Genomic DNA, 61,986 nt, shown 5'->3' on the forward strand with positions numbered 1-61,986 from the left:
AAGAAAACTCGAACCGTCGACCGGAACGGATTTGCGCGTGGGCCACATATCCATACCTACCACTGCATGGAAATCCAGAACATTCTTACACTCTTTGTTGCATAAGAATAGCCTAAAGATATTGAATCTAATGCTTGGTTCACGCCTGGAGCAGTAAATAAACTTTCTTTTTGAGCCCCACCTCCTTATTGATTATCAATCATTTGATTCTGATTGTTTATTTCTTTCTTATTATTTAGCTCCGCTTGGAGTAAATCCATTACGCTGCTGACAGCTTTGATAAAAAAACGTTTTGCCGTTTTATTATTACTGAAAACGTAGTAAAGTTGATCCGTTTTACCCATGAAATCCCACAATGCATTATAGCGTATAGCATGCATTGTGCGTCCAAATGACGTACCTGAGCAACCATAATGCAGTTTTGCTGCTGCTGCTGCTGCTGCTGTTGTCTAGGACGCCACTCTGACAGAAGAGAAAAAGAGAACCTGAGTTTCACCAGTTGCATTTGGCTATTGCTTTCTCAATAGATGAAACATATCGAATAAATAAAAAAATTATAAATTTATACATATACATTCTAAGAGGGATGTGCATATTTTTTAGGCCTTCTCTATAACTCAAGAAGCTCGTTTTGTACAGATAGCAGATACCTAGGATATTTTGCATTGTTTCTTTATTTGAATGCAATCTGACAAAAAGAAAACACATTCTTAGGAACATTAGGAGTGTTATATATATATATATATATATATATATATATATATATATATATATATATATATATATATATATATATATAGAGAGAGAGAGAGAGAGAGAGAGAGAGAGAGAGAGAATTACGTCATGCAGCTTGAACTGCATTGTTAAACGTCTGCATGTATCTCTAGAGAAATTCTTTATCACAGAATTGTAAAACAAATTACTGCTAATGTTTCTAGGACCTAACGTTTTAAAAGCTTTTAAAAATAATTATTTTCCAAATACAAGCTGCATTTCTTCGGCTCCTAGCCATTAACACAACTAGGCTATAATATATTATGGCCTGCGTGATTTCCAGTGTTTATTTACAAATAAGAGGAAACCAATGAGAGCTTATAAATGTGGCTGATATCAAAATCAGGCTTCAACATTTAGGCCTAGACGTTTGTAGAAAAAGAAAGGGTTGGAACACTGATATTTGATGACTAATGTATTATTAATAATAACGTTCAATTTAATAGTAATATGTAAATAACAAATTCACATGTACAGTAGCAACACATTGTTTGTATTTATTTTATCATGTTGCTGGAGTCTGAGTTTGTATGAAGCAATTGGACGGGTTATAATTTATTTTTTATTTTTTAATAAATAACTGCATGGTGTTGAATTAACGCGTGCTGTGTTAAATCTACAACTGTAGTGATCATCTGTGTCCATTTAAACAGGAGCACCACAGGTGTGCAGTCAATATGGGACAGTCAGTCCACTTTACACGTCCATTTATTAAGACAGTATGCGGTAGTTTTGAATGCACTGTATAGCACTGCAGAGCTTTTGCGGTAATTATGCATTGTGTAAATTAAGCAGGCAACTGCAACGCACCCGTTGAAAGCTGTGTGACTCTGGAGAATAGGCTAGGTTATGCGTGAAATTGGACTATGGGGAGAATTTTATTGACAGGTACGCCTGTTATTTTGCATCAGTCTGCACATCATAGCCTACATCCATATTGGTCTTTATTCTACACTTAGCCATGAAACGGCCTCGTGGTGATCTTTTTTGTAAAAGAAAAATGGCAAAAAGGAAAAATACAATGAAAGGCTATATGAAATGAAAGCCTGCACATCTGGATGTGGACTCGAGTTGCCGATTACGGCAGTATGTGTCCTCGTTGTTTTGAACACGTTGGATGGATTTTTTTTTCCTTTATGGAATTCACGACTATAGCTTCAGTTCTAATGTGTAAGGCAGAAATGCGCGTCTTTGCTTCTTTCAGTCTGCGCGCGGCTGTGGCCCTAAAAGCTGCAATGATCGATTTTCCCCCGTTTTCTCCTGCGCACGTGGTCCAGCAATCAGGGCCCCCTTCCCGCGCGATCGACCCGTATTGATCCCCCCGAGCCCAGCGCGCGCCCGCTCACGGTGAGGCGCGAGAACCGCACCGGAACGACTGACATCAAGAGGCAGAACGTGGGAAAGAGCGAGAAGGTGCTAGTCTCGCGCTCGATAGCAAAAAGAACAGACAGAAAAATAGGTCGTCCTTTTGATAGATTATGCATTTTGGGTAGGTTTTGTAGGTCTGTAAGTTTACAAAAATTAAAACATGAAATGCTTATTAAATATGTATGTGCATGCTAAGCTGTTAATTGCGTTAAAATTGAATAAACGTAGCTGAGCAAGCCTATGGATGTGTGGATGCAAATAAATGCTGTTTGTAATTTGATGTGCCTTTGATGTGCATGCTGCAGAATTATACATCCTACAAACAAGAAGACAAATGTTATGTAGATGGACTAACCAAGCATTTTGTAGTTTAGTAAATTAATGCTTGATGTAGTGTTTTAATCACCGATGCTTTTTTCCTGTCTGTAGTGCAGGTGGTTTAAGTATGCATTCTTGTGTGTACATGTGTATGTGTTCCTGTGTGCGCGCGCGCGTGTGTGAAAGTGATGTGCAGTGGTATATGAAAATGATGGATGAGTGTGCTGTTGCTTTAGATGGCAGCAGTAAACTGATTTGACTGTGTAGGAGAGATCGATCGGCTCATGGCTCTCTGTAATTAGACATACAGCGCTAGGGCCTGGCTTTTCCACTCTCAGCACAATCTCACTGGGGGAACCCTCGCCGCAACACACACACACACACACACACAATAAGAGGAAGCAAGAGACAGATAGACAGACAGACAGGAAGAGAATGAGAAAGGGAGACAGAAGGAAGAGAGCGTGCACGGGTAAGGGTGATGGATGCTTTCGAGAAAGTGATGAAAGTATACACCGAGCAAACTGGACGATCCTGTCAATACCATGCATGCACATTTTTAAATAATAATGCATGCAAAGCCACGCGCCGAGTTAGGAAAAAAAAACTTAGCACATAAAACACAAATAAATAGCAAGTGCATTAAATGTTGCATTTGTACCTTTAATTGGCACTATACAAAACCTGTATAAAATAATTTGGCTGTGTAGACAAATAACAGCGCCGTTAAAAAGCAAATGATCACAGTTTATTGCCATCTTCCACACATTACTCCTGGATAATAAAGAGTCCTGTTGCCATATTGTCGGTCTCATCTGTAGAGTTAGAGAGGCTAAAAGGAAGCACTAGCTTACATATGAATGTAATTCCTCTGAATGAGTCCAAACAGCTTGCAGTAGGATAGTGGATTTTGCTCGAGGGTTCTCTGATATAAGTCCCCGAGGATGACAGCTTCCTATTAAACCTGTTCGCACACACACACAGATACACATTTACATTTTACTCTCCATGCTTCAGGCAATCACCTCCGACGGAAAAAATCGAACATTAAAGGACTACTGAACTCAAAAACGGATTTTAAAAATGTGGATGGCTGTCTCTATATAAAGAAAACAAAGAGCATAAAATATGTTCTCTGTTTTTTCCTTAAAAAAATAGAAATCGTAAAGGAGTGAGCTCAGGTTGTGATGTCACAAAGAGGATGAGGATGAGGATGATGTGGGATATGATGTGAAATACCAGTCCTAGATAATATTAGCAATAAACAACACATTTGTGATTATTACAGTGTACTTTGACAGATATTAGCAGAATTGTCTTTACTCTTTACTCTAGAGTATGGTGCTACTTGAAAATGTATTTTTAAATGAAGAATTCTATGAAATATTTTACTTCAAAGAAGGTTCACAAATGATTTAACTAGACCAAACCCACCAGGTCCTATAAAAAAAAAAGCCATAAAAGCCTTAAGCCAAAAGCCATAAGCTATATGCATATATAGTAATGCATATTAACCCCCTCCCCCCCAAAAAATAGATCACCAAAAATATTTGAAATACTTAAAAACCCAAAGACATTTCCAACCAGCAATCAAATATTACTGTAAATATTTAAATATACTGTTAATATTTACTGTAAATATATTAAATCAACCCCAACCCCTATGTACTTTTCTTAGAAATACAGGTACGCAACTGTACATTTCTTGGTTTTACTCTTTTGTATGTAACTTTTACCTGAAAAATGCATGTGGTGTAACCATAAAGACATATCAGTGCTTCTTAAGGTCCTGGAATAAAGATACAATATAAAGGTTCAAGAGTGTGCATATAGATTTGCTTTAAATGTTTTAAGGGCTACTTTGTCAAATTAACCTCTGATTCCACCTGCCTTCACTGCAGCATGGTTTCTATTTCATTTCTCGTTCCTCATCAGCTCTATGCACATGACCACACAGCAATCTATATTTTGATTTGTGGCTTTATTGGTATTTCTATTCAGTGTGTCTGTGACTCTCTTGTTCTTTGTGTTAGCCTGCAAAAGGAAGGAGCAGGAGCAGCACAAAGACCGCAACCTGGCGCCCAAAAAACAGCGGCTGGTCTTCACCGACCTGCAGCGCCGCACGCTCATTGCCATCTTCAAGGAGAACAAGCGGCCCAGCAAAGAGATGCAGCTCACCATTTCGCAACAGCTCGGACTGGAGCTCTCAACCGTGAGCAACTTCTTCATGAATGCCCGCCGTCGCTGCGTCGACCGCTGGCACGAAGAACCCAGCACCAGCCCTGGGCAGCCTGGCACCTCAGCCACCACCTTCTCCAAGGCTTGAACGTCCATCTAAACTCATACACTGAAACCTGCTTGGCTGGGCATGGCTGATACTGGATGCCCTGGTTGTTGGACACCAGACGCCCGTGATTGGTGATAGGAGTGTCTGCGGGCTCTGTCTTTTAGCCTGTGTGTTTTTATTTTAGAATCTAAAATTCACTTTAGGATGCAATGAATGGAAGTTATTTTCAATGACATTTCTCATTTTCATGTCATTTGTCCAAGAAGGCCAAAGGCCTGGTCTGAGGGGAGGCTTGATATTTAAGCCTCAAGCCTTCAGTTCTCTCCGCCCTTCATTTTTTTAGAGTTGCACCAGGTGAACCAGGATTTGTTTTTGTCTCTAGATAGTAACAAATAAGGGAGAGATGGCAATAAGTGTCCTGGTGCGTGCCCCTATAGCTGTGATCAATCAGTAGTTCTGCTCAAAATCTTTAATCATATTCATTTTTTGTACAAATCTGATCTTTGATTATCAGAGTCGTGGCGACTGGCTGTGAGAATTTACACGAAAATGGAGTTTTGCGCGTTACAATCATGCCTCAGACGCGCCACTCGTCTAAATTCTCTTGCCACGTTTCCTGTCCCGATTTTCTCGATCGCGTCTCGGTTTTGTTCACTGCCAGCGTGGCGCCGTGCTCTTGCTTCAGCACAACGACAAAAGGGGATGGGGAAAGAATCAATCAGTCCTCTGAGCCGGCGCCTACAGAATCATTTTTTTCACGCCAAGGGGCCGGGCAGAGCGGTCCACATGCACAGAGCAACGGCGCCATCTCCTGGACAACAGCCAACATCCACCTCCGAGTTTTCTTTTCCAACTCCTGCAGTCTGATAGTCTCACCAGTGTTATGGGGGCCAACCAAAGTTTCACAAAGCCCAAATGCCAAATAATCTCCTTTTTTTTTTTGCATGAGTTTTGATATTTGTATCCAAAGGATTTTTTTCCTCTTTGATTTACCAAAGATAAAAAAAGAAGAAACAATCATGAATCAGAGGGAGTAGGGTAGAGTTCAGCTGCTGCTTGCTTTTTTCTCTGCATGGAGGAAGGCAGTGTCTAGTGGCCAAACGTGAAGGTAAAATGTCACTGTATGATTGAGTGCCAATGACAGATGCCTTAATGATAATCACGGAGGATGGTGTGGCTCCGAGCCACTCTGTCTCCTCCCAAAAAAAACCCCTCTCGTCCCTCCCTCCAGTCTCTAAAGTAACAGAGGAACCGACAAATCATGCAAGGCCGCTCATTCTCAACATGAAAATGTGTTGAATTAACGTCACAAGGTTAAAACCATACCAAAAATATGAAATGTAAATATCTTTTCTTTCTTTCTGTCTTTCTTCCTTCCTTCCTTTTCCCCATCCCACTCTCCAACCTCCTTTACACCCTACATGTCTTCTTCTTTCTCTCTTTTCCTCTATAATAATGATGCGGGTATTTAGTACCATAGACACAAAGTTTCTATTAAATGTAACTCTTTGTGCTCTGTTGTGCATAAACTACAAGTGAAGAAGCACCTTGTTAATGAAGTTGCGGAACAAACAAACTCTGAGAAAGACAAACTGCCGAAATCAGAGACAGAAAAATGGGTTATTGTGTATACCGGAACAGGACAATGTTTGTGAAAATATGGACTCCTGAAACTGGAGCGACCTCTGAACTTCAACCTCTCTGAGATCAGATCTGTAACAGTGTCATGGGTGCAGAAGGATAACTGCATGCCATCGGGCTGGATGCTGGATTACATTGAGTTCACTAGTGGCTGTCATCAACATACCTGAAATTTTCATTTTTAAAATTAGAGTGTGAATGTATTGTATGAAAAGGCCAAAGTTATATTTGTAGCATCAAACAGGAAAAGTTCACACACAAAAATCAAAATCAGTGACCAAGTCTAGAGCCAGCTAGAGCCAGAGAGGTTCAGAGGTTTTCTTTTCTTCTTCTTCTTCTTTCTTTTTTCTTTTCTTTTCTTTCTTTCTATTTTCTTTCTTTTTTTTTTTTTTTTTTTAAAAAAAAGCAAGGTTCTTAAACAATGTTGTTTCAAAGTCAAAATGTGAAAAAAAAATCTGAACATACACACATCGTTTGTAGTGAGAACCAGTGCGGCTACCTCACAGAATAATAGTGGCACATGGGACACAGCCACTGATACCAAAGATATTTCAGCCTGCCAGTTCTACCAAACCACACTCATTATTGCTGTACTCCATTGCTCCATGTCATCACACACACACAGACACACACACACACACACAATATTAATGTAGCGACAAACAATATTTCCTTGTTATTACAATAGCACACAAACAGAATTTCTCTCATACACACACATACACAAACACAACTGCATCATATTAATGTAGCGACAATTTTTCTTTTTTATTACAATATAGCACACAAACAGAATCTCTCTCACACACACTTACACACAGAGCAGTCAGACTGCATTATGCCACGGTGAAGGAGGTGGCTCCTATGCAGTATACGTTGAGTGCCTTTTTCCTTCAACCACGGGTGGGATTGCTCTGGACACACACACACACACACACACACACACACACACACACACACACACACACACACACACACACACACACAGCATAATTCTTGTGTCCTATTAGGCCTATTAGAGGCCCCACTTTCCATTCTGATAAAGAAGCACTTTGTTTTAGTAGAAAATGTTAAACTGTATTGTTTGCTGTATTTATTTCATAATTTATTTATTTATTGACATATGTCTTTGTATGTATGTATTTATTTAAATGGGTGCTTTTTTTAACCATCCAAAAAGTGTTTTGGATCACAGAGGAGCGATTTGCTAAGTGTGCAGTGTGATTTTGCTTCTAAGGCACCAACCGAGCACACACACACACACACTCCCAATAGAGCTATTTTTGTGTGTCTTACAGTATTCCGGGAGTGTGTATATGTGTGCTGGTGGTGTTGTGATCAACTTAATCATATGCCTTTTTTTCCTAAAAAAAAAAAAATCACAATCATAAGCATCTGGCCAAATCCCATCCGATTACTGATTAATTCTACGCCAATCACGTGTCCTTCGGCTGGTGGTACAACCTGGCAGGCATGTGTTGACAATGAAAATTCTGATATACCTCAAAAGCTTTAATGTAAAGGCTATGTAATGAAACAATAACAAGGATAGTACTGATAACTAAAGATGATGAATATTGCTAAATAATAGTTTTGGAAATATTGTGACTTGAAGCTTTATACTGTTCTGTAATCTCGTTTTCGCTTTGCCATTTATGATTTGGGTTTTATACCAGTAGCATGCTTCCTAAACTTCCACCGATTATTTTTTTTCCCCTTAATTTTAGTTAAAGGCAAGACTTCCTGAATGTTAGACCTGTAAATGTGTTGCAGAGTTACCTTTTCATGTCAGATAGAGCCTGGACAAAATTAATACATTTAAATGATACCAAAATAAGACAAAGGTTTAAGTTTTAGGGTACAGGGAAGAAGGGAGCGTAGGTTGAAAGCAGAATCAAGCGTGAAATGTGAAATGTTTCATGGAGAAAACCATCACTGAAATGTTATAAGCAAATCTGATTAAGTTTTTAGAATTTTTGGGTTGTACTTTGTTTTTGAATTCATATACGCAATTGCATTTCTGTTTAGATAATGTTACTTGTGTGTTGTTCCAGTGATTCTGATATTTTAAAAAAAAAAAAAAAAAAAAAAAAAAAAAGGAAGAAAGAAAGAAAAAAAAAGAAATCCAGAAACAGCAGCTCTGTTGTTAGGGAGATGCAGACCATTCTTTTATGCATGGATATTAAACTAAGTGTGTAGAAAAACTGCAGGATTATTTGTTCGTCTTGGCCAAGGAGAGGGGGAGGAATGAAGTCACATCAAACGGGGTGGGATAGATGTCCGTCAAAATGGATTCAAAGGCCATCTGAGTTTTATTTCTTGTGCATTTTTTTTTTGTTGTTGCTTTGCTTTTTTCTCTTGTTGAAACGCATGCGTTGTATTCTCTCCTCTCTTCTTCTCCGCCTCTCCTTCCTTACGTTGCATTTAAACTGTATATATGAATTGAAACGCTAAGGGTAATGGAGGGTCTCGGTCGCCCAGCTCTCTGTACCACGTTGCGCTGTTTTTTCTTTCTTTCTTCACACTGCATTCCTGCATTTATGATTTACTCTTTTGTCTATTGACCCCATAGTCTGTGTGCCAGGCGGCCGGCCCCCTCCTACCTGCCGTTGTCATCTTCTTGAGTCGGAGTGGAGCGTTGGAGGGCGTTTTTTCGAAGCCCCCAGTGGCCATGTTTCTCTCCCTCCTCTGGTCCCCGAAAATCAATCAGAAAACAAGTGTCTTTGTGATGGTAGAAGACAATCAATTTCCAATGAGGAGGAGAGAGAAAGACAGGAACCAAAAAGAAAGAAATTAGAAGAAAGAAAGCTCGGAAAAGAAAAAGGTAAAAGTCGCTGTCAAGCGGCTGAGATTTAAAGACCGGGAGAGAGAGATCCTCAGAGAGATGACAGAGTTCTCCTCTAAACACTGACCTTTAAATCCAATAAAAATCACAACATTCGGTTTTTAGGGACTGCTCTGAATCACCTCTGTAGCCTCTGATTCACACATAATGGGTCTGTCTACATTATCCATTTATTAAAGGTTTCAACGTAAGTGCTGATCTCCTTTTATTTCTCTGAGTGTGATTCCACTGATCAGCAATCTTACTTTGAGACCTTGAATAAATACGAGTCATTAACACACCGCTCTCACCATGACATTTCCCTTCACACTGATCTTTATAAAGACCTCCCACTTTACAATCCAACAGGACTATACTCACATCTGGGAATGAAATGTTCCGTTCATATCGATCTGAATTACACAAACATCTTCGGTAGGTAAAATGTGAATAACATGACCAAATTTAACCCTTTAACCTTTTAATGCACTGAATAAATGTAATTATCCTCAGAGGTAGAAGAGTAAAACATTAGAGTAGGTGCTTTGTACATTTGGCTACACACAACACATCACTCTTTTACATGATGACATTTTTTTTTACACAATTCTTTACATCATTATTTCTTACCATGTGTGATTTTTACACACGACTCATTCATTTTCTCCTGATTTCTAGACAAATAGTTTATTTCCACGTGTGATTTTTAAACCTTTTATTGATTCTACTTTTGTTTTTTCAAAATCATGTATGATTTTTAAGATTCATTTTTCCAATACAATTTTTACACCTTTAATTACTTTCCATAGATGTTCACATAATTTTACACAATCAATTTAGTTTTACGTTGGATTTTTTTTAAGTATAAATCCTCACACCCAGTCCATTTATTTTTATATTGCACCATCAAATTTTTCACCTATGCTTTCATATGTTTCACCTTTCTAAACCTACAAAAACATACATTGCAGCTTCCCAGCCTAGTGACATGCAAAATTTACAGTTCAGTGTCATTTTTCACAAGTTTTGCTATAAAGTGTGTGGTGCCTGGAGAAGAGAAAGAGGAGTGAAAAATCATTTTTGCACAGAGAGCTATGCAAACACCCCCCACCCCTTTTCTCTCTCTGTCATTCTCACACCCTACATCTGTCCATCGTCATTCCTTGACGTCACCTCTCGCTCAGGGTATTGGGATTAAATGCCTGGAGGAACAATCACAGCACAGTGTATTATCACAGGAACTTGCTCATAGCCGTCATGCTCTTTCCATATAGGACAGAAGATCAGCTTTATTTTTCAAAGAAGTGCCTATGCTACATGCACCGATGCTCATCCACACTATCAGGTTTCTCTCTGTTTCTCACACTAGGCGGCACCGTAGGCAAGGAATTATGACATGCTGGGGCTGAGGCCCCACACACACACATACACACACACATACACCAATGAATGCGACTCAAACATACTTTTAGAGTCCTAATAGTTACAGCATTATAATTGGCGTTAGAATTTCAGAATTAAGCAAAAAAAAGCGAGAGACAAAGAGAGAGAGAGAGAGAGAGAGAGAGAGAGAGAGAGAGAGAGAGAGAAAGAAGGAGAAAAAAAGCAAGAGACAGAGACAGAGAGAGAGAGAGAGAGAGAAAGAAGGAGAAAAAAAGCAAGAGACAGAGACAGAGAGAGAGAGAGAGAGAGAGAGAGAGAGAGAGAGAGAGAGAGAGAGAGAGACTGGTAGAGAGAATGATGAGACAATGTAAGACGGTCAGACACATGATCTTTGCACACATGATGATTTCTGCACTACGAGAGTGCCTGTGGGAACCAAAGATTGTAGGACTGACAATCTAAACTGACCTAACTCTCCATCTCTTCATTCATACATATGACCCAGTGATGAATCTCTCACATACACAAGACACAGAGCATTGTCATTTCCTCGGATCTGTTCTCTCGGTTTTGATCTCATCGGTACAGAGGGCCTGTACAGTTCCTTATGTTCATGTGTCGTGTCCTTTAAAGAAGGCAAAAACTGAGTAATAACTGTTACAGAACATAAACGAACTAAAACGACTAGTATTGATACATAAATCGATTGTGTGTTTTTGGTTAATTAAATAAAGAAGCAATTGGAAAACAAAAGCCGTTGTCTCTGACTTTCACTTTCTCAGCACAGTGGCTCTGCAACATTAAAGCTCCAGTCGTTCAGGTGCTTCTAGTCCTATAATCAGACATGTAATTCAATTGTGCTTGACATCAATGTAACCTAATACATTATTGGGAATGAACATATAATATGTTGTATTTTATATGTATGTTTTTATAGATAGGGCATCTGGTTGAAACTAGAGATGTGCATCAGGATTGGGATCCAGAAGGACACAGCAAAAAAAGTCATCCAAAATATATCCAACAGGTATAGAGCTGACAGGACAAAGATACAGCTTATTAACAAACATGTGCTTCAATGCATGAGGAACATCAAACTTTCATTCATTCATCCTTAGTAAATGCCTGGTCAGTCTGGCACTGGTTATTGGTTTAAATGAGGCAACTAGTTTGTTTAAGTAAAGAACCAAGAAGTCAGTGTGTTAGAAAATATAGCAGGAAGTTGCAAACAAAAAATAACTGTACACACAGGAGTAAAAAAAAAATGCAGTTCTGTACACATCTCTAGTTGAGACAATTATGATCATGAGTAATGCAGCTGACGATGAGGAACTGTCAGAGATGCTGACAGTGCTGACATTTCTATTTTGAGTTTTTTCTGGTTTGGCTTAGACAGGAAGGAATGAAGAAAAAGAAAGAAAGACCCCTGTTGGTTTAGGCCATGGGTTTAAATCTGAATACAGACATAAATATAACTCTTTATATATAAACTGATGATGTCATTAATGCCTTAAGATAACTGCAATCCATTGATTCGCCATACAATTATGTCTCACTACTTTTCTTATTTTAGAATTCTGCTTTCCATTTTAACGTCACTAAAATTTACATCACTTTTCCCTAAAATACAGGTGGTTTGGACCTTTCTCCTGAAAAGGAAGCCAAGCAGGGCAGATGGCCTTGGCTGGTGAAATAGAAAAAAGGCTCGAACAATAACTTCTTGTTCACAACAATGTGTGAACTTGAATTAGGTGCTACATGAATATACAGTATGTGTATATGGCCGCGTTCACACTGCAAGTCTTAATGCTCAATTAGGATATTTTGCTCAGATCTGATTTTTTTGTTTGGCTGTTCACATTGCCTTTTAAAATGTGGCCTATATTAGTTACCAGTGTGAACTGTTTGCTGTTTCGAACTGACCCGCATGCGCAAACGAACAATAACAATGACGTCACACGTTGCGGTTGCGCTAAAAAGTTGGCGAGGTTATGGAGGAAGTATTGTATCATCTGGTGCAAGCAAACATATCATGTAATGCTATAATGTGATGTATTCAATGCAAGCATTATGAGCTGGTTCACGTAACCACTTTATATAACACTCTTAACACACACGTTACCAGTCACGTTTGTGTCACGTTTTCGCCGGCGCAAAAAGAAAAAAAAAAAAAAAAAAACTTTTCGGCGCATAATTGTGACGACTGTCGATGTAGATTGACGTAAAAGTCGCATCAAATCCGCCTTGACTGTTCACACTGCGGCCACATTGGAAAAGATCAGATTTGGGTCTGATTCAGGACCACATATGGAAGTGGCCCAGATCTGATTTGAAAAAATCAGATCTGGGCCAGATTTGAGTGTTCACACTACTCCTGAAGAAGTCTGACCTGGTCACTTGACCCCAAAAAAATCGGATTTGGGCCACTTTTACCTGCAGTGTGAACGTGGCCTATGTGCAGGTCGGACTGAAGGGGTCATGAGAGTGCACATTCACACAAACACACAGGACAAAAGACAACAAAGAGACTGTCCACGGTGTACAACATGCTTTTATGAATGCAATGTGCTTTTTTTTTTTGAAAACAGTAGAAAACACACATATATGCTTAGAAAACCTGTTAACCGAGACTGGAACAAGCTGCCGTGGGGTTGGATGAAGTAGTTGTACAGATAAAACCATGATCTGTCCAAAATCTTTCTCTCTCTCTCTCTCTCTCTCTCTCTCACACACACACACACACACACACACACACACACACACAAAGTGCATGCCATCTATATATAGCAGGTGACTATGTCTGTCTTAAGTTAAAAAAAAATCTATAAAAAAAAATTAGAAAATTAAAACAATCTAATCACAGGATACGTTATCTGACACACCTTTTATGTTCGAAGCTTCTTGTCTACATGTCAGCTGTGGCACTGTGGATTATGGATTTTTTTTTCTTTATTAGCAGGCAGAGTGAAAAATATATCAGAGACCAGAACACAAGATATTATAAATTTCTGTGACATATTCTGTAACAAAAAAAAGAAAAAAGAAAAGAAAACTCCAGTCATCACTGGATTTGTGCGTCAGAATTGAGACAGTATTAAGGCTAAAGAAAAACACTGTAATAAATAAATAAATAAAAAAAACAAATAAATAAACAAATGTAATTAAATATCAGCAAACACATTAGTCCATTGGAAGAGAAAAATCTTTTTTTAAATAATAGACCTAGTTCTGAAAATCACTTTTTTTTTAAAAATAAGCACATCACACCAGCAGGTAACCGTGCACACATATTTATGGCTCTTATTCATAAGGATTTAAATCCTGGATAATGTTTTTGTTTTGTTTTGTTTTTTAATCCAACCCCGCAGTACGCTTTAAAGACATGAAAAGAGATTTACACAAGAACAAGTGTGTTTGGCAAGTTTTTAAGGAGAGGCATGCATAGATCACACAGATCTGCTAGTTCACAAGAGAGAAATTTTTTCAACGGTATAATTCCTAATCTCTTAATAAGATTTATTGGTCATAAATACAAATAATTAACAAGAAATGTGTCACCAAAAAGCATGGCACTTTGAATATAGATTGTATGGCCTATCCAATTTCCAGTCGGTCTTTAACAGTTTGAAAAAAATAAAAAATAAAAATTGTTCCTATATTTAATCTTTTGTTTCCTAAAATTGAATCCGAACGAGTTAAACCCTCTACTAAACAATTTTTTATACATCAGTGTTATTGTTATTTGAATTTTTCTTAATCTTTCTTAAGCTAACAGTCACAATTTGCTCTATGTAAAATAATCTAGAGCATATGGCAGGTAATAAGCTTTATGTAAATTATCATATACAGTATAAGGGGAAAATATTCATGCGATTACATATAGTCGCCTGCAGATGGCGGCAGAGTCTCAGTTTTAATATCATGTTACAAATTTGTATATTAAACTAGTCTCAACAGTATTGTAGTTGTCACAGCTTGTATTTTGAAATTCGTTCATCAGCAAAATATAAATGTTTTTATACACTTTAAAGTAAAATGAGTCTCTTCAAAAACTGAAGACATCCACCACCCAGACACATATTGTGATAATCTGGCAGTAAAATTAGTATTGCCTGATAAAAAACAGGTTCGTTTTAGTGAATGATTTATTGAATTAAAGACCTACATATGGCTTCATGGTGTTATTATCCTTCATCAAGGTATTGTGATGTCACTACATTAGCGAAACTCAAATCTCCCTTTGCATGGGCAAAATAAATGACATGAAGCAGTGAGTATCTAAAACCGTGGGGTCTTCTGTTTGTTGCCTGTGTATGCAACAGTTCAGACAAGAGCAGACTGTTGAGGGGGCGAGGGAGCATTAGACCTACTTTCTAAAGCTCAAAGAAAAAAAAAAATCTGTTCATAATATGTCTATTGCAAATTCATGAAAGGATGAAACGATACTTCGCACAATTAACTAGTGCTACTTTATCTGGTTTAATAATATTCTGTGCCCTTTAATGGGTCAAAGTTGGGCATTTCTGTGTGTAAGCTTTTGCAGGAAATTATTAAAATGCACAACTAAACAGTATCATATCAGGATATGCTTAAGTACTCTTACTATTTGTATAATATGAGAAAATATTTTAGTTTAATAGCTACTTCTCTTAGGCAACGTTCCTCTGATTTACATCCATTTTTTATGTTATTGCTCCAAAGTGTGTGTCTGGGAGGCAGGTGTCAGAGCTCCAGTCCTCAGAGGCAGAGAGAAAAAGAGACAGAAAGAAAAATGAGTGTATCTGTCTGTCTATCATCCATACAGCTGATACACTCATCAGGGGGGCAGAACAGAGGCAGTGACAGAAGTGGAGCAGCTCCACTGAATGTATTTGATGAGATCTGAAAACTGTCAAACACTGCCAGGAAGATACTGTTCCATCAGAAATGTCACGCTTTTCTCCTGCCCTTAGAATCTACATTTTTAAACAGACCAAGCAGCTTTGTAGTTAAGTTTGTAGCTACTGAACAAATTCAAACCTGGCCACACAATATTAGAGCTTAAATAAAGAAGATTATAGTACGTGGTATTTAAACATCACTTCAGAAGAGTGACTTAAGCATGCTAAAAATATTTCACCTTTTCTTCAATGCTGTTCCATTTACTAATAAACACTTTGCAATTTGACAGATCCCACTCACGCCCAATCTGTCTGCATTTCACACTCTGTTCCTTAATCTGAAGTGTAAACAGTAAATCAATGACATATTCATGACAGATGTAGAGTGTTCCAGCTGCTACGTGTGTCTGTGGATGCCGCTGGTCTTGTAAAGAGGAAAACTGGGTGGGGATATACGGGGTCACACGATGCCGGGAAAGCTTGGAGTCACATCCCCGGCTGAGCCTCCTTTCTCACCGTCCACCACCACACCACACCTAAACACAGTGACTGACTGCACGGCTAGTAGCTAACGCTAACAAAAAGCTAATAAACGAATCTGGTTGTACAACCGAACGAACGAACAACATCGAAACAGGTCACAGGCCAAAAGGACAACATCGACTGTACTGATGATGTACACACTTCATCCTATTGCATTGCTGATGATGTTGGTGAGGTCTGAGAACATTAAGCTACGTTGCAGATTAGCAAAATATGGTAGAGAAATGAGGCGGCAAAAGAGTTTACCTAGAAGAAGCATTCTACTCATGGCTCTGGTTTGTTAATCTGTTCTCAACACCACATTTTAGGTAAAGACTGTCATTAGTTTCAGTGTCACAGCTCAAATGACTTTTGGCAGAAGAGCCTGAGACCAATTGAAGACTTTCATTCGTTTAGTCATTCATTTATTCATTTGTTTGTTCAATACTTTTCAGTAATTGATTTATCTTTTTCAGGGTGGTGGTGGAGCCCGAGTAACACTGGGTATTAAGCAGGAATAAACCCTGGAGGGAGAGCACACACACCACTAGAGACAATGTAGCATAGCCAATCCACCTACCGGCTCCTGTTTTTGGGAGTCGGGACGAAAGCTGAGAAACTGGAGTGACATGTAAAGCATGCAAATCTCCACAGAGACAATAATCCAAACTCAAGATTTAACTAAGGAACCCAGGAGCTTGATTTTCATATTTTACCCTCTTACCTCACCAAAGCTACAAACGAAACATAGTAGTATTGAGAACAGATCATCCTTCAGATCATTAACATGAACATCTGTACAATAACCAGTAATTAAAAACAAAGCATTAAAAATGAAAAGAATAAAAAGTACAAAACACATACAAACTGAAAACATAAAGGAAGAAATACCTTCTACAGTCAAATACACATGGGTTAGATGGGTGTCATGATATTCATTTACATCCATGGTCTCCAGCCAGGGACCCCTCTCTCATTGAGACCCAGTCGGGGTTCGGGAACAGGGATTAATGGGGGGATGACGACTGGGTAGGAGAAGCAGAGACTTTTGCACACTGGCCGCCAAAGTAACAAGTCAGAAAAAGAGGGATTATGGTGATATGTGATGATTATAGCATCACTAATCACCCTTTCTTCTATATGTATGTGTTTAATGTTTAATTAACATCTATTGTCATGATGTTATATACAATAATCTGAAATTGCTTATGTATGGATCTGATTTCTTATTTTGAGTTTTTCAATGTGCTAACTTTAAAAAAGTACTGTTTCGTTATAACAGTGAAAAGAGTCATGCCTATGTTACATTATTTATCCTATACAAAGTCTAAAAAGCAAATGACAGTAAGCCAGGATTTCTTTGTTATTGCACTATGCTATTACTGCTAGTGCCTGCAAAAGAAAACCCAACAGTAATTAGCATAATTAAATTGAAAATGCATGGTAAAGCTAAGGCAATAACCATGAACACAACATTCTTCTCAATTAACATATTCACTAATGAATGACATTTACCTAAAACAAAGGTCTATACAGTAGCTTAATAGAAAAATAAATCAAGCTCTGCTCATTATTTTACCATTCCCTGAAATGCAAACACAAGAAAACTCAAGTGTGCTGATGAAAATTTGTATATGTCTTGCATCTCCCCTGCATAGTACTATGTGTTGTAAACAAATAAAGCTATAACTGTATTGTGCAGGTGTCGCTCGGTAATGGCTTAAGTGTACATTTGTTGACATGTACTTACAGCAAGTGTCTGACATCAAACGGACCCGATGCCCGCAGCCTCCCCCCATGAAGGCTTATGGGTCATCGGTGTGTACCTAGGCCAGGCGGTGGAGAGGATATGAGAAAAAATCCCAATATCATCCCTCCACCAGCCTGGTATAGGCATCGTATATCCACTAATAGTGCAGCCAGTACCCAAGGTTTGGCTTCCTAACCAGACCCTGAGGTCCTGGCTGCATGTTAGCTTACATCCACTATAGTACAATGCTGCTAAGTGAATAACTGTATGGCAGTAGCAGCAGTGCACTCACAGTGTTGCGGCCAGTGTGCTTGTCCCAACTTACACAGCACCTAATCGCAGACATGACAGAAAGCCAGGCTTGTAGTTCAGAAGCTCATGATTCAAATGCCTTTAGCCATTTTGTTTGGCCAATAGCATGACTGGTGTTTAATTTAAAAACATAACAAATGTTGTTTGTGCATTCAGTATTTTTTAAATTTGCATGTAATTTCCTTAGAACCACTATAATGTATATTAAATTCATTAATGGACTTTAACTGTAACATTGGTTGGTGGTCATATAGCTCTAAGGTGCTGCTTAGATTTTGCATAACAATAACATTAGCAGTAGCAATGCTATGTTAAAACAATGGCAACCAACCATCCAAACAAGCAAGGTAAAAGAAACTTATTAACTTATTAAATCAGGGTGACTTATTTGAAGCATTAACATCTTTTCAAAGGGCAGTAAGATCAAGGTAAATTTATTCAGATTAGTCCCTTAAATGTCTTCTGATATTACTGCGAGTCAGAGCTGTGCGTTTATGTTGGGTGTTTATGCCTCCCCCAGGGTGCCCCTGGCTGCGTTGTTTCATATCATTTTCATGTTGAACTTGCGGGTCCCTCCAGAGGTGGAACTGGTAGTGGGCCCCTCTGTCTTCCTGAATGAGTACTCTACTGTGAAGTTGTTCTTGCGTTGGCCCCTTCCGCGGCTCCACACGAACAACAGCAGGAAACAGAAGAGTACTACACCCAGGAAGGTGATGCAGCCCATGGCTGTAGACACCAGGATTGTGGTGAGGTCAAGTGTGAACTTAAGGAAGACACGTGTGCTGTTCAGACCAGTGTCATTAAAGTCCACCGCATACAAAGAACGGTTGGCGAACAGAGCAGGGTCCACTGGTTGTCCTTTCACTGTCAGAGTGGCAAAGTATGTATCATTGCCACCTGCATTACTGGCGATGCAAATGTATGTGCCGCTGTCAGTCACCTGTGCATATCGAATCTCCAAGGTTCCACTTGGTAAGACTGTGATCCTGCTGCTGCTTTTCGAGGTGATCTTTCGCCGTTGTGGTGAGATCCAGATGATTGCAGGTGCCGGTTCCCCATCAGCACGGCACAGGAAGGATACCAACTGACCCTCTCGCACTGTCACTTGTTGAAGCTTCCGGTTGCGAATCTTCGGCTTCTGACAAGTGAAGTAGTCAAACAATGCAGAGTCCGGAAAACTGCTCAGAATATTACCCTGTACCTCAGGTGGAGCAGCACATATTGGCATTTTCCCATCAAAGTTCAGAGTGCGTCTGCGTTGTAGAATCCAGAGAAGCCGGCAGTCGCACGAAAGTGGATTTCCATCTACTCGTAAAGTTTCAAGGCTGTTGACAGAATGGAAGGAGCTCTCCTCTAGTGTGACCAGATCATTGTTGGAGAGGTTCAACACCCGAATTTGTCTCAAACCACCCAGAGCATGAGGCTCCACAGTTTGCAGATTAGTGCTGACCATGTGCAGTTCTTTCAGCCTTATAAGATCCTTGAATGCCCAGGGTTCCAGCACAGATATGGGGTTGTAGGAGAGGTTAAGGGATGTCAGGTAAACAAGGTTGCGAAAAGAAGCAGAAGGGACTGTGGTAATATTGGAGTTAGTAATGTACAGCCATGTCAAGTTTAGACCCTGGAAACTAAGGGGGGATATGTATTCCAGGTATGGCCAATTATCTATCTCTAGACCACGCAAAGCATACATCTTGCGGAAATTTTGGTCTTCGATGGTAGAAATGCTGAGGTGGCGTAATCGAAGGGTGACCAGGTTGCGCAGGTAGGATAGGGTTTGACCAGAGATTGAAGTCAGGTTGCATCTTTCTATGGTTAAGTCTTCAAGACCTACCAATCCAGAGAAAGCTTTATGAGAGATATAGACCAAGTCATTGTCACCAACCTGGAAAGTGGGAAAAAAAGATAAAAAATAATTAAATATCAGATTAGGTTTTTAGGCATTTAAACTCAAAATATCATGAAGAATTCATCCGTCCTTCTAACCTCAAGGCGTTTTAGACTGTGCAGGTCCTGAAAAGTATAATCCAACAGGATGACAATCTTGTTTTCACTCAGGTCCAGGGTAGTGAGGTTCGACAGGCGAGCAAAGGCACCCATAGGCACCAGCTTCAACTGGTTTCCACGAAGATGCAGTGTTCGCAACACCTGAAGACTGGCAAAGGCATTGGGCTCCAGGGTGGAGATAAGGTTCTCGCTGAGGTCCACTTCTTCCAGCCGTGGATATGGTGCCAGATCTCCTGGTGACACCCAGCGTAGCCGGTTCCGGCTGAGGTCCAGCAGCCGGGTTTCTGTTGGGATGCCCTCAGGCACACCCGACAGACGCTTACGTTGGCAGGACACGGAGCGGAGCTGAGCCACACAGTCACAGCGTGGCGGGCAGCTCTGGCACACTGGGGCGAGGGCCAACAGGGTGAGGCTCACACCCAGCCAGCCCAGGCCCCATAGGGCAGCCATGAGCACCCCACCACCTCACTCTTGCGGAATCAGTCTACCACACACCTATGGAGATCAGAGAAAAATGAGACATGAGATGAGAGTGAGAGGAAAAAGTGGTGGAGGTGTGCAATTACAACATACATGCAACCTGAAATATATGTGAAATTAGCATATAAATAGACACTGCGACAAAAAGCAATAATGAGATACTATCAAATGTCTAGGTCTAAATGTTCTCAATTAAACTAGGAATAACCTTAAGGTCTGGTTGATTTTGCATAAGAAAACACAAGTTATCAAACCTACTGAGTAATTCAAGCAGACAAGCAAATGCCCCAACACATTTCTGAAACACCTGCACAAAGCCTGCATAATGTGTGTTTGTGTGCTTCATGCCTGCCTGCCTGCCTGCCTGCCTGCTAAGACCATCATTTCACTTTGAATAAATTAAAACTGAATAGATAATGTGTGACCTTCTGATTATGTAAAAGGAGGATATATTTGTTGCACCAGCTGAACAGCAGATAACGCTGAAATGGGGTAAAACAGGGGCAAAAAGAGCTATTGTTCTACACTAAATACACTGTTTATATTGCTCACATCTCTAGCAGATGGAACCAGACTATTGACAAATTGCACACATCTTCTCAACGCCTTTTGCAGCAATTACGTAAGAATATAAGAGCATCACAAGACCCAGCTCAGAAGTCAGAGCCATGTTCATTGGCACTTATATCCATCCAAGCCTTTTGTTAATAAAAAGACAAACATTTGTCAAAAGTAGAAGTAAATCTTAGATAGATTTCCCATGAAAAATCAGGAATTACTGTGACCTGTAAAGCGAAGAGAGTTAATTTTAATTTAATCCTTTATGCTCTTGAAGATACTCACTGACTGAAAATCAGTGGAAGACATATTACTCTGCTATCATATAAACTTTCTAAGAATTTAATTTATGCCCAGTGGCTTTACTGTCATCTGATTTATTTGGGACCAAATTACTCTGGAAAGGTACATAAAAATTATTTTTAGTAACACCAATATTGCAATTTAATTGTAGACAAGGAACCAAATCCTATGAATAAAGACCTCAATATTGCACAAAGGACATTATGCTCACACCTTGTAAAACTTTTAACAAGGTTTTCACATCAATTAAAAGTGTAAAGTAGACTAATTGGGAACAAAGGAGAACAAAAGTGATTTTTTTTTTACCAAATAAATAATACATTTGCTGAGTGTATAGATTAAAACCCATCAAATCAAGTTATTTGTATTCAATAGGATTGAGAGCCAATGAATGTTAAAGCTGCTGTTTGTGGGCTTTGGCACACACTTAAAAGTTGAATCACTCGGCATAGTTCCACCCTGCTCTGAATCTTGTAGGGAATCCAGCCAGGCGACTGCTCCGTGTAATTGCCAAATTCAACACTCGCTACAGCCCTCACAGCCTCTCAAAGGGCTTCAGAGTCACAGCAAGTCATGTCAGTGCATTAAACCCACAGTAAGTTCACCTTTTGGGGCCAAGGAACTGGAAAGGTCTCAAAATGTCACTGGGAATTTATAACTACAAAGTTATAACAACCCGCAACATATGTTCAACACTGTATGAAGGGCCTAATAATTAGCTGAGAGTGAAAATTCAATGTGTCTCATTGAAGCTAGAAAAAACTCTGAGAACTTCTGTGGTCTTCTGTGGCTGAGAAGTGTTTTTCATTAAAATGCTTGGGGCAGAACAGAATCAGACAGTAAAGTGTAATTACTGTGTGCATATTTCTGTATGTTTCACAGCTGATTATAACAATTTGCAGGTCTCTTGGTGTCTGGTTGGAAAAAAGACTAAATTTGTACAGAAGTTCATCTTCTTTGATATTATATTGTTTCCATCATTGCTGATGTTGGGTAAGATCAGTTTGGATTGTATCTTTATTAAAAGCTGTAAGGTTTGCCACCCTTGCATGAGATTGTGTTTTCTTAATCACAACATTAACATGCCATCCATGGCTGGGAACAAAAGGAGCAAAATTGGCCATGCTTTCTGAGTGGGAGACATCATGGAGTCAGTCACAGTGACACTAGCCAGTCATGTCTGTGAGATGCATTCGGAAAGCTAGCCTTTTCCTCAGGGTGAGTTACGCTACCTTGTGATGCAGCATGAGATGCAATTTGGCTGACTTTGTGTGTTGGCTTTCTTGAAGGAAGCATGTGTTAGCCTTCACCCTTTCTGGTTCATAGCCGTTACTGTGTGTTAGGGGAGAGCAGACTAAGGGATGGGAATTGGCAGATGACCAAATTTGCACAAGAGCTCTGGTTTATTTTAGAGACTCAAACTCGCAACACGTTGCTATGAACCGACATTTTAATATCCAATGGAAAATCAAGAAAACATGCTTACACAAAGCCTGAAATGAAAATGAATAAAACCTTCATAGAGCTCAAGGTCTTATCAAGGTATATCAACTATTAAACAGACTAAGCCACCTTTCAAAAAGAAAAAGAAACATCCAAAGTCAAGAACTAACTGCCACAGAAATTCACAAAAAATCCAATCAATCAGCTTGAGATCTGAAAGACTTTGGCGGCCAGTGGAATAAGAGTAAAAATTTCTATCACATTCGGAACTAGCATATTACTTGTTTCTCTATGAAATATATTAGCATACGAGTTTGACTGTGAAAATTCAAGATAAAAACTGACACATTCAGTGTCTTAACTGTTTAGACATGTTCACTCTCCTTCAAGCTTCTGCACTAAACTGATGTACTGGTGCAGCGGATCTGTGTGTCAAATAACGCCTGAGATGCATTTTGTTGTTTTCGCACAGTACTTTTTGTCATTTCAAACTAACACGAACACATTAGCTAACTCCATCACAGAAAAAAAAACCCAACTCAGTGTCTTACACGCCTTCAGCTCACAAGTACGTCATTGTCACTTACTCCACCAGCACTCCAGGGGACTGTGAGAAACCTAGTATTTATGGTGATAAAGGAATGCCTGTCAGAGACCAATATCCTTTTAGAGCATCTATGACTCATGTTAATATTCTGTAGGGCATTAAATCTACACATCTATTTGTCCTGTGTTCCTCATTTCCACTTTCTTCATTTAGCTGCACTCTCATTACAATAGCATTACCGCTATCTGTCATCATGGACTCTGCATGGTCACGCAGGGAGACTGGGACACTCTGCAGGATGCACTTGCAGTCTTTGCTCTCATAGACTTATAGATAATTAATAGCAAGTAAGAATACAGTGGCTTAGAAGACATCCAGAGATGAAGCTATAGCTTTAATACACTGATTAATGAATTGCCGTAATTAAAAATCCTGCCTGAAACTGAATTTAATTACTTGCCGGGGGGAAAACTGGAACAGGAAACTGTACACCAAGTGCAGGAATGTCTTCCTTTTTTTCAATTTGTAATGCATACAAATTGTGTCACTGGACACAGAAATAATTTGCATAGATCATAACATTTTACAACATAAGAAAGTATAAAACATCAAGGTAGCCTTCAGTACTACAGTACGCTGTTAAAATGAAAATGCACACACACACACACACACACTTACATTTACAGCATTTGGCAGACGGCCTTATCCAGAGCGATGAACAAAAGTGCTTAAGTCTCGATCACTGGATACATTAACTCTGGTTCACTAGGTTACATATTTATTTATTTATTTTCATTATACATACAACAAACAGGGAAGGAAGTGCTAGATGAAGTGTTCTATACTTCACTTCTATTTATAAAATCTATATGTACACTTCTATATATAAAACCATATATACTAAATATACTAAATAATATACATATATAATAAATATTATATTATATATATATATATATATATATATATATATATATATATATATATATATATATATATATATATATACACATACATACATACATATATAAAATAAAGATAATATTTTGCTATGAGACAATACTCTATAATTGTCTTCTATAATTGTCTATAATAGACTCACATAAAATTGGTCATTTTTTTGGCCAAAAAAAAGAAATGGCTGAAACATTCAGTACATCCATACTGATTAATGTAATCTGCCTAAAGACAGCCAACTGAGTGCAGTCATCTACAAATTAACTGAGTCTGAGAATGCCAGACAGGCCATGTATTCTAGACACTCATTATTCAAGATCCATTATTTAACATGGCAGACAGACAAACCGACAGACAGACAGAGAGAAAGGAACTCTTCTTTTGAAGGCTTAGAATACAGGCTCCCAGTGAAGTCGGCCTTTACTTTGTCACCGCTGCAGCAGACAGTTATAAATACACATTGATTTTTTGGTCAGATAGTCTGGATTGTCAGACACACAGGCAGTGTGGTGTTCAGATACTCCTGGCTACCTCCATCCCATAATATAATCTCAAAAACAGCCAGGAGACTGTGGAACACACACACACAAACACACACACACACTCTTGAAGGCCAAAATTCTGATTTGTGAAGAATGTAAATGCAAACGAGATGTTTTTATAAATAGAAACACAGGAATGGGTGCAATATAATAATCCCTCCATGTCAACAAGTCTTTTGTGTAAAGGATTCAAAACAATATGTTCCATTTGTCCCATGAGTCACATTTACCCTAAAATTATTCAGCTACAAAAATACTCTGTGAACATGCATGGTCTGAGATGTCTTGAGATTTGGGAGGAGGAATTTGTTAACGTTATTTTAAAATCCTTCTGAAATCTGTTCCCATACTAAAAATAGGATGGTGCACAAGAGTCTGTCTTGTTTGTGTGTGGTGTGTACCCCATTTAAAGAGTGAGAAATTTCACAAACTATGCGCTGCTTTCACATCAAAGGTACAATAAAACCCATTACAAAACCTATGCACAAGCTTTGTGGGAGTATTGTGTCACATCAAACACACGAACAAAACCCAAGCACTGGCTTAGACATTTCTTGTGGCAGAATGAGGACACAGACGGTGTCTCAGCATCCAGCATGTGACTGTTTCGATGGCAGTTGGGGAGAAAGAAGGACAGGTGTAGTACTGTTGGTGCAAGAGCTCTTGCAGTCTCTACAGTAATATACTTCAATGCATTATACATTTCAGCAGTTACTTACAGTGACACAGCCTGACTGGTTGAAAGGTGTTTGGGTTTTTCTGCTCAGTACTCTATGTCAACATTATACAGCATTATCTTAAAAACAGATATAGAAATAGGATACATTCAAAAGGTTGAACTGCATCTAAAGCTAAGGTTAAGATTTGGAGGAACAATGTAAATTTAGTAAGTTAAACTCCAAATAGTATTTGGATAATGTTACTGTATTTTTGTACAATGCTGACACAAGTACTGAGCAGAAAAGCCCTAAACACCTTTCAACCAGTCAGGCTGTGTCTCTTTCAATGCCAATTTTTCTGTCTGAGATTGTGAGAGATGAAAAACCACACAAACTTGAACAGCTAAAAGTGACCCTGCTGCTAAGCTATACACTAATCCAAATTCAAATAAAGTCTTATTGAGTCACACTTTTTGATTGGAATATTTCTTTCCACTTTGTTATAAGGATGTTGCATAGCAACGAGCTACTTGTGGTTGAACTGCTTTTTTGGTCATTTATTTTTCAGGAGCTTAATATGTGGATGGGATCATTTGCTGTGGTGACCCCGAACAGGAAGCAGCCGGAGGTCCCTGGAGGCCCCGTGGCAGGATCCCACCCTCTCAGAACAAGGAGAACAGCAACTTTATCAAGAGCTTGCCATACGTATTTCTTTACTTTTGAATAACCATTATACAAAATTTTTAAATCCAGTTGTAGACACACCCTTGAGTTTACTATCACTTGTACAGCATACAAACTGCACAGCGGCCTGCAAAAAAAAACAACAGATTAAAAAAAATAATGAGAAAAAAACTGGTCAGAATGAAACTCGACATGATGCTTTCACCACTTTGCTTCACTGTGGTACAGATTTTCTCAGGTTGATGTGCAGCATTGGGTTTCTTCCAAATGTAATATTTGTGCCAAAGGCAAAAAAGCTCTTTGGTGTTGTCAGACCAGATATTTAATGAAACTACTTAATGCCCTTAGGCAAACTCCATAGATTCCATATGGCTTACCACATTTTCATAAATCCTAGCCAAAACCCTATAGTGTTTAGTTTATGGTTGTCCTGAGAACAGATTCACCCCTATAAGCTGGATTTCACCAGCATCTTCAGAGTTACACTTGGCCTCCTGCTGGCTTCACTGACTAATGATTTCAGTTCCATGTTGTAACACAACAAATTGTGGTAAAGGTCCACAACATATGTAATCCCTCGTTTCAAGACTATTTAGAAACTTGTCAGGACTCTGCCCGGACTTTGGCCATGTGCCTTTTTGTTTATGTTCCTTATTCACGTGTCTGCCCCACCATTGTATTTTCCTCCCCACCTCTACACACCTTTCCCTTATGTCTGAATAACTATTTGGACTATTTAGTTGAGCCGCGTTGCCTTGTGCAGCACGGAATCCTCTGTTGTCCTTGTCTGCTGTTGTCTTCGTCTGGTTTGTCTTTGTCCTGTTTAGTGTTTTTTAACTTAATAAATCCTGTTTTTGTTAAGCTGTCCTGCATTTGGGTCCGTTTTTATCCGGCGTCCGTGACAAAACTTGCTATTAAAACCAGGTCAGTTCTATGCACGTTTTATGACCATGAAGGATAAAGGTCCTGCAGGCACTGATGTGCTCATGCATGATAAAAGTGCACAGACCTGGGATCAGTTTCCTGCACTGTGATTTATACTATGAGTGCAGAAACATCACACGGGCCAACACACAGCCCTCACCTTACATACCACCATGCCCACTCTGCCCTCAACCACAAGGACGAGAATAAAAGAGAAAGCGTGATCTGGGAACCACTTCATCACTCACAGCACAAATAGAGCAAGGAACCCGTGACGCCAAGGAAAGGAGTGGAATGAAGGAGTGAAACTGAAAGGTGTGTGTACTTCGGATGACACTGAACAAACCATGCCGCAGTTGGATACCTGTAGATAAACCACAGGAAAAACCTGAGGGAATTAATTGAAACAATACATAACTTTCTGCTATATAAACTGAACAGACAAATTAAAACAGTCAGCGTTATAGATTCCTGCCTGCAATGAGATTTTTCCCTGAAGAGTTCCCTTAAACTCAAAACTTTCTTCATTCTGATAAATCATCAACAATTTCACATTTTTTCATACAGAAGCACCATTTTAGACATTTTAAAACTATGCTAAATATAATATTTTTGGTTAAAAGGGAATTAGGGGAGAAAAATAAACCTTGATGTTCCTGAGCCATTATGAGTTGCCCTGTAATGGTAACATATTAATTCACAATCAGTAAAGACTTATCCCCAAATTTCTGGTACAACTTCATGCTGAGCCTCAGCCACCAGATCAAAGAACAGATTTTCTTCTTTTATTTGTCTTTGAGGAAAATTATTGGCCTCTAAGCCTTAAGCAGCTTAATCATTTTGTCCTTAAACTAAGCCATGTTTTTAGCCAACACATTAGCATTAGCCAGCTAGCCAAAAACACAACAGCATTACATAAAATAATGCATAAAACAGTTTATGCTAACAAGCTAAATGTGTAACATTAGCTTTAAAATCATGTTGTGCTCTTTCACCTCTTTCTCTACTCTTAAATAAGCTGAGGAGAATATTAATTTAGACTAAAATCCCAGCAATGACTGCACCATGTGACAAATATGAGCTATTAAATGTTAGCTAGCTAGTTAGCTATTTTGGGGAGCTCTTTTAATGAGAGTGAAAATGTTCCTGTGCCATAAAAGTTTCTTGGGCATTAACCTAGACTACTTACTTTTTTATATTACACTGGATATTTCTGTTGGTGTATAATCAGGGTAAGTTTTTTTAAAAAATTCAACTCTACTGTGCAGGTAAGGTGTCTTCCTTTGTAAGGTAATTGCTGCCATTGCAATGAGTTGTGTAACTCAAGGGGGAAATGTGCATTTGCTATGACTAATTTCTGTCCTCATACAAACTCACACTGATTATAAACACCCACTAAGCAGCAAATAATGAAAAAAGAGAGAGAGAGAGAGAGAGAGAGAGAGAGAGAGAGCGATGGGATAAAAGCCCCCTGCCTCAGACACATGCCGTGTGCGTACACTGCTGTTTCAGTCACACAAGCACCATTGTTCGTTTCTCTGATTATATCCTCCGAGGTGTTTGCACATCACACGATTAATAAAGAAAGCTGCAAGGAATGAGGAGCACTGAGATCCGACACTTTTTTTTACATTCACCTCTTTTCATGGTTCATAAATGAGAACAAATTACAAATGGCATCTTTTCAGCTTCTATTTCTACATATTTAGGTCCACAATAATTTGATTCAAGTACAAACAAGGTAAATACACAACAATGTACAGTGGGCTGTGTTTCCTTTTTGTGGAATTCGGAACCGATGACAATGATCATTAATACAAATACACAGAACGGTAAATACTGGCTGGGTTTGATTTCTTTCTTAGACTAGCTTATTCCTGACAGATGTTGTTGTCCTTTAGCTAATCCTTGTTAGGGGGCACCACAGCGGATCATCTGATCCACATGACGCAAACCCTCCCATGTTATCCAGGCTTAGGAATGACACTGAGAGTTAACCCCTCAGTGACCGGGTTGGTTCTTGCCTGGGAATCAAACCCGAGCCACAGCGGTATGAGCTTATTATTGACAGTAACATCAATCAATTACACAGAGTGTAGCACATGCTAAGTGGTGAACAAATGCTTGTTGTCACATATATAACACATCCTTTCTATACCTCTGTAAAAATTATTTTGGGAGTGTTACGTATCACTTGTTGCAATAACTTGTAGTGTAAAGTATCACAGTTGTGATAACCAAAAAATCTTAGCTACTAAACTTGTCATTTTCATACACAAGGCTACTGCATGTGATATGTTGGTTATTCATAACACATTATCAGTAGAGACTGATTCTAAAGATTCTAACTAAACAGACAAATCATATAGTACATTGTAAATTCTAATCAAAGTGAAACGATTTCAAGAAATAGTTAAAGCTCTGAGATGCCCCAAATGCTTATTCATAAGCAACTAAAATCTGAAGGTGTTATCTTCAAACACTAAAATTCTGTGAAAGTTTATCCCAATACAGGAAAAACACACATCTCACACTAAAAGTAATTTTTTTAACAGACTTGTGGCGAGCAAAATAATATTTCATTTGTTTATACTGATTGAATGTATTATTTATATTTATACAAAAAGACAAACAGCAGAAGCCTGAGGTTTAAAAAAAAGAGAGTTAAAACAAGCACAGCTTTTCTGCTTCCCATGCTTGCTATTCATTGGAGACAAGGCATGATTACAGACTTGAAACACTTGACTTAAAGAAGGCATGAATAGCTTCGTCTATTTCTCATTCAGTAAGCTTGCTCCTGTGTGTATTCAGAATATTTTATGCTCGTATGGGACCCCTGTGCCTGTGCTAGTAGGCTCAACCAGATTTGTTTTATAATATTAACAATAAGTAGGATTTCTTTAGGTCTCTCTTACAATATCCCGACCAACCATCACTGTGAATGGAATAAATAACCATGATTTTAATGATGAGCAAAATTATTATAATTGCTCTTATTATACAAAGATAAAAAATGTTCCAAAAAAAAAAAACATACAGGTCTTTGATAAAGAAAGACCTGGTGAGCATTTCCCCAAGTGTGACAGCTATGACAGTGGGATTATAGAGCTGTCTTGTCTTAAAGGAGCATGGGCTCATTCCTGTAAATGTATAATTGTTTTTTAGAGTGACTAAAATGTTCGAGAGGAGCTAAACTGACCATACTGTTACTGTCATAGCTGGTTATGAAGGGTGAAGAGGTGGAAGCGAGGACAGTTTTCACTTCCACTCGACCGACTTTCCTTAGCACAAGATTGCAAGAGCTTTTGCATCACCTCAGGATGCTCGAATGCACCGGTATAGAAATAGATTTAAAGAATACATTCAGCTTTACATATACTGTACATGCAGATTAAATTAGGTATATCGGTTAAAGTTTAAGACACATACACAGGGTTACATACCAAGTTCTTATAGACAGAGGCAGTGTGATGTCCTTCTTTTGTGTGTGTGTGTGTGTGTGTGTTGGTTACAGTAACCCATGCATGTCTTCAAGGCATGGACATAAAGCTGCCCAAAGTCATTGTGAAGCACTGATACCACTGATGTGCTTTAATCTGACATTCTGTGATAAATATACTACATATATGTGGATGCATACAGTATGTACTGTTATGTGTGTATATTGTTTGACCTGTCAGTAATATTTAAGTGAGGAGCAGAGGCGCGAGCAGAAAGTGAGAGCCCGAGCAGGCAGATGCAGAGAAAAGGGGCTGAGCAGCTGTCTGAAAACCCACCATAATGCCACAGCTTGTTTATTCTCAGCCTCTGAGGGATTTAGGGCATGTATGTGTGAGAAGATGTGAATAATTGCACATTTCAGTGTCGTTCTTTCGTACCAAATAGAGACTGTGCAGACGATTTAATAGCTACTTTAAATTAATTAGTATATGTATGAGATTGGGACCTTTTGTCCATTAAAATGATTCTGAAAATGTGTTTGTGTGCGTGTGTGTGTGTGTGCGTGCAATAGCGAACATTGTTTTTGTTGAATTAGCATCAATGTTTTCTCACAAACTTTTATAAAGGCTGTGGTACTTTTGGCTAACAACCAACGACATTCACAATATTTACCCTCCTCTGCATACATGATCTCACAGATGACCACAATTGGCTTGTGTCACTGTGATTGACAAAAGGACAAGAGTACGCCATGAAGGGTTCAAGGATTTGTATTTTTTTGGCCTACTAGTGACAATATGAGCTGGCTGATATGATGGAGAGAAGGAAGGTGGATATACTGTGTACAGGAGACCAAGTGGAAGGGTAGCAAGGCTCGTAGTATAGGAGCAGGATTCAAGCTGTTTTATTATGGTGTGGATAGTAAGAGAAATGGGGTAGGTGTGGTCCTGAAGGAGGAGTTTGTGAGGAATGTTCTGGAGGTGAAGAGAGTGTCAGACAGGGTGATGAGTCTGAAGTTAGAGATTGAAGGGGTGATGTTGAATGTTGTTAGTGGTTATGCCCCGCAGGTAGGTTGTGAGTTAGAGGAGAAAGAGAGATTCTGGTGTGAATTCGATGAGGTGATTGAGAGTATTCCCACGGGTGAGAGAGTGGTGATAGGAGCGGACTTTGCTAAGACTAGGAACATGGCTGTGGTTAACACGTATTTTCAGAAGAGGGAGGAACATAGAGTGACTTACAAGAGTGGAGGTAGGAGAACACAGGTAGACTACATCCTTTGTAGAAGAGGCAATCTGAAAGAGATTAGTGACTGTAAAGTGGTAGTGGGAGAGAGTGTAGCCAGACAGCATAGGATGGTGGTGTGTAGGATGACTCTTATGGTCTGTAAGAGGAAGAGGTCAAAGATAGAGAAGAAAACTAAGTGGTGGAAGCTGAAAAAGGAGGAATGTTGTGAGGAATTTAGACAGAAGTTGAGACAGGCTCTGGGTGGTCAGGTAGTGCTGCCGGATGACTGGGAAACTACAGCAGAAGTGATCAGGGAGACAGGGAGAAAGGTGCTGGGTGTGTCGTCTGGAAGGAGGAAAGAAGATAAGGAGACTTGGTGGTGGAATGAGGAAGTTCAGGATAGTATCCAGAGGAAGAGATTAGCCAAGAAGAAGTGGGATATGGACAGGACTGAAGAGAATAGACAGGAATACAAGGAGTTACAGCGCAGAGTGAAGAGGGGCATATGAAGAGTTGTACACTAGGTTAGACACTAGAGAAGGAGAGAAGGACTTGTACAGGTTAGCTAGACAGAGGGATCGAGATGGGAAGGATGTGCACCAAGTTAGAATTATTAAGGATAGAGATGGAAGGGTGCTCACAAGTGAGGAGAGTGTACAGAGGAGATGGAAGGAATACTTTGAGGAGCTGATGAATGAGGAAAATCAGAGGGAAAAAGAGTAGAAGGGGTGAACTCTGTGGAACAGGAAGTAGATAAGATTAGAAAGGATGAAGTCAGGAAGGCTTTGAAGAGGATGAAAAGTGGAAAGGCAGTTGGTCCTGACGACATCCCGGTAGAGGTCTGGAAGTGTCTAGGAGAGGCAGCAGTGGAATTTTTAACTAGTTTGTTCAACAGGGTATTAGAAAGTGAGAGGATGCCTGAGGAATGGAGAAGGAGTGTGTTAGTGCCGATCTTTAAGAATAAGGGTGACGTGCAGAGTTGCAGCAACTATAGGGGGATAAAGTTGATGAGCCATACAATGAAGTTGTGGGAAAGAGTAGTGGAAGCTAGGTTAAGGAAGGTGGTGGAAATTTGTGAGCAGCAGTATGGCTTCATGCCCAGAAAGAGCACAACAGATGCAATTTTTGCTCTGAGAATGTTGATGGAGAAGTATAGGGATGGTCAGAGGGAGTTGCACTGTGTGTTTGTAGACTTAGAGAAAGCGTATGACAGGGTGCCAAGAGAAGAGCTGTGGTACTGTATGAGGAAGTCAGGAGTAGCGGAGAAGTATGTCAGAGTGGTGCAGGACATGTATGAGAGGAGCAGGACAGTGGTGAGGTGTGCTGTAGGTCAGACAGAGGAGTTCACAGTGGAGGTGGGACTGCATCAGGGATCGGCTCTGAGCCCCTTCCTGTTTGCTATAGTGATGGACCAGTTGTCAGAGGAGGTCAGACAGGAGTCTCCTTGGACGATGATGTTTGCAGATGACATTGTGATCTGTAGTGAGAGCAGGGAGCAGGTGGAGGAAAACCTGGAGAGGTGGAGGTTTGCGCTGGAGAGAAGAGGAATGAAAGTCAGTCGTAGTAAGACTGAGTACATGTGTGAGAATGAAAAGGGAGGGAAGTGGAACAGTAAGGTTACAGGGTGAAGAGGTGAAGAAGGTACAGGAGTTTAAGTACTTGGGGTCAACAGTCCAGAGTAATGGAGAGAGTGGGAAAGAAGTAAAGAAGCGAGTGCAGGCAGGTTGGAGTGGGTGGAGAAAGGTGTCAGGAGTTCTGTGTGATAGGAAAATATCAGCAAGAATCAAGGGGAAGGTGTACAGGACAGTGGTGAGACCGGCCGTGCTGTATGGTTTAGAGACAGTGTCACTGAAGAAGAGACAGGAGTCAGAGCTTGAGGTAGCCGAACTGAAGATGTTGAGGTTCTCTTTGGGTGTGACAAGATTGGACAGGATTAGGAACGAGTACATCAGAGGGACAGCCCATGTTGGACTTTTGGGGGACAAAGTTAGGGAGGCGAGATTAAGATGGTTTGGACATGTTCAGAGGAGGGAGAGTGAGTACATTGGTAGGAGAATGTTGGACATGGAGCTGCCAGGCAGGAGGCAAAGAGGAAGGCCAAAGAGGAGGTATATGGATGTAATTAATGAGGATTTGAAGCTAGTGGGTGCAAGTGTTGAGGATGCAGAAGATAGGGTTAGGTGAAGAGAGATGATTCGCTGTGGCGACCCCTGAAGGGAAAAGCCGAAAGAAGAAGAAGAAGAAGAAGTGACAATATATTTATAGAAAAGCTCCCCAAAAAAAAGGCTCTTTTTTCCCACTCAATTGTTTCTATCTTCAAAGTATATGTTGATATCAAACCCATTTCCACTCTCTAAGATGCCCCAAGTGCTTATTCATAAGCAACTAAAATCTGAAGTTGTTATCTTTAACCACTAGAATTCTGTGTAAGGCTATCCAACAGAGGGAAAACACACGTTTCACGTACAGTATCAGACTAGCGATTGATGATAAAATAATTCATTTGCTTATACTGATTGGAAACTTTTATTCTGCTGGTGGAAAGGAATACCAGTGTACTGGTCAAAAGGGTGTGGTCAAAATATGCATTGTATTCCTTGGCAAATGATCATGGTTAAAGAAATAAAACCCTTTGGGTCTTTATGTTACTAGAAATAATCTTTAGGGTTGCACCAACTCTGCTTCCTGTTGGGCCACATCTTATCACCACGTCCTGGATTATTGTGCTATAACAGCATGCTCCATTGTAATTTACTACACAAACAAAAAACAGCCAAAACAAATGGCAACAGTTGGCTGTTTGAAGGAAACTGTCAATGCAGGCTGACTCAGGACTAATGTGAAGCAATCCGATATCAGACAGGCTGCAGCGAGACCTATGGCATGATTAACCGAGCCTCTAGGAGTTATTAATGTGATGGGGTAGAGGGCTAACAGCATGTTGCTATAGGGAATTGAATTGGTACGTGGCCCGAATGCTTACCTGCTGCTTTTGTGAGCCGTGTAAATACTGCAAGTGTGCAGCAGAGAGGAGCATGATGAATTCACAGAACAAATGCTCAGATGTACAATAGAACTGTATTCACTTGAGGCTTTTAGTTATTTTAATGGTTTAGTTACTTGAGGGATCTTCATTGCTCAAAAGCATTTATAATTAAAATAGTAGCTGTGTTCCAAATCACGTACTCTACACTGATACATTAGGCAGTAGAGTACATCAGGTTTTTTTTTTAACTACCCGAAAGTATAAGGCGTTTCCCAGCCGACTGCAAATGATATCAAACACACAGAAGTTGATGAAGTGTCGTCAGCCATCTTGAAAGTTTTTTCGCACCAGAGTGCATGAAGTGTCCAACATTCCACACTTTGTTTATTCGTTTAAATAAGTGCATCATCCAGGTACCTGAAGTGCACTTTTCTTGGAATTTTCACTATGAACACACGACTCACACTATTTATCCACATATAATGGTGCATAAGTATAATGTGATTTGTGAAGCACCTATTGTTCTGTAAATAAGCATTGTTAACAATCCTCTAACCACCTGCATGCTGAGCATCCTGTTTATTGCAGATAGCTCTGGTATATCAGTGTTCTCTCTGTGCATAAGGGATCAGCATGACTGTAACTTTTGAACTCTTTTAAGCAAGGTGTGTGCAGTGACACTGAGAGTTAGTGCACTGCAGAGGAAACAGGGCCTTGTTTCATTAGTCATTATTTGACATGCTCTCATTGACGTGCCCTTCCTAATTTCCCTGAGGGGAATCTGCTGCGCCATCTTGAAGGCCATTACAATACTCCATTAGCTTGTGTGAAGTTCGTTAGTCATGTCCTTCAAGAGGGTATTTGATATTTCAAAAGGGTGCAAAGGGGCCAAATTTAACCTCAATCTAACCTCTATATGATTAGATTTGCTAAAAATATCAACAGAAGAATATGTAATCTATCATTTATCTGACTTATGACCTATTTACAGTCCCTATTAACATGCAAAAATCCAATGAAACCATTTAAACACTTTAGAAGGAGATTATCTCATTACTTTCAATCAGCATTTCACGTGTTACCCTTGAATTTCATATGATTTATATTCATGAATAATAAGAAGAAACGATTGTCATGAATCTGTCAATCAATGCTAAACAGAATCCGATGTTAAATTGTTACAGGTGGTAAGTTTACACCGTAGTGAAGAGCTTAAATGGTACATTCTTAAAATTCCTGAAATAGTTAATTAAAATAATACACCATGACTAGCATCATGTCCAAATATACGGCTCACTCAAAGTGAATGGTCCACTGAGAATATAAAATATGAACCACTTTCAAGGACATCCTGATTTTCAGAAGTATGCCAAAGTCTTGGAACACCTCATAAGTTTTAAGTGTGTAGAAAATAAAAAGTCTTTGTTAGTGCCACAGCTTACATTATATCACAGTGGAATTTGGAGGCTTTGGAAGTCAGAGCACAGATTTGGGCAAGGACATTGCCCAGGCACCCGTAGCAGTTTGGTGGTGCTGGAGCCTGAAATTCAACCATAACTTATGTTATGGTTTGTGTGTGGAACTTCCACAGCAAAATCAGGCTGAAGAGGATCACACACACACACACACACACTTAGCAGCTCAAATCAATGCTAGCTAATTAGCTAATGTAATGCAGGATTTTCACCTGTAATTTACATTACTTTAGCTCAATACGCCAATGTTTTATGAATCATTTTAAATGTCAGGATGTACTCTAGTAAGCACCAAAGCACTTTCTGACATGCTTTATGTTCAGCGCTAATATCAGCTTAAAGTAGCTAACTGCTAATTTCCATCAGGAGAGTGGCAAGCTAAGTGGCAGTAATTGTAAGTGAATGTTACAGAGTCAACTTCTAAAATTATAAAAAAAAAAAAAATACAAAAACCTGCAGCTCTGGACAAGTCTGTTTCTCTCTGTCTGTGAGTATTTCTGAAATTTATGCTAATTCTCTTCATTGTAAACCCATTTTATGTGATTCGTTAGACACACCACTAGCTAATAAGCTAGCACATAGACGCAGATGTGACTAATTTGGCTTATGCAGATAGAGTCAACCTCTAGACTTTAGGCAGAGGCAACAAACCCTGTGAAAATCCTTCAAACCCAAACCACAGAAGTCTGAGATGTTGTTTATTTCTGCTGCTTCAATAACCGGAATTTAGTTACAGAAATACTTTTTTTGTGTAGTGTGTTTAAGAATAAGCAAGATCATAAAACTGCTTTATAGAAATCAGATGTGTGTAGATTTAGATCCTTGTCCTGAAATAGAAAGGAAAAACTCCCTGAGTCAAGAAACCAGGCTTACAAGGGAACTCACCCTCTTCTGAGTGACACAGATGAGTGGGATTTTAACATTAAAACAATTAAAGAGTATGCTCAAGCATCAAAGTGTTTTAAGATCATTTTTAGTATGGATATATTATGAATGCAAGTCTTGAGGTGAGCAGAGGGCAGTGTTTAAGATTACAGAAGTATTTAAGTCCAATTCTACAGTCCACTGGTGAGATTTTATACTGAAGCAAGGGTATTTTTGTGCAAAAATGATTTTGGGAAATACAAATCTGAGGGGAATCCAGCTGAATGTGTCATGGGTGCAGAAGCTCCAAGCAGAAATAGAGCATTAGGATGAATTAGGCAGGTCCTGAGAGTAAGAAATCATTACATAAGGCTACTCAACAGTGAATACAGCTAATAACGAATGATAGCCATCACATAAACCAATTGTGTTAGTGAACCGAGATTTCCCTCATGGCAGCCAATTCTGCATATTTAGCAAAAGGTAATCTTTAGGTTCTCGAGTGAGTGAACTGAAAACAAAGAACTCAAAGAAATTACAGCTATTCTGGATTTCACAACTGCAAAACTCATTCCTGTAGCTTATCTTTTGTGGTTGTGCTGCATAATTTCTCAAATTTTGATGAGCTTGAATTAATACTCCATCTAGTTCCACACAGAAGGCTGAGTGGATAATGAAACAGAAGAGCCGAGCTGATAAGGCTCACATTGTTACTGAGTAGAAAAGGAAGACTGTCATTGCACTGAGATGGAGTCAGAACACGTCCCTTTCTTTGTCAATGTAGCTCCTGGCACAAAGTCTAATAATGCCAAAGTGAAAAGGAGATAATTGGGTTCTGTGAGCTAGTAAAGAAGTAATAGAGGCTTAGCAAGATAAAAGTGCCACCTAGATCTGACTCAGTCTTACTTTCATGTGCATACATCCCCAAAAAGTCCTTACGTTTGTGATTGCAAAATACCACCAGCACAGACAAGGGTAGCGTTGGTTCCTCCTTTAAGATCAGTTTGACAGATGGCTCAGCTCCATCCAATTATAACAGCATTGCTGGAATTGGCCACTTTTCAATCTCTTTTCTCAACTGATGGCCAGACTCTGGTCTGACAGCATCTAAAATGCTATTTCAGGACGGAGGCAGTGGCTGTCAGCGGGATTTTTGACACTTGAAGGCTCCATGATAGCTCCTAAGTGAAGCTTGCTCACATAAGAAGATCACATGATCTGCAGTGTCAGGGGTTAACTCTTGCATAGCTCTACTTTTCCAAATGCAAATGTTGTTAGTGTTTAAATATAGCTTGGATTAGTAAAGTGCATTACTTAATTATCAGTCACCACATGGAGGGAACTGAACTGCAATGGCTACAACAGAAGGCAAAGAAATTTGTCCTGCGGTGAAGGTCAACAGATGGACATATGTGTGAGCAGTAATCTGCATCCAGACAAACATTTTAGTCTCATCATTTTCTCAGTACAGCACTGTAGCTGTATCTTAAAGAAACTCGAAATTCACAAAAGTTCCAAAATCGATACGTCTCGGTGACAAATTAAAGGAAAACCGTCTTAATGCATTCAGTTCGCCTTGGCATAGATTTGCAAGTCTTTGGCACTGTTCTGGAGTGACGAACATTTTTCTTCTAAAATATATTCCCTCTGATGATCGTGGTGGTGCTGGAGAGAGTCTAAAACATTACTCTAGAATCTGTAATGTTTAATTTAGTTAAGATCTGGTGGTGACTGAGAAGCTCATATCATATGCTTTGCTGCATGTCGATCGTCATCAAACCATTCAGCGAGTCCATCCAGTGCTCTGCAGATGGGACGGGGCTATCCTGAATGAAACCAATCCTATCAGAAACTTTACGCCAACCCATTAATATTAACATGAAACCAACTTTGGACAATATTAATAAACTTGTCCTTTTATGTCCTCAAAACAAAACATCAGCACATCCACAAATTTAATACCTGGCCTTTAGTGATATTAATTTGTTTACACAATCACCATTCCCAAGGTGACTTCCAGCCTTGAAAATCCACAATACATGCACAAAAGTCATCTATTTTCATCTACACCATTCTGTATTTTGCATTTTTAGGTACAATGCTCAACACTGAATAATCCTCATGTCTAATATGCTAAACATGTTTGTTATTTTTCTCATTTGACAGACAGAGTCCCTTGTTGACCAAGTGGTTAAATTAGCTTGTACATTATTTGACAGACGTTATCATGTTTACACACAAATTTCATACTGTACAAACCATTTAATTAGTCCACATTAGATAGATCAGTGGTTTTGTTAAAGGAGTATGCAATGTGCAATGCTATGACGATGGAATATTCAGAGATCAAAGCTTTCAGGTAAGCCTTAGTGTTGCATATAAATCTGTTCATGCTTGACATATTATATTACCTTCAGCTGTATTTGAGGGATAGGAATTTTGTTTTTTTTTGGGGGTTATGGTTGGGGGATAGGGTTAGGGTTAGAGTTGGGGTAAAGGTTGGGGTTAGGTTAAGAGCAGTGTTGTAATGTAACGGAGTACAAATACTTTGTTACTGTACCTAAGTAGAAAATTCACGTATCTGTACTTTACTTCACTCTTTAAATTTATGTCAACTTTCACTTTTACTCCACTACATTTCCTAGATAAAATGTATATTTTTTCTCCGCTATATTTCCACTAAGCATCTTCGTTACTACAAAATTTAAAAAAATAATAAAATTGCAACTGCAATAAGGGAGGTTTGGCGAATCACTGCTCCTAGATTGCATTACGCAGCTCCGCACGCTCTATTTCAGCGTAATGTTGCCAAAAGGAGGCGGAAGCACAACTGAACCTGAGCCACAACAGAGCCACATTTTTTACTGTGTTACCACAAAGAGCCACATCATACACATGGGCACACATGATCATCACCTTTTTTCCCTGCCATTTTGAGAGCGAACTTGACACAAATTGTTTACTCAAATGATCTTGCTCCTACTGGGAAACTTTGAGGTATTTTCATCCCACTCACATGCGCGTTTGACGAAAATACCGTATTTAACTCAAGTGAAGCGAACACGCAAAATAAAAAGACAAAAATACAAACTTCGATATGAACGTAAGAGACGCATGAAACCGGGCAAAGAGCCGCTCGGGAGCCGCGGTTTGGCCACCTCTGTCGTAGACGACCACCCCGACGATAGTGGTGAACTCGGTGAAGAAGATAACATTATACACCTGTGGCCATATTTGCAAGAAATGTTTCTGTACATTGGAATGAAAGATTCTTCCTACCGGATGAAGTGCCTCTTATGCCTACCGAAAATCACTGAAATTTTACTTTTTACTTTTACTTCAAATACTTAAGTACATTAAATATCAGAAAATTACTTTTGATACTTAAGTACAGTAAATATCAGATACTTTAAGACTTTTACTTGAGTAATATTCTAAAAGGTGACTTTCATGTCTACCAAAGTCTTTTTCTAGTACGATACTTGTACTTTTACTCAGGTACTGCTTTCTAGTACTTTATACAACACTGGTTAAGAGTTGGGTTTGGGGTTAGGGTTATAGTTTAGGTTGGTCTTAGGGTTAGAGTTGACATTGGGGTTGGTGTTAGGGATAGAGTTGACTGGTAAAGGTTGGGGTTGTCGTCAGGGTTCTAGTTGTGGTTGGTGTTAGGGTAAGTGTTTACTGGTAAAGATTGGGGTTAAGGTTAGAACTGAAGTTGGGGTTAGGGTTAGGATTGAAGTTAGGGTTGGGGTTTAGGGTTATGACTAGGGTCTAGTGTTAGAGATTGGTGTTAGAGTTAGAGTTTGTACCTTTTCTATAATAAACTCAGCATCATGTTTTTAGCTTTTCCACATCTGTCATAAGTGAAATTAAATCATTATCCCACTTATTTAGTGTCTTGTTCTCATTTCTATACTTACAGCATATACAGGGAATTGTGGAGATGATCCACAGAATATAAAACTGTGTTCTATGTTCTGTGAGGAGATTTTTATTTAGCATTTTTGAAATGAGTCTTCAGTGTCAGTGCTTTATAACAATCAGATGAAAAGCAGCTTCTTTAACTTGTCTAAAAAAGTCTTCAGGATGGAGGGCTTTGTGGTTTTCGTAACAAAATAACTTCAAGTAAGAGAGAAATGAACAGAGGCTAGAGAAGGATCAATGGTTTATATGGTTTATATTAGATAATAACTGGAAATAACTGTTTTAAGATTTATACACAACATTAAATGCAAATAACGACAGTAAACAATGCGCTATTGGAAAATTGCGGTGCTATTAGGAGAGTAAAATAATTTGAATTGTGGCTTGTAAATGTCATGTAAACGAATGAGGTAATAACAGCCTTCTGAATCACACATTGTTGTATTTTTCTATAACTGCATCCCCAATGTCTTTTATTCCTTCATAACTAATTACCTAATTAATTTCGATGTAGCCAATTCTAACTCATTTCTGCAATTCTAAAAGTTCTCGTCTGTATTCGAAAACATCAGTCTGGGATTCACTTCAAATAAAGTTTGATGTGTTTTTTTTTCATGCCATGTTTGAAAGCATTCTTTTAGTCAGACTGGGTGATGAAAACCTTGCTCAGTCTCTTACGTTTCAGCAGAGAAAGACTAGGTTGTCATCTCCTGATAAGCAATCTCAAAGTAAACAAAGTAAAGACAATGTTTGTATAGATTGATTTATTTCTGTAAATAAGTGAGCAGCATCAGAAAAAAAATGGTTTCTGACAAAAACCTGAAGAATGCCTGATGAAATAAAAACAGAGAGCAGACATCCTACTACAGTTTATTTTAGTAATTCTGTTCTCTGTTGTAATGCGTTGTACAGTTCCCTGACGTTCAACAATGCTGTGATTATGTGTGTATCCATGACAGCTTGGAGGTGATTAAGGCAAAATTTCCTAAGCGCTTTACGAGAGAGGTCACGTAACAGCACCAAAGCTCTTTGAATCCAAGCCAATCAATGACGATATGTATGTTCCAGGATGCAGATGAGCCAATTATGATTCATCTCTGATGTTAGATCTCGAATGAAACAGGGCTCACTCCAGGCTCACTTTTTTTTTTTTTTGCACTGTAAGTCCTTAGAGATCGTATAAAATACAATTACTATAAATGTGCAGCGACAGGTCAAAAGAGCATGGACTCGAGCCTCCCCACGGGTCTTTCTGTCTACATACTAATGATCAACATTATAGAGCCGGCTCAACCTTAAGACATCCGCTGATCCGAATTCACCATTCCAGCAGATTGTGCTTATAGATAGAGATCACTGTCTGTGCTGTCTGAGGAAATCCAGAGACATTCAGTGAACTGTTGAGTGGACCACATCCAGCTGACTATAGCTGCAGCTGGGATAGCGCTCTAGCATATAAAGACGTCTCGTTTAGAAACTCTAGGCTACATTATACACATTATGCTAATCCGTTCACACTAGTATTGTGAAGCTTGTGCAAGAACATAAATAATTAGTGTAAGTGGCGTAACATTTTGTCAAATGAAAAGCCGCTGCCGCTTTATGACAGCACACGTTAATTATTTTGTACTACACAAAGACTATTATGTTCAGTGAACTTGTGCCCGTTGATCTGTTTTTATTTATTTTTTTTAAACGATGACAGTTCATTAGGAGTTTTCAAAGACTGGCTTTTCATCAAAGTTTGCAGTATTTTACTGTGTAGGGTTATGTGCTTTGATGTCTGGTTTGATGTATTACTAATTAATAGCAAAATAATGAGTAAGCCAGCCACCCATACATTCACATCAGCTGTTCCTGAAAAATGATTCTTTGCTGGGTTTAATCATTTTTAGTAACACAGATGGATAAACAGAGATGGACACCTTCATTTATGAACCAACCTTTTTGTAAATCGAGGACATTTTGTTTACGACTTATTTCATCTGAAATGTAGCCGGTGCGTTTTCTTAAATCTGTTCGTTTTGATGCATCGTTCATTTTATGTGGCATTAAAAACACCAGCGATTTATTTGGTTACTCTTCGTCCAGCATTTTTCTCGGTTTAAATGGTTTTCTTGTTTTTTTTTTCAGTGAGAGTTTGAGATTTAAGGCAATAGGAGGCGATGTCTGGGCTGGTTGCATCAGGTGAAGGAAAAAGTGAAGCAGAGTTTCATTTTATGCAAATGTGAAGCATCGTGATAGGATTTTCGTAGACAATCCCACAACGTGAAGTGGGTAAATGATACAAAAAAAGAAGCCTAATCTAATAAAGTAATTTAGCTTGCAGGAAAAAAATCAGGAAAAAACAAAAGATTTTTTTGAACAACACTGGCTTCCTCAACACATGCTTGATTCCCCAAAGCACAATTTCGAGATATAGTACTGTACAAGCTGTTTACTTGCATGAGTCAATACAGAGAAATGTTCTACACTTGTGAGCTGGACTGCATCTGCAGAGACAATCTCTAAACATATCAATCATGAAACCCGGAACTGACTTACCCCTGTGCATTGTTTACTTTTTGTTTATTCCGATTTTCTTTCCCTCCTAAAGATTTTCTCTATCACAGGGTTTATATATGAAGTGTAATATAATTAGTGTACTTTTACCGTTGCTATATTGTGTGTCTCTGTGTTTTGTGTTTCACGTGTTCCATGCTTTGGCATCTCTGGAAAATTGTCCGTAGTGTGTGATTGCGTGAGTGAATGAGAGTGTGTGTGTGTGCCATGCGATGGGTTGGCACTCCGTCCAGGGTGTATCCTGCCTTGATGCCCGATGACGCCTGAGATAGGCACAGGCTCCCCGTGACCCGAGGTAGTTCGGATAAGCGGTAGAAGATGAATGAATGAATGAATGAATGAATGAATGAATGTTCCATGCTTCAGAACAGTAAATGTCTTTTTTAAATGAGTCCACTAGGGATGACGTTTTGGGGTAGGATCGTACCTAATACACCTAACATAATGTTTGCCTTCTGTTATACTGCTGTTGTATTTGTTAGCATGGTTTTTCATGAATAAAAAGAACTATTTATGACAAAAAACAAGCTAAAAAGGTAAAAAAAATCTATAGTAGTGATTATAATATTTTAGCATCCCTTGTTATTTCTTAACATTTTCTTATCAAATATATTGGATGTCTTCTTCTTCTTCTTTTTATTTATCATTTCTGCATGCATGATGTTTTATCTTACGTGTATTTATCTCTTTCTGTTAAATGTTTTATTGACTACAATCCATTTACCAGACCCTACAGATTTCACACACTACAAGTCTTTGACAGTTTTTGCATCAAGATTTCTTTCAGATGCTCCCAAGCCACTTGGAAGGCACTTCAGGAAAGCTTTACCAGATAAATCTGGTCAACGTCTTGTGCAACAAATTTGACTCAACACCAAGTGGTGGTCAGTTTACCATTCTGCCCTTGACTTTAACCAAATGCCCAGAAAATATAGCCTTAAGTCTGATGATTGACCTTTGGCCCGAGGTTCTCTGGTAACAAGTTCACTTATGTTCAACATTGTATTCAGAAATAGTGTTTGTTACTGACAATCCATGCAGACGAGTGAGTCTATTAACACTTCACCACTTGGGTGCACATCTAAAAGCCCAGTCTTCTCAGTCATGCCCCTTAAGCCTATGTATATATAATTGCATATTTTTTGTATTAAAATTACGATAGAACGAAATCTTATGTTCAACTTAATCTTACATCTGTATACCAAAGGGCTCAATTTCCTCAGTGCTTAACTCGTCTATGAACTCCTTCATATGAAGAATCGTACATAATCTGATCTGAATCTGCAAAATTAAACATTTATGTTTTGAAATAAAGCATCACTTTACTTGTCATTTAGATATCAGTTGATATGAGAAGATCCTGACATTTTTTATTGGATAGCTTTGATATATTAGAGGGGCACGGTGGCTTAGTGGTTAGCACGCTCGCCTCACACCTCCAGGGTTGGGGGTTCGATTCCCGCCTCCGCCTTGTGTGTGTGGAGTTTGCATGTTCTCCCCGTGCCTCAGGGGTTTCCTCCGGGTACTCCGGTTTCCTCCCCCTGGTCCAAAGACATGCATGGTAGGTTGATTGGCATCTCTGGAAAATTGTCCATAGTGTGTGATTGTGTGAGTGAATGAGTGTGTGTGCCCTGCGATGGGTTGGCACTGCGTCCAGGGTGTATCCTGCCTTGATGCCCAATGACGCCTGAGATAGGCACAGGCTCCCCGTGACCCGAGGTAGTTCGGATAAGCGGTAGAAAATGAATGAATGAATGATAAATTAGTATTAATTCTTTATTCTTATTCTTTACTAAACTAACTAACCTCTTATTAAATATTGCAAATATGAACACTTTTTTATTACACATTGAGAAACTATTACATTATTATTATTACATTATTATTTTTATTATTATTACAGAATGCTATAAGCAAACTTTTACAGCTCAGCTTGCCATTCGCATAACACTAAATAACTAAGAGGAGGCTTCTCATTTCAGCACTTCCTCTGAAATTTGTTCAAATTTAAAAAGCATATTTGTATGAAGTATAAAACCCAGTACGTCTCAAATATGAACATGGACAGAATGTCCAATCGAGTAAATTAGTGCAGATGCACTAGCCATGGTACAAAAGAAAACCGTCTTAACCAGTTTTCTATCATGACTGAAGGAGGCCAGTATCCAACATTTCAGTAAATAATTACAGCTGCTTCATGAAAAGAATTGGCATGCCTGCTGTAGTTTGGAGGAGATACGAGGACACACTAACTAGCAGGCTGTTGCTCAGTGAGAGGAGGGAGGAGGGGGGGAGGGGTGCATGCTACACAAGAGATATAGTGAGAAATAATAAAAGGAGGTAGGATGGAAGGACGGTATCTCTCTCTGCCAGGTGAACAAATGAAGAGAGGAATGCCAAGTGTCCTTGGGTTGTAAAAAGATAAAGCGACGACAGAGCTCCTTCTCTCCCGAACTCTCTCTGGCTCTGAATGAGGCTCTCAAAGACGAGGAGCAGATGATGGGAGAAATGACCAATAAATCCAGAAGGTGTGAGGGAAATAAAAAGATGGAACGATGGTGAGGCAGATGGGGGGGTGAGGAAGGGGAGATAAGAAGCTTAGACTGATAGAGTGGAAAAGCGAGTTAGAGTGAAAAAATGGTGGCGGGGAAGAAATTCCCGACTTGATCTTCCTACTAAGCATGTGTATGTGTAGAGACACTATTTATATATATATATATATATATATATATATATATATATATATATATATATATATATATATATATATATTTACACAGTATAATTCTCTCTCTCTCTCTCTCTCTCTCTCTCTCTGTATGTGTCTATCTGAGTCAGTGTGTTAGTGGACAGTTTAACTGGATGGAAAATTATTACACCCAGACTCTAAAGGAGCCAATCAGAGGTGACACAGTCTGCCTTCATGCTGAATCTAAAACAGGGGAGAGAGGAGGCATGGAGAGAACGGATGATGTCAATGTTTCAAAAGCTCATAGTGATGCGTGAAACAAAATAGCAGAATTAAAAGCAGGAATTTGACAGTTTCCTAGTTTATAGGGGATGAAATGCACAAGAGAGAGAGAGAGAGATTTCATCTTCTCTTCAAGCTGCAGGACTCTTGCTCTCTCCACAGGAGGTCTGCAGGGTTTGAAAGCACTTAGAGGGGAAGAGAATGGTTCAGAGAAAAAGAAAGACAACCCCACGTGTCTCAGCACAATGCGACCTCGGCCACAGCTTCAACAGCAGAATAACAGCATAAACCTCATGGTTCAGGGAGGAATGTCAGGATGTAAGAGAGACACAGATGCAGATGTGAGGTTACCTGAGGGTCAGTTGTGACCTGCTGCAAATAGAAAATAAAAATAGAAAAAATGTAAAAAAAAAAAACTCCACAGCTACAGAAAAGCGTTCGAACGTAATCGAAACGCTGTTGGTGAATGTGTGCTTTGCATCCATTCTTGTCTTCATACATCACTGTTCATATCACACTGTGTGTTAGTGGAGAGCACAGTGAACACGATTATACACACGACAGGCTGCAGATGAGATCCGCGATAGGAGACGAGGTCGAGCATGTGATAGATTACTGAAATCTGTTCTACAGATTTAACGTTGGGTATTAGGGGAAAAATTGATTTGGATTTTGTACCGCTAAACAGTTTTTTGTTATGTTGTTCTAACACGAGCACTCCAGTTATCCCACAAATCTATCAGTAGACAAGTAAAAAAAAAAAAGGCTCGTGTCTATCATTGTACGAAAGAAGCTCTATGCACTAGACATCAGAACAAGTTACTGTAACCTTGAAAAAAAGTTAGGCTGGTATAAAACTTGCATGAATTCCAGTCTAACTGTACTGTACATATCAGTATATGGTGTACATATCAGGGTTATAGTGCTGAATGTCACTCTCCTGCTCAATCATGCACTTACCCAATCAGCTAGTCTTCTATTTGTAGAAAAAATAAAATCACATACCTCCTAAGATTGGTCAAGATTATTACATCATGTGTCACTTTCACATCACATTCAATTAAGAAACGCTCTCTTGTTGTGTTTAAACTCAGAACTATTCTGTGAAATTTGCTGTAAACAACATCATCTCCCTTTATAAGATATTGCTTCTGTGTTTAGGGCATGCGTGTGGAAATGCTTTGCACCTCTACTTTATGAAATCTAATGAAGCAGAAATCACAGAGACTCCCGAAGCCTTTCCTTTGTAGAGCGTTCGTGAATAATTTAGTGCAGTGAGACGTTAAATAAAGTAGGACGTTCGGTAAATAAAGTGTTCTACTCTCGCTTTCGGAAAACAGAAGTCTTAAATCTGAGACGGCGAAAAAACTATTAAAGAGACGGTAATGCTGTTGATATTCGCACACACCACATACACACACACATTTCCATTCAAAAATACTGAAAACATCAATCAGAATATGTAGATGCTCGTGATATAACAAAAAAAAGAACAGGATGGAGTCTTACATGACACAAGGGTGGGTTGGACAGGGCTGTCCATGATCTCAGATGTTTTATTCATTCATGAGCTTAACTCTGAATAAAATCCCTTCTTCTTTGCCAAGTTTATAGAAAACTGGCCTCATTTTTTTATACAAAAAGCTCTCTCTCTCTCTCTCTCTCTCTCTCTCTCTCTCTCTCTCTCTCATATATATATCATATATAAATGCAACACTTTCGTTTTTGCCTTCATTCGTTCATGAGCTGAACTCAAAGATCTAAGACTTTTTCTATGTACACAAAAGGCCTATTTCTCTCAAATATTTTTCACAAATCTGTCTAAATATTCTCCTTTGCCGAGATAATCCATCCACCTCACAGGTGTGATTAGATGCTGATTAGACAGCATGGTTATTGTACAGGCGTGCCTTAGGCTGGCCACAATAAAAGGCACACTCTAAAATGTGCAGTTTTACTGTATCGGGGGCTCAGAAAACCAGTCAGTATCTGGTGTGACCACCATTTGCCTTATGCAGTGCAACACATCTTTGCATAGAGTTGATCAGGTTGTTGATTGTGGCCTGTGGAATGTTGGTTCACTCCTCTTAAATGGCTGTGCAAAGTTGCTGGATATTGGCAGGAACTGGAACACGCCGTCGTATAAGCCGATCCAGATCTAGTGTTAGGCCTCAGGATCTAGTGTTAATTTCGTCAGACGAGACGGGACGAAATATGTTCGTCAACAACCTTTTTTTTTACATGACTAAGACGAGACGATGACAAGACTGCACCACTGTCCAAAAACGCTGACTAAGACTAAATTAACATGCATTATTGTTGACGAAAAAAGACGAGGCAAAAATGTTTTGTATAAAATAAAAACTAAGATAAAATCTCTCTTCATTTTCATCTACAATTGTCTCTGCTTTTTCATCAGCTGTTACGCCTTTAAAATATTCAGAACGAGTTCGCGGCTTCGCGCTGTTTAGTGTGTGTGTAGAAAGAATTCGTCCACACGCCGCTCAAAAAAAAAAAGTCCTGAGCACAAGTCCACCGTCTAGGCGGCTTTTTGTATTAAATTATATATCATGTCCCCAGCTTATGTCCCGATGACCGGTCTTTGCATTACGATTAAAAACAGCATCAATAAAGTAAAAAAAGGTTCGAGTGAAACATATGTGAAACACTTTTTTTACTGAAATGTTTATCAGTAATAATCTCAGTAATAATGTGTTATTTTAAAAAAGACTAAAATTTTTTGACTAAAACTAAAGACTTAGTCGACTATAACTTTAACAAAAAAAGATATGTGAATGACTAAATATGACTAAAACTAACAAGAACATTTGGCACAAGACTACGACTAAATTAACACTATCAGGATCTCGTCATGGTATCTCTGTGCATTCAAAATGCCATCAATAAAATGCACCTTTGTTCATTGTCCATAACATACACCTGAACAAACCCAGCCACTGAAGAGCTAACTCTCAGTGCTGGTCCCAAGCCCAGATAAAATGGGAGGGTTGCGTCAGTAAGGACAAAAAAAAAAAAAAAACCTGTGCCAAATTAAATAAGCGGACCAGATGATCCTCTCTGTGGCGACCCTGAACAGGAAGCAGCCGAATGAACAACAACAACAACAACAACATGCATAAGGTAGTAATATGGTCAAAACATTTGCGTCATATCCTGTAGGCTAGGTTATTTTTTACACTAGCTGTACAAGTAACCAAGATGGCTGCCGTGTGTATCCTGGTGTCTTTTAATGTCACTTCATTTCCACACATGTACATAAGGTACACAGGTGGGAATATCTACAATGCCACTCACGTTACCACTGCTTCAGCAGGTCTAAACAATGCCACGCACCACCAAGAGAAAATAAACATGAAATCGAATTCAGACACATTTTGGATCTATCCTAGCCAGGTTGCACTGTAACCACTAGCTATTAGCATGCAAGCTAGTTTGTAGGTTATCATGATCACTGCGATTTAAAATATGAGCTATATACTGTAGCTGCCATTTGCTAGCTGATTTCCAGGCAGCAAGAAAATAAACTAATAACCTGAGACCCTTACACTTTTCTTATGCATATATGTTTTTGTGATTCATCCTTTTCTGAATGCTTCCGTACTCCAGTTTGAGAAATCGAAGCTGAACCTTCACTTCTAGCTGAGTATTTTTAGAAGAGCGTTTGCAGTTTAATGCATTCATGACAACTAGAAACTCTACACTTTCTGTCTCGTAACTTCCTACTTCCCACATCAGCACATTCACTGTGTCCTGTTTTTAAAGATCTGGAAAAATATCGACACTGACAGTAAACAAGAAAAAAATTCTAATAAATGAATAAAAATCCAGCTCAGAAGAGACAAAGCTCCCGAATTCCCAAGTAGAAATGATGATGTAAAGAAAATGTTGATAGAAAAAAATTCCCAGTTAAAACTCATGCAGACAAAAAAATTGGCTCTACAGTGGATCGGACGAATGTTTTGAACTATTACATTCCATAGAACGATTTTGAGACCTATTTAATATTAAATTCTGAATGAGTATTAAATATAAATTACAGTACAACATCCTAAGCAATATTATATCTGGATTGTTGTGTTTAAGAGAAGAAGAATATGTAAACAACAACGCAGTAATGTACAGTATCAGTCACTCAGTATATAGTGTGTGTATCCTCCGTGGTTATTACAGAGGTGACATTTATTTGTCCTTATCCAGTCCCTTCTGTCCTTTCTTTCTGTTCTTTATTTTACTGTTTTTCACACTCATAATCATGGAATTTGTGTGTGTACAAGCATGTGTCACATAATGTTTGTCTCCAGAAAGCGTACATCTCTGGCACGTCCTCTGTCTTTTTCGCCTTTGTTTTTGTTCTCCGAATCCCCCTGTCTCATCTCCCTCCTCTCTGTTGCACCCCCCTCTCCCTCTGTCATCAATTTCACAGGGTCAGAAATCCAGCTTTGATTCCCTGTCTCGTACATACCAGCAGTCTTCTATGAATAATTCAGCACTTTCCGCACTAAAACTATGATCATGACATTCATGCTTGACGCAATTTGTGCTGTTTTAAAAGTGGAGCTGTCTTTTCTCACTTCTTGCTCGCTGCTCATGATCCTCTGTCCTTGCTCTGACTCAGAGTTCTCAGGCTCAGCACAGAGACGGCATTGACGTTAACAGCGATATGAGAGTGTAGTTTAAGAAAAAGAGAGAGCTCTGAAGGAATGTCCCGATCTCATACTTTTGTTTGAGATGTTACACCAATATAAGAAGTCTTTCAATAAGAGCTTTATCCTCCTCGGGTTCAAAGACTAGAAACCCTAATATCAGACCTGTAATAATATTCCACCCATTATTGAGCTGATACTGACTCTTGCTCTTAAATGTCAGTAATAGTTACTTAATCTTAAAGTCAGTTGGTTTTATTAACCCAAACACAATATTCACAATGTCACTAGAAATATGTACCAAATACACCATTGTTTGTGACGCACCTGTAACTCAAAAGCGGCTTGTCTAGCACAAGCACTCTTCATGAGTTGTTTATGTTGCCACGGCGACGCTACAAGGAGAAAATAGTTGTTTTTTTTTTGTAGCTTTTAATTACAATTAAGTCTAGAAATTAGATTCGGTTCTTGATGCTAATGTTATTATGGCCGATCTTTGTCTTAACATCACATTAATTACATATTCAGTTCTCAAATTATGTAACCAGTATTAAGTACAGAATTATACTATTTATTGTTTAATTGAGATTACTGCTGCACAAGTTTTCATGTTACTCTTTTAATCATAATAAATTCTATCTATCTATCTATCTATCTATCTATCTATCTATCTATCTATCTATCTATCTATCTATCTATTACGCACTTAATTAAACTGAGGCACAGTGTAAGGAAATAATAAGCTGTAAGTAAGTTTTTTTTGTTTTGTTTTTTTAAGATTTTTTGTTAATTCAATAAGTGTGACAGAAAAACCCATGTTCAGTCTATTCATTCTAAAAAGATGCAATTTAACCATTTTACATTTCTATTCTAATGGTGTTAATATTAAACAAATATAATCATGGTTTTCTTTTTTTGCCATCATTTTGTCACATCCTAGATAAATCTAACTGAAAAGGATTTAGGAAAAAAAAAAGACTTTAGCATTTTTTTACATAATGCATTAGCATATTTTGATTGGAATTTCTCCACACTTAGTCATAGCTAATTCCCAACGTCTCTCCCCTATCAAACAGCACCGAAGCAGATCTGGAAGGGTGACTGAGTTCAAACACACTTTGTGTGAGAGTGAGAGTGTGAGGTTTTTTCTTTTTTTTTCTTTTTTTTCTTTTTTGGCAGAATTGCTTGGCTATTGAAGTATGTGTGAATGTAAGAGGCTGTTGGTACTTATTGAGAGGTGGAGGATAAGAGATTGTGTGTGTGTTTGTGTGTGTGTGTGTGTGTATGTGTTTAGATTCAAGGTCTTGTGTACAGTATTTGTGTGTGTGAGACAGAGACACTGACACAATGATGTAGAACTAACACTTGAGAATCCACTGCCTCAAAACAAAATACACCAGGTTCAGCAATCTCTCTCTCTCTCTCTCTCTCTCTCTCTCTCTCTCTCTCTCAAATTCCACTTTTTGTGGTTCACTGAGTCAGAGGTGATGTCCTTACATCACTATAAACACACTAAAAGCTCCTCCGTGGTAGAGGACAGAGTGACGGGAGTCTGTCGCTGCTGAAAGATGTAGCAGAACAATTGTCTGTGAAGTATACCAGCTTGGCCTTCATGATTAACTTCTCGCTTCACACACACTCACACACACACACACACACACACACACACACACATACACACAAAACCCTGTCAAAATGCCTTGTGTGCAGAATAAATTGTGTGGGGGAAGAAAAAAAAAAAACAAGAACAGAACAGCAAATGAACAGAACGATGGGCCACCATATGTGACAAAAAAAGGGGTAGAACAGGATTTGGGGAAATAAGGACAGCAAAGAAGGTAAAGAGTGTGAGGGAATAAGTGACGGGACAGAATGAAGAGGACAGAGGACAGAAACAGTAGGGCTCTGTCACTACTCATGCTTCAGTGGTGTTTAGCAAGTCATAGCTATGCCTTAGACTCAGACACTCTGACATCCACACACCCTCACACAGAAACTCAAAACCTGTGTCTTTCATTATTTATAAACGTAGGAACAAAGTTATATAAGAAAGGAAGTAATATCCCATATTTCTTGGATGCACTGAACACACTTAAACAATTCATATTTCAGGCATGTAACTCTACTTTTACAAGACTGCTATGTATTAGCATAACTACATATTAGCAGGAAAACCACTGCTGCAAAATGTTTTGCAAATATACCCCTTAAATGCGTTTCAAATACTCAAAAATAATAACAAATTAATCTAACAACTGTTTAATAATCCATCTATTTGACTGTTATGCTGAGTAGCTAGTGAACTACCTTTGCTAACTAAGTATTAGACTCTACATAGAACATTAGCTAGCTACGTTAATGTTACCTCAGCTTCTTGTTTTGATTAGTCTTTAGCAGTAAAAGCACCTGCCTTTGATGGTTTATGTTATAATCTGTATTTATAATCTATATTTAAGTAGCTACTGTCAGATGTATGGATTATCTCTTTAAACAAAATGGCTGTAGCTAATCAAAAGTGAACAGGTGTCAAAATTCTTTATCTTTAGATCCAGTTTAAACCCATTTTAACATTGTGAAATTATGCTGTTTTAGCATGATGAAAATTGAAGGTCATTTGCTGCTTCGTTGTGTTTTTAAATGCTAAATAATTATTAGTCATAATGCTGTCATAGAAGCTAAACAGGATCATTTGATCTGCTAGTACGGTAAATATTTCCAAAGAATATCAAGCATATCTTCTATAATGGACCAAATTTTGCTGAGGTTATTTAAACCCTGGGAGCACTTACTAGCCGCTGTATTAAATTATTGTTCATATTTTTCCTTAAATACTGTGAGTTACATGTCCTGTCCCCTTCGTCTGTACTCGTTTCTGATAAAAGTACAGCTCTTGTGACACTGACACATTTACATTCCATATTTAAATATCTAGGAGCCTATATGCTACATCATCAGGCACTTAAAGCATAATAATAACAACTGCCATCTTATGCATACATGAGCTGACAGACAATTATGATTGGTAAGTATCGCTTTGACTGACAGACGATAGAGTAAAAGCACCGTTTCTGTTCAGAGAGCATACTGGAGCCTGAAGTTTAAAGTCTTGCTAATCCCTCTTGCTAAGGTTTTGATAGGAACAAAAATGGAGTATATGCACAGTGTTCCTGCATTTCACAATTACGTGTGTTGAACAGTAAGATGTGAGTTCTGGTGCATGGCATAATTGAGGAATATTGCAAGAATAAATAGAACACAACCTACTAAAGCTACTCGTATTAAACCCAGCACTTCTACACTGCCCTCTCTGATTGCTGCCATTCAGTTTCAAAGCCCGGGCTCAGAGTGCTGGGGTTCAGGCTGGCTGTGCTATTTTAGAGAGGGCATTAAAAATTGAATCAATTGAATAAATCTTGCAAGCATAAAGCGCCGAATCCAACTCTCATTATGTCCACGGGGGGTGTGATTTCCCTCGAGCACCTTCCACTGGACACCTGCCCCTTTGATAGGTTAATGATTAATCAAATGCATTTCTGATCAAGGCTACGTGAGAGTGAATCATTGAATCTTGTGAATCATTTTTGACCCAGGTGCGAAGCTTGATTTTTTTTTCCTGTATCTAAAAATATCAGCTATCGGGTAAAAGCCAGCCATTAAAAAATAATGCTGAATCCAAAACTATAGTAAAAACAGCAGCACACAGGATGCACTGTTATTTAGTTTACATCATTTGATCTATTCAGTAATTTTTTCAGTGCAATTATGCCATTTAACGTTTGATAATTTGTTTGAAAACCAGCTGACTTTAAACCAGAGTGAGAAATGTGTTTGGCACGTTGCTTTGAATGGGGAAAAGGGGGGTAATGGAGTAAACTCCATGGAAACGGTAGTCTCTTGCTGCCCTTGCTGTTCAAAACAAAGAAAAGATAAAGCCTTGACCTTGAAGCATGTCATTCCCACATGCTCTGCTGCCTCAGACATTAAAGCAAGAATTAGACAATTAGAGCAGATTTTCAGGGCATGCGCTCACACATTTGCGAGATTTGCTTGATATGTTGTGCCCTTGAAAGGCTGGCTGTGAAAATGATTAACAAAATGATGCTAATAAGAGAGATGGCACTGTTTTTTCATTTCTCCAAATGGTGCTTTTAAATGCAAGTGGATTAAGGAGCTTAGTGAAATAAGACAGCTGCGGTTAGTTATTAGAGAGATGGGTCAAAACGTCATAATAAATGTTCATAAGCCTAAATATAGACTGAAAAGGCAATTAAAGCGCATGAATATCCGAGTCTGGTGTGGTAAGCATGAGTAAAAGTCCTGATTTAGTAGTCCTTTCTACTGCCTAAGCCTGGGACCATTCCAGAAACTTCTTAGCTGGGAAAGTTGGTTTGGATTCTTCACAAAAATACTGCTCATGTAGTTCCAAAATGCCATGTGACACATCAGTAGAAATGTTAGAAGTGTTAGCAAACCACATAGCCACCGCCTACAGTATAATCTTAGCCACCATCTTAGAAGCTTAGAGGACAGAGAAAAAGAGACTAAAATGTCACTTGGTGCAGCTTTAGAATATGATCAGTTTTTAATGTAAGAGAAAACATACTTTTGCTAACTAGATCACTAGAGTTTGTGATCAGCCAACTGACCAGCTAAACTATAACCAGAACTTTTCATGACCAAACAGGCCACGGTCCCACCCTTGTTTTCTATTAGCTCACAAGACCGAGGATCATGGTGTGAGGAATCACAGGTCAGATTTTACCTACAGAAAGATAAGTGAATGTTACAGTTACCAGGAGCAAGTGTTAGTTTTATGTCCTGCGTCCTTTCGCCTTTCAGTGAATTTTCTTTGTTTTGCCGCTTTGTTTTTAGTTTTCAGGTGGCTCATGTATCACCATAGCAAGAGGTCAGAAATTCTAAACACTATAATTCTAACAATGCTGTTATACATTGTCTGAGTATACAGAGTATCTACACAGTACACATACTTACGAACAGCAACAAAGCTTCGTTTTCACCTGTTTGGATTTATAGTCAACTTCTTAACCGACTTCTTTCTGTTGGTTAACAAGGTATACTTTTATTCTTGAGTTATTCACCTTAAAGCATATTATTCAGTAGCTACAGTTCATCTAATAAACGTGTCCAGTTTTATGAGTGTGTTAGGAGAATCTTGGGCATTGTAAGGGTTAATTGTTTATCTGCTGCAATTCCACTGCCTTAATTTCAATTAGCTTCCTGGCCAAATGTTAAAAACACTCAACTGCTGTCCACATAATTGATTTCTCTGTTACTAAGCAGCTTTCCATGTTTCCATCATTCTCTGATTCACCCACTCACTTTCTTTTATTTATTTTTTTTAAGAGATGACATCCTCTGTAAAAATAATAGAATTACTCATATACTATACAGTGTGTATATATATATATATATATATATATATATATATATATATATATATATATATATATATATATATATATATAGAGAGAGAGAGAGAGAGAGAGAGAAAGCAATTGTGAAATAATGAATAATAATGAATTGAATAATAGCAGCCAGAAGATTTTCTCATACACACTGCCTTCAGGCGAGTCACTCACACCCACATCCTCCTAAAGAGCACAAGTCGATAACACGGACCGAACAGAAACCCACGCAGCCAGCGTTAATAACGCCAGCAAGAGAGTTACTGCATGGCACATGTAGGAGGTCTGTCACTGTCTGATTTTATGCAAATCCAGAAAACGATTTTAAAAGCCCCACTGGAACAGATAAACGGGTATGTATGCCCAGACTCGGGATGATGGCGTTCTCATTAGGCGTAGGGCCAGAAGGACAAGGTGTGCCTCGCCACATGCTCCACATGCCATTATGGAACCCAGACACAGGAAATGGACTAGTGCAAGACAGGATGTGGCACGATATCTAGAAATCACACACATGCTCTTCCTTCCTAGTTTTACATGCCAACACTCAGGAACAATTAGGATGCAAACCCTGTCCACAGGAAGTGGATTCACAGTTTGTCCAATCTGGTTAATCAGAACAATAAACAATGTAGTATAGTCACTGTAATTAGTTGATTTTGTACAGAACAGTCGGTGGTGGCAAAAGGACCAGCGTTTTGGACAGCCGCCATAATGAGTCTGTTATTAAGGCAACAATTAATAAATCCACAGCTATAATACGCAATGCTCTAACAAATTAGACTTTGATTAGAAAAACCCCTTATCTCCTAAAGGACAAACTCATTAGTTATGTGTGTATTAGTCAGGCTCATTCTGTTTCTGCTTTAAAGATCTTACTGTACGTTTCTTTACATTTTATCTTCCAAGGTTAATGTTTCTGCATTATTTTAATTCACTGCTCGTATCAAATGGGCAATAAGAATTTAGTGTGTAAATGAACTCATTTAAATGCAAGCTACATCTGGAATTTCTGTATGGATCCATGATGTGTCTACAGCTCATGGCTTTCTGTTTGCTTATCCATCCACTGCGATCGATTAAATATACAAGGCACAATCTGGATCAAATTATTGTCTGTTTTTTTATAATACATGTAGGACTTGTGTGTAATCGTTGCTATGATGAAGCATCTGTGAGATGTTTATTTAGCATTTTTGTAAGGAGTCTCCAGCGTCAGTGTTCTGTGACAGTCAATTGCGACATGATGGTTTTGTCAAGAGAGTGAAAAATAAAAGGCTGGTGAGGGAACAACTCGATAATACAAGTGATACCAGGAACTTGTCTTGTGAATGGTTAACAACATTAACAGTTCAGAAGATCATCAGAAGATTATGATCTTGATTAATATATGATTCATTTCATAGCATGCAAATGTTTTCAAACTGACAGACATGCAATGTCATTTATTCCTCAAAACCAGCCAGTCTGTACAATACTGGTGAAGGGGAAAAAAAACACCATTGGGGAATGTCACAGCATAGATGTTGAAATAATCAGAAATAGTAAACTTGTCTCTGAACACAGCATTAGAGTTGAAGACAAGGAAGTGGATGCTGATGCATTCAGGACTCTCTTACTGTCTCACCCTGTTGAGCTGTGTGTGATGTTCCTGTCACCATTTGAAGCTATTCCTGTTCCCTGTTTAAAGGTCCTTATTGCCCAGGGCAACACATTAAAGGACCTGTCAGACACACTCCTGCTGATAATGGCATGGGTGAGTGAGCTGGGGGGGGAAAGCAAGAACGAGCAACACACACACAAACACACACACACTCACACCAAACACACACACAAACACATATATGCAGGCAAAAATACAGCCAAACAGAAGAGTCTGTATGCTTACATATCTGGGCATGAGATGGTCACACAATATTGCTGTAATACAGATGCAGGTTTATGTGTGTCTACATGCAAACACACACCCACCCACACACACTCACTGTGAGCATGCATCTCAATGTCGCACATTACAGTGCCATAATTACAGACGAGAGGGACTGAGAGTGTGAATTATCTTGGCGCAGGATCTCAGTCCATCATTCCACAAACACAAATCTATTTAGATTTCTGATATTTGAAGATATCCTTGCATCTCATTTAATAACAACAAAAATAAAATAACTAAAATCATGTTAAGTATAATAGAAGTATAAAGACAATGTTAAAAGCATCCCATTGATTAGGCAACATAACATTCACTAGAACTTTGGACTAATGCTGTGTAGAGGAGCAGAGTGATTACAAAACGATCAAAGTGGGTAAGTCCTTACAGGCAACCCGATCAATCCAGAACAACTCTGTGAACTTTTTAATCTGTAGTGGATTCCGTTATTATGAGACCGTATTCGGTATTATGACGAACGTAGACAAATTATAATTAAAAAAAAATACTAAAATAAACATTTGAGATGTACTATGATGAGGATTATTTACAACAGACCAGGAAAACAAGAGCAACACATTTATAAAGCTGAAAAATGCCTCACTGATTTATTTAACCCTTTAAAAGTCCAGTCTGCTTGTACATTGTCCCACTTGATTTTACTGACTAACTGATGCTGGTTAACGAATTATATGTTTTAAGATTAACGACAGAATAAAAGCTGGCTGTAAGAGGAGATAACATTTAAAAGAAGAATTCTTTTGATATTGAAAATGGAGAAATGTATCTGTTAGTAGTGTTAGTGTTGCAATGCAGCTTTACAGGAACCTGAAGATTCAAAATATTAATTTTGGGATATTTTTTAAATACTTTGCTCTCATATTCAGCCATAATGAGCAAGACAGACTCAAAACTGAACCCATCTTCATCTGGATGAGACACCGGATGATACCCATGATGTCAGAAAAAACACCTTGTGACACTGATATGCTGTCATTTCAAACCAACAACCTCAAGCTGGAACATAAATAAAGATCTGACTATAATCTGATATCCTGGTGGACAGTTAGTTTCTGTATAGTATAGAAGCAACTTAAACAAACGGACCTCTCGAGTCATTCCATCGATCTATAATAGTACCTGTTCTTCTGTATCTGACCTTCTCATCCAGCTGTTGCACAACTGGTCAAATGATCAAGTGATCAATAACCTGCTTTACGCATGTGTTTCGGACTGAAAAGAGAAGGAGAAAAAAATGTAAAACTTTACTTACCAACAGCTGGAGCGTGCTTCCTGCTTCCACCACATCTGTCTGTCAGTGTGAGTGTGTGTATGTATCTCTGTGTGTGTGTGTGTGCGTATGCTGTCGCGCGCTCTCGGTCACCTCTATGCCTCTTTCCATAAGTCAGGAGACGGCGTCCGTGTTTCTCTTCAGCTCCAGGTGTGTGTAGGTGAGTGTGTGTTGTCCCCACATGCCAATCACACTCTCCTCTCCTCCTCCAACAGCCTGTAGTGTGTGTATTTATGTATGTGTTTTGTGCGTCTGTGTGTGTTTGTGTGTGTGTGTGTGAGAGAGAGAGTGATGTAGCAACTAGTCTTAGAAGATGACAAGAAAATGGGAATGGGAAATGTGTCTATGTGTCTGTTCCTCTCTTTTCTCAGCCTCCCACAAAATGACTCTCTCTCTCTCTCTCTCTCTCTCTCTCTCTCTCTCTCTCACTCTCGGTGTTTTCACCGCTCGCTCGACCGACTCGTATAAAAGGGAGCGTCTCACAAGTACAGCCGCGAATTTAAAGCGTAAAATGGTTTACGGATTGTGGATAAAAAGCAAGAAACGTGAATTTTTGAGGTGATGCTACACCTATCCACATGTAAATTTTTTTTATCAGACTGTTTTAAAACGTTTAACGCCAGAGCAAACTATTGTTCGGTTGAATATAACCCAGCTATTAACCCAGGGAAGGGCTGATATAACACCTTCTCTATGTTGGGTTATTTTTAAATGATGAACTAGGTGTTTCTCTACCCACCCTAATTGGGTAAAAAAAGACTCATCTATTGAGCTAGCTTTCAAACTACATGCATGATCCCAGTAACTTATTCCTGTTTCTCCCCGTGGTGCTGGCATGTAAGCCAGGGACTAATGGATGAGACGCTGAAACATGTAATCCCACTGACCTTTCATGAACATCATTAAAGCACAGATAAAAGTGCGGAAAAAAATGTGACACTGAATTTTTATATATAAGGTATATAATCAGACCCGTCGCCAAGGGGGGCATTTGGGGGCCAATTGACTTGACGTGCCACCCCAAATGTGACCCGTCGCCAAGGGGGGCATTTGGGGGCCAATTGACGCTAGCTCAATAGATGAGTCTTTTTTATCCAATAGGATGGGTAGAGAAACACCTAGTTCATCATTTAAAAATAACCCAACATAGAGAAGGTGTTATATCAGCCCTTCCCTGGGTTAATAGCTGGGTTATATTCAACCGAACAATATTCTGCTCTGGCGTTAAACGTGTTAAAACAGTCTGATAAAAAAATTGTTCGGTTGAATATAACCCAGCTATTAACCCAGGGAAGGGCTGATATAACACCTTCTCTATGTTGGGTTATTTTTAAATGATGAACTAGGTGTTTCTCTACCCATCCTATTGGATAAAAAAAGACTCATCTATTGAGCTAGCTTTCAAACTACATGCATGATCCCAGTAACTTATTCCTGTTTCTCCCCGTGGTGCTGGCATGTAAGCCAGAGACTAATGGATGAGACGCTGAAACATGTAATCCTGCTGACCTTTCATGAACATCATTAAAGCACAGATAAAAGTGCGCAAAAAAATGTGACACTGAATTTTTATATATAAGGTATATAATCAGGCCCGTCGCCAAGGGGGGATTTTGGGGGCCAATTGACTCGACGTGCCACCCCAAATGACTCACGCCCCTTAAACACATTTCACTTAACCTTGTGGTAGATGCTCTTTTAACTACTTTTATGAGAGATTGAATATAACTCAAAAATTCAAAGTGCATCCGTGACGTTTTAGCACCAGTAGTTAGCTCACAGGAACAGTTATATTTACAGTGGTAACACATAAAACATTATCTTCAGAAATGTGAATCAGAAAATTCATATTCAATTATTACACAAAAACGTAACTAAACATAATTATATTTTAATTACTTATGCAAACCTTGCGTAGACCCAACTAACTAACTAACCCCACAGCAGATCTTTCAATATTTATATTTTTGTGTAAGAAGTACCGGTAGTTCTATTTATTAAAATTACAATATGCAATTTGTGTGTAGGGGGGCACGGTGGCTTAGTGGTTAGCACGTTCGCCTCACAC

The 61,986-nt window shown here is 38.9% G+C and overlaps 2 protein-coding genes across 2 annotated transcripts in view; one reads left to right on the forward strand and one right to left on the reverse strand.

Annotated features, from left to right (window-relative positions):
* onecut3b (one cut homeobox 3b) overlaps window positions 1–4,786 on the forward strand; it is a 19,860-nt gene extending 15,074 nt beyond the window's left edge. Inside the window, exon 2 of the mRNA XM_060892959.1 lies at window positions 4,494–4,786. Coding sequence (XP_060748942.1) covers window positions 4,494–4,786 — 293 coding nt within the window. The remainder of the gene's footprint in view (window positions 1–4,493) is intronic.
* An 8,460-nt stretch (window positions 4,787–13,246) lies between these two features.
* LOC132845610 (leucine-rich repeat and immunoglobulin-like domain-containing nogo receptor-interacting protein 3) lies at window positions 13,247–60,313 on the reverse strand. The gene is made up of 3 exons (XM_060869715.1): window positions 59,901–60,313; window positions 20,046–20,561; window positions 13,247–19,944 (listed from the first exon to the last, which is right to left on the reverse strand). The coding sequence occupies exons 2-3, from the start codon at window positions 20,514–20,516 to the stop codon at window positions 18,601–18,603; spliced, it is 1,815 nt and encodes a 604-aa protein (XP_060725698.1). The 5' UTR covers window positions 20,517–20,561; window positions 59,901–60,313; the 3' UTR covers window positions 13,247–18,600.
* Between the last annotated feature and the right edge of the window lie 1,673 nt (window positions 60,314–61,986).

The sequence above is a fragment of the Tachysurus vachellii genome, chromosome 1, assembly GCF_030014155.1.
Source record: "Tachysurus vachellii isolate PV-2020 chromosome 1, HZAU_Pvac_v1, whole genome shotgun sequence".
Taxonomy (NCBI): Eukaryota; Metazoa; Chordata; class Actinopteri; order Siluriformes; family Bagridae; genus Tachysurus; species Tachysurus vachellii.

Excerpts from the sequence above, each read along its gene's own strand:
- LOC132845610 (XM_060869715.1), bottom strand. The coding sequence starts at position 20,516 with ATGGCTGCCCTATGGGGCCTGGGCTGGCTGGGTGTGAGCCTCACCCTG. Across the intron at positions 19,945-20,045 it reads ACAGTCTAAAACGCCTTGAG|GTTGGTGACAATGACTTGGT; the intron begins GTTAGAAGGACG and ends CCCACTTTCCAG.